The sequence below is a fragment of the Lissotriton vulgaris genome, chromosome 6, assembly GCF_964263255.1.
Source record: "Lissotriton vulgaris chromosome 6, aLisVul1.2, whole genome shotgun sequence".
Lineage (NCBI taxonomy): Eukaryota > Metazoa > Chordata > Amphibia > Caudata > Salamandridae > Lissotriton > Lissotriton vulgaris.
Window position 1 is genome coordinate 1050891710 of NC_141694.1, and position 72089 is coordinate 1050963798.

The following is a 72089-nucleotide window of genomic DNA, read 5'->3' on the forward strand; positions in this document are numbered from 1 at the left end:
CCACACTGTTGCCAGAGGGACTTCATATATTTGGAAATAAAGTTCGTGCCTCTGTCGCTGACGACTTCTCGGGGGAAGCCCACACGGGAGAAGATTCCCATCAGAGCCCGGCCGACTACCGGGGCTGTCACAGTCCGCAGGGGAACAGCCTCGGGGTAGCGGGTGGCGTGGTCCACTAGCACCAGGATGAACCTATGGCCTTGTTTTGTACGCGGGTCCAGGGGCCCCACAATGTCTATCCCGACTCTCTCGAACGGGGTGGTGACCACGGGAAAAGGTTGCAGGGGGGCTTTTAGTTTGCGGCCGCTCTTTCCACTGGCTTGGCATGTGGGGCAAGATCGGCAATGCTGGTGGACATCGTCCCTCATTTTAGGCCAGAAGAAGTGGGTCACCAGGCGGCTGTAGGTTTTATCTTGACCCAGGTGTCCAGCCAGGGGGACATCGTGGGCCAGGTTTAGCAGAAAGTCTCTAAAACGGAGGGGCACCACTAGCACTCGGCTGGCCCCTAACTCCGCGATTCTTTGTTCACTGTATAGCAGATCATTGTCCCAGTAGATCCAATGTGTTCCGGAGGTATCCCCTGCGCTTTGGGCGAGGGCTTGTTGGCGGAGTCCCTCGAGGGAGGGACAGGTCTTCTGTTCCTGGCGAAACTGTTCTTGTGTGGGCCCCCCCTCTTGAGGCCACTGGTCGAGGTTAGCGAGGTCTGGAGGTTGAGCTGGTTCTGGGGGGACGTCACGGTCGGTGGTTTCGGCTGGGGCGACCGGAGGCGGAGGCGCCGGCCATTCGGGCTCCTCGGGTCGGGGTTTGGTACGGGCGGCCATGGACCGGGTGGTGACGCATGCCCAGTCCGGGATGCCTAACATCCCCAGGTGTTCTCGTCGTTCTACGGCTGCCCACGGAGAGCTTTCAAGGTCATTCCCCAGGAGGCAGTCTACGGGGGCATCGTCTCGGACCGTTACTTTCAACATGCCGGAGACCCCTCCCCATTCGAAAGGGACGCAGGCCATCCGACACAGACTCTCTGAATTATCGGCTGAACGGACAGGGCAGAGAATGTTTGGTAGGAACTGTTCTGGTGCCACCAGGTGACAGCGGACGGCTGTCACACTGGCCCCGGTGTCACGGAGGGCTTCGGCCCGGCGTCCATTGATGCTCACCCATTGGCTGTATTTCTGGGTGTTAGCGGGTAGGGGGACCCGCGGGACCATGTCTTTCCCCCCTAAGCAGGCTAGAGCCATGGCAGCTGGCTCCCATTCTTGATGTTCTTGCTCATACTCTTCTTGTTCCTCTGAGATCTGTTCCTCCCCCAGAGCAGCAGCGGCTACTTGGCGGGGTCTTGGGCTCTGGTACTGGGGGCAGTTTGGGTCGTTTGCATAGTGTCCGACTCGTTGGCATCGATGGCACGTAACATTGGCTCGATATCCCGGTCGCGCCGGGGTGCTGCCCCGGTTGGCCGGGGGGGTGGTGCTGGTAGCGGGGGCGACCGGAGCGTTGTCTCTTCCGCGTCCTTGGCCTCCTCCTCCTCCTCGGGGACGGTGCTGACCGTTGTTGTTCCGGCTCTGTTCATAGGACCCATTCCGGCCCACTCTGGTGATTTCCCACCGGTCAGCTTCGGCTGCGAGCTGCCGGGGATCGGTCAATTTGCTGTCGAGGAGGTGCTGGCGGAGCTCAATGAAGCAATTGTTCGATAGATGCTCCCATACCATGAGATTGAAGAGCTGTTCGTAAGTTGTGACATTGCTTCCTTTGATCCAGCCCTCGAAGGCTCGGCTAAAATAGTTTACATAGTCCACCCAAGTTGTACCCGGGATGCGGGTGCAGTCTCGGAACCTCTGACGGTACATCTCGGGTGTGAGGCCATAGCGGGTGAGGAGTGCAGCTTTCATATGGTCATAGGAGGTCATCTGGTGGTCCGGGAGCTGTAGCAGGGCGTCGCGGCCCTCATTGAGGAATCTCCCCCATAGACCGGCCCCCCAGTCGCTTCTATCGATCCGGTGGGCGGTCATAGCGATTTCGTAGGCCTTAAACCATTGCTGGATGTCGTCCTCTCGGAAGTATTCTCGAACGACATCCTTGGGGATGTGTACCTTTTTCTCTGTTGCCCCTGGGGTGTGGGGTTGCTCGGGCACCCCTCCTTCTTTATTCTGCTTGCGTAGGTCGATCTCCGCTAATTTCCGCTCGTGTTCATATGCCAATTTCTTCTCCTCGAGCTCCCTTTGTCTCTGTTTTTCCTCTCTTTCTTCTCGGAGACGCAGGTGCTCTAAGTTTATTTTTTGTTCGGCCAACTTAAGTTCAACATCCATTTTGAGCCGGGCCATTTCTAGCTCGTGTAGTCGGGTTTTTTCTCTTTCCTGGATCTCGTCTTGCGAGAGACCCGTTCTTCGCTCCTCAGGGGCCGTGGTGTTTTTTTCTATTGCTGCGATGTTTTGATCGGGGGTTCCGGCAGCCCCGGTTTCTGCCCAAGACTCTAGGGCATGCTTGAAATCATCCTTGGTACTTAGACCGGTGGTAGCGATACCTAGTTCGATGCAGAATTGTTTTAATTCACGATGGCTGTACTCGTCCAATTTCTCCATCTGAAATTTCTCGGTGGATCCGCTCTCTTTGTTTGACATCGTGATTCGGTCGTGGGGTGAGCTACTCTCTGTACGATTATGCGGTGATTCGGATCGCGCCGCTGGCCACCAATGTTAGACGGACCGGGAGGGTCGGCCGAGGATAAGGGGAGAGGTCTCCGGGGAGAGCCGCCTCCGACGATCGTACAGACAAGTAACTTCCCCCCCACAGACGGACACCACACAAGGGCAAAGTTCAACGATACTTTATAGGCAATTCTTTTAGGTACGATGATGGTACAAGGAGGTCTGGACTCAGGGGTCCCCTCGGTTCTGGTCTCTGGTTTGGGAAAAGGGTAGCGGGACAGTCTTGTTACCAAAAGGTGGAAATAGCTCTCAATCCTCGAGCTCGGCGTTCTAGATGATCGGGCCGCGGTGGAGCCAGCAGGTCCCGAGATGGACGAAGGAAGCGACGGTCCGCGGCGGAGCCAGCAGGTCCCGATGAAGGTGGTAGTTACAAACGGTCCGCGGCCACGCCAGCAGGTCCCGACGACGATGATGGTTTACGAAGGTTACGAAGGTTGCGGCAGCGCCAGCAGGCAAGACGATGATGCGCAAGGCAGAGCTACGGCAGCGCCAGTAGTCCGTCAAGGATGAGTTCTTCTTTGCGTCTCTCGACTCCAAGATACAACTGCCTTCCTGCTCTGGAGCTGCCCCAGTTATAGGGCTGGTGCCCTTTGATGTCCGGACCCTCGCACTTGGAGGTCGGGAGGTCCGGGATGAGGGAGTCCAGACACCCAGCAGGGGGGTGGAGCCAGCGCCCGGGGAGGCGATGGGCGAGCGGCACTTGGCGGGGGAGAGCCATCGACGCCTCTTTCTCCCATTGACTTGCCAAGTAGCCCGCTCACCTCCTGGGTGGATGGTGGTGCCGGGATGTCTGAGGCCTGGCTAGGCCCAGGGTTGAGGTCGATCGGGGGCCAGGCGGCCTTGTGGTGGAGTGTCCAAGATGGCGCCCAGGCGGGGCGCGTGGGCCAGTAGTGGGTCGGGCCCACGAGGTCGATATGTTCAGGGGCCGGTGTCCCGGAGGGGACGGAAGACGAGCAGTGGTGGTGTGTGGCACTGGTGTGACCGGGCTCGGGCCTGGTCGGGCCGAGGGGGGAGCGGCCCTTCAGGTGGCCTGTCCAACAAACGGTTTCGCCTTTATAAAAGTTAGAGCTATTGGCATTGTAAATGACAATTTTTTTTATTTATGTGTTGGTTTTGAAAACATAAATAAATGGCATGGTCATTTACAATGCCAATAGCTGGAAATAATTGTTTGTTAAATCAGAGCAGGTGTGAATGACTCGCCCTGCCCAGGTATTTCCTCTATGTCTGTGTACGTTATACACGCGGCACTACAATTACCAGAATGCAGTGGGAATGGACAGTTCACACCTGTTGTGGTAAAAGGCTTCGGAGAGTGAAAACCCCGACCCTGCTCCTGAAAAGCGTCCAACAGCTCAGGGAGCGTGAGACCACATCTCAGGGAAAGTGTGGACTCAGCCCCCAAACAAGTGTCACCCACGTCCCCGAGAGAGTGTGAGACCCTTGCCAAGTAAGGCCGCGACCTTAGTACTGGGAGGGTGAGAAGCGAGTACTAGAACAGAAGTGACCACCTAGGGATTGTGAGACCCCCCCACCCCCCACCCCCCTATCTGCGGCGTGGACGCAGCCCGAACAAGTGTCACCCTCGTCCCGAGAGAGTGTGAGACCCCAGTCAAGCAAGGCCTCGACCTTAGCAGTGGGGGGGGGGGGTGAGAAGTGAGCACTAGAACAGGACTGGCCACCTAGGGAGAGGGAGAACCCCATCTGGAGAGGGTGAACGCAGCCCCGAGCGAGAGAGACCCTCCAGCCCTGAGAGAGAGACTTTAGCGATGAGAACGTGAGACTGTTAGTCCCAGGGGAGTCCCGGAAGCTCATTTAAGGTGAGACCCGCACCATGTAAACGGCGTGGGCCCAGCCCTGAGGGAGGAAGACTATAGCCATGGCGTTACATTACCACTGCAACTATAGCTACAGGCATCCCTTAATTTGAGCCGGGCTTGTATCTTTTATGTAAGGCACGTAATCCTAAATCCTTATGTTTTGAAACTGGTTCTTATGTAAAGCGCTCTGACACCTTCGGGTAAAGTTTGCGCTATATAAAAGCGCATTAAATAAATAAATACATCTCAAGCTGTCCAAGGCCTGACGCGAGACATCTGGCAGCACATACTTTTGGTATGCATTGCGCAGCATTTAGGTCCTTGTTTATTTAATGGCACAGTGTACTCTGTCCTCGTCTATTATCCGACCTGCAGAATGGATTTCAGGCTGCACAAATGTCCAGTGGACAAGGCTGTTGTAAACATGGCCGCCCAGACTTGACACCACGGTGTGAATTAAACAACCACAAGTGAGCCTAGATAATCATGGGCCTTAACAGACCCGGGGCCCAAATTAACAATGCGACCTGAACTATAAAAATCAATTCATTGTGCCTAGAAGCAACGAAATGTATTAGTGTGCAGAAGGAAAACGTAAAGTAAACAGAAGCGATGAGGGAAGGGAGCTGCTGCAGGCTGGTTCATTTGTAGTGAAGATGGCGACTACAGAGCCTGGGTTTGCCAACCCTGCCTCGCGGTTCAGTGCACGAGGTCCCTGGTGTACTCGGGAGTTAAGGGGGATTTATGGGAGGGTGCATGTGGAGACTAGGCGCGTAGAAGGGGCCGCGCCCCCACGCAGGAGTAAAGCCATCCTTCACAACGTCCCGTGTTGAAAGTGACGAGGCCAGACACTGCGGTATCACAGGGCATGGGCCTGGGCTGCTGGCCGGAGAGAGGGCGCGCAGGGCTGGCTGGGCGTCCATTCATGGTTTCTGTGGTTCAAGGTTCAGACACCTGCGCATTCAGGGCCTCTGATGCACAGCATGGGCCATCTCAGCTCAGCAGGTAAAGAGAGCAGAGGATGCGAGGACGGAAAAGAGGGGGGCAGAGCAGGAAAGATACACTTGAGGCTCTAAAGAGGACACCGAGGGGCAGAGTGGGTACAGCCGCCACGAGAGCTGCAGGAGCCCTGGCACTAGGGCACTGGTACGGATCCAAAGTGGCAGAGGACAGGTCTGCGCCCGACGGAGTGCAGAAGTATTGAGGGACCAGGACACCCCCTCAATGGATGCAGAAGGCACCCGACTAAAAGTGGTTCTCAGAAGTTAAGCAATAACAAGTTTGTACATGGACACGATCTGCAATAAATGCAGGCATAGCCGCCCTCCCCAGCAGTGAATGTGAACATTGCCTTTGGGGAGGGGCCAGAGTCCTTTTATAGGTTATTTAACGGGCACAGGCACAGCGGGAGGGGGGGGGCAGGAACGGGCACACGGACAGTGGGAGGGGGGGCAGGAACGGGCACACGGACAGCGGGAGGGGGGCGGGAACGGACTGCGGGACATCGCGCAACCCACCCCAGCAAAGGACACTTTGAAACTGACCAAAACAGGACGAGAAAAAAAAAAAAGATCCGCCCACCGCCGCATGACGTGAGCAGAAAGCCTAAAATTCGCCCCCGAATCTGCTCCGCAATTGATGGACAGATCTCTGTTCCAATGGCTAGCCTCCATTTATGGAGCTAGCCAATGGAACAGAGGGCGGATTCCCAAGCCACATACTGTAGACATAAGATTTTGCCTGCGCCAAAAAGCTGCGCGGCAGCTTTCGACGAAGCGAAACCTAAAAACGGGTCTGGGGAAATTCCATCTTCGTTCATGATATTGAGGAACGGTAGCAACGCACCCTCTCCATAGAGGTTCCCTAGGGTAGTCAGACCAGCCCTCACCCAGTCAGTGAGGTCCTTACTCTGTACGCAACCCTGCACGGTCAGCATACCCAATGAGGGCACAGCGCGTGCGATGCATAACATCTACAATATAGGAAATCTCTATCTGGTCCCAGCCAAGAAAGCCTTGAAGATCCGCCAAGTGGGGCAGCAGCCGATTGCGCCATAGCAGCGTCTCACGGGTGATACGGCCACACCACCCCATCTTGCATAGAGATTGTCACCACGTATCACAACTCTTGTGGCAGGGGTCAGGGCCTGGACATCCAGACTACTATATGAGTACAAGGTGGGGTCATTCAGTAACCAGCGCTCTACGGCATAGGCTGGATCGTTTCTAGAACTGCACCACCAGTCATTGAGCACCTGGAGGTGCAAGGCTGCATGATCAGATTTAATATCAGCAGCTGCAGTGCCTTCTGTTGGACTTTTGCTGTGTGTTATGTGTGCTGCCTTTGCAAAAAGAAATCGATTCCGAAAAGCGTCTGGGAGCCACTTCTTTGATTATATATATTTATGTATATGTTGTGAACTGGATGGCTCAAAATACATTACATTTTTACTAAGGATTGCTGGAGACTCACCCATCCATCTGGTTTTGGGAGGGTGGGGCCTCACACTCTAATCACTATACATGTGTGTGTGTATATATATATATATATATTCACTGAAGAAAACAGGTTACTGGGAAGTTATAGTTAGGGTCCGATTTCACAGGCACAAAACTAGAGAAATTCAGCAGATATAGTTAGCTGAGCTCCATAGAGGTTCCCTAGGGTAGTCAGACCAGCCCTCACCCAGTCAGTGAGGTCCTTACTCTGTACGCAACCCTGCACGGTCAGCATACCCAATGAGGGCACAGCGCGTGCGATGCATAACATCTACAATATAGGAAATCTCTATCTGGTCCCAGCCAAGAAAGCCTTGAAGATCCGCCAAGTGGGGCAGCAGCCGATTGCGCCATGGCAGCAGTCGATTGCGCCATAGCAGCGTCTCACGGGTGATACGGCCACACCACCCCATCTTGCAGAGAGATTGTCATTGTTAGCTGAGCTAACTATAACTCACTCCCTCGCAATGCACTATTTATGACTGCACATATTATATCATTCATGACATGGTCAGTGGCATCACTGATGACATCATCTGGTGACTGTTTCTAAAAAGTTTGTGTTAAATATATATACACCAAGGTGTATTGAGGAATCAGTGGGTGTGTGAGTGCCTGTATGAGTGATTATGTGTGCCTCAGCGAATGTATGGGTGAGTGACTAATTTGTGTGAATGTCTGTATCAGTCTGTTTTACATAAAGTCTCTGTGTAGCTATTTAGTAAGATACTAATTTAACTTTTCTCTTTGTATCCATTTGTCAAAACAAGCATTTACAATGAAATGGTCTCGGCATTATTAAAGTTAGAGCTATTGGCATTACTCATGACATTTTTTTAAAAATCATAAATAAATGGCATTGTCATTTACATTGCCAATAACTTAATGCATGACCTATTGCATTTACACCCACACAGAGCCACACACACAAAGCCACCCACATACACATACAGAGCCACTCACACAGAGCCACAGACACACACACACAGAGCCACAGAGACACACACAGAGAGACACACACACACAGAGACACACACACACAGAGCCCCCACAAACACAGAGCCCCCACACACACCCAGAGCCACACTTACACCCAGAGCCACACACACACCCAGAGCCACACACACACACCCAGATCCACACACACACACCCAGATCCACACACACACACACAGATCCACACACACACACCCAGAGCCACACACACACACCCAGAGCCCAACACACACACCCAGAGCCCCACACACACACCCAGAGCCCCACACACACACCCAGAGCCACACACACACCCAGAGCCACACGCACACACACAGAAGAGCAAGCACAGTGAGGGGGATGGGAAGCAAGCACAGCAAGGGGGCAGGGGAGCAAGCACAGCCATGGGGCAGGGGAGCAAACACAGCCAGGGGGCAAGGGAGCAAGCACAGCGAGGGGGCAGGGGAGCAAGCACAGCGAGGGTGCAGGGAAGCAAGCACAGCGGAGGTGCAGGGAAGCAAGTACAGCAAGGGGGCAGGGGAATCAGGGGGCAGGGGAGCAAGCACAGCCAGGGGGCAGGGAAGCAAGCACATCAAGGGGGCAGGGAAGCAAGCACAGCGAGGGGGCAGGGAAGCAAGCACAGCGAGGGGGCAGGGGAGCAAGCACAGCCAGGGGGCAGGGGAGCAAGCACAGCGAGGGGGCAGGGAAGCAAGCACAGCGAGGGGGCAGGGAAGCAAGCACAGCCAGGGGGCAGGGGAGCAAGCACAGCCAGAGGGCGGGGGAGCAAGCACAGCCAGGGGGCAGGGGAGCAAGCACAGCGAGGGAGCAGGGGAGCAAGCACAGCCAGGGTGCAGGGAAGCAAGCACGCGAGGGTGCAGGGAAACAAGCACAGCAAGGGTGCAGGGAAACAAGCACAGCGAGGGTGCAGGGAAGCAAGCACAGCGAGGGTGCAGGGAAGCAAGTACAGCAAGGGGGCAGGGGAACCAGGGTGCAGGGGAGCAAGCACAGCCAGGGGGCAGGGGAGCAAGCACAGCCAGGGGGCAGGGGAGCGAGCACAGCGAGGGGGCAGGGAAGCAAGCACAGCGAGGGGGAAGGGAAGCAAGCACAGCGAGGGGGCAGTGGAGCAGGCACAGCCAGGGGACCAAGCACGGACAGGGAAGCAAGCACGGGCAGGGGAAGCAAGCATAGCCAGGGGGCAGGGGAAGCAAGCTTAGCCAGGGGGCAAGGAAGCAAGCACAGCCAGGGGGCAGGGGAGCAAGCACAGCCAGGAGGCAGGGGAGCAAGCACAGCGAGGGTGCGGGGAAGCAAGCACAGTGAGGGTGCAGGGAAGCAAGCACAGCGAGGGTGCAGGGAAGCAAGTACAGCAAGGGGCAGGGGAACCAGGGGGCAGGGGAGCAAGCACAGCCAGGGGGCAGGGGAGCAAGCACAGCCAGGGGGCAGGGGAGTAAGCACAGCCAGGGGGCAAGGAAGCAAGCACAGCCAGGGGGCAGGGGAGCAAGCACAGCCAGGGGGCAGGGGAGCAAGCACAGCAAGGGGGCAGGGAAGCAAGCACAGCGAGAGGGCAGGGAAGCAAGCACAGCCAGGGGAGCAAGCACAGCCAGGGGGCAGGGAAGCAAGCACAGCCGGGGCAGGGGAAGCAAGCACAGCCAGGGGACAGGGAAGCAAGTGCAGCAAGGGGGCAGGGGAACCAGGGGGCAGGGGAGCAAGCACAGCCAGGGGGCAGGGGAGCAAGCACACCCAGGGGGCAGGGGGGCAAGCACAGCGAGGGGGCAGGGAAGCAAGCACAGCGAGGGGGCAGGGAAGCGAGCACAGCGAGGGGGCAGGGAAGCAAGCACAGCGAGGGGGCAGGGACGCAAGCACAGCCAGGGGAGCAAGCACAGCCAGGGGGCAGGGAAGCAAGCACAGCCCGGGGCAGGGGAAGCGGCACAGCCCGGAGGCAGGGGAAGCAAGCACAGCCAGGGGACAGGGAAGCAAGCACAGCCAGGGGACAGGGAAGCAAGCACAGCCAGGGGGCAGGGGAGCAAGCACAGCCAGGGGGCTCCTCGACATTGGCATTCACCCTTGTATAGCGCTGGCTAGACCAGCAGGTATCAGAGCGCTTTATCGTAGGAATGAAGCAAGGGGGAAACAAACTCTGTGTGCCCAATTATAGACAACCTGGAGCACGGCACCCTGTGCTGTTCAAAGAGATTTTAATTCTTAAAAAATGCTTCTACCCTTGTGCTTCTACCCACAAGGGGATCACCAATTCACTCTTAGGCAGGCAACAGAATTCTGGGGGTGGTAGCGCCACTATTTCCATTACATGTGTGGAACTACATGTCCCAATATGCAGAGCGCTTTGGGCTGAAAGGCACAAATGACTTAATTGTTTAAGGCAAGTGCCACCTAATACAAAGACACACTTTACCGTGGTGACTCCGTTCTTAGTACAGCTCCTTACACTGCTCCGTGTCACCGCTTCTTAGTACAGCGCCTTACACTGCTCATCACCGCCACTTTTTAGTACAGCTCCTTACACTGCTCTCTGCCTCCGCTTCTTAGTACAGCTTCTTACACTGCTCCGCTTCTTAGTACAGCTCCATGCCACCGCTTCTTAGTACAGCGCCTTACACTGCTCATTACCGCCGCTTCTTAGTACAGCGCCTTACAGTGCTCATTGCGCCACTTCTCACTGCTGCTCACCAACACTTTTTACCGCTTCTACTTACTGTGCTTTTAACGCCACTTCTACCGCTGTTCCTTGCCACTGGTTCTGTTACACTGCACCTTACTAACTAATCCTATTGGCGCCCCTTCGAAACGCTCCTTACGGCCTGTTCTTATGCCGCTTATTACACCTGGCTCTTACAGATGCTTCTCATTACTGGGTATAGATTGATTTTACCGATGCTCCCACCGCCGCTTGTTACAGCCACTTCAGACCGTGGGCCAGAAAAGCCAGGCAGCGCCTCTTATACCCGAGGGTTTCCAGGGGCAGGAGATCTGAGAGGGCCCAGCCCTTCTCCCAGGATGCGGGGCGCAGGGCATGAGTTTAGCCGCAACAGAGAGACCAGAAGCCAATATTCAAGAGGGGCCCCTGCGCTCGGATGGATGGGGGGTGAGTGAAGGGGCCAGGGACAGCCTGTAATGTGCAGTCCCGGCGCCAGCAGGGACTTAGGTCAGTGGGAGCCCCAGAGACATTACATGCGTGTGCAGAGCAGGTAAACTGCGGGCCAGTGTACAGATCCGTGCATTTAACATACGTATGTCGTGTCACGGTCTGCTGTGTTTACCTAATACTGGCCGTGTTAGCGCAGAATGAAACAGACTCCACCTTTCACCCGTAAATAATGGTAAATACCGCGTCGAAGGATACCCTGTGTGTGGAAAGAAAACATCTGGTGCCTAGCGCTTAAAGCGCTTGATAGGGCTTCTATCAGTGTGTTGTATTTGTCAACTCCCACGGCCACGGAAGAGTGAGCCCTTGGGGTACAGGAGGTGACTGCACACATGTACAACATCTCGCTCTATTCGTCGTTGCCCCCGCACGGGGAGCTGTAAGTAAAATCTCTCTCTCATCTTTACTAAACAATTGCTGCTAAGAGCTGGGCTGGAGCTCGTCTGGCTGCGGCCACGCCTGCTTTGAAAGGCTCTGTTTACATGCTGCGTATTTTCCCCTTACAGCTGATTGAGACATGTCTGATTGCTGTTGACACAATGCCGCACTGATACTCTCGTCTGGCGCGAGCCTCGTGGGCTCAGCATCCTTCACATCAGCAATCTCGGTCATTACATGAAATGGCAACAGCAGCCACCGTACAGACCTCGAACACCGTCTCTGGTGATAAAAATAGCTGTGTCTCTCACATAGCTGAGAACAAACTCACCAGAATTGTCTGCGCCACACAAGCATCCAGAGTATTTCCACATGCCCACTCGGCTTGTCAGTGTTGTGCGTGCGACGTTGTTGCTGAGTGTGCTCCACAGTTTTAAAAACATGTTTAACACGATTTTCCCAAAGTTTGTTGTGCCTTCTGCAGAGCAGGAGAGAAACAAGAAAAAAAAATTAAATGGCGGCCGCAAAGCTCCGAAAATTTCGGAATCGGATGCGTTTATTTGGCGTTCTGAGTGACGGATGACGTCACAGGTACAAAGAACGCAAAAAACACGTCCCCGAATCCGAAAGAGACGGGGCTTGAACCGAGTGACACTCCTCTCCTCCAATGGCTGGCCTCCGTTTAGGAAGCCAGCCAATTGAGGAGAGGGGTGGGTTCAAGCCCCCATACCTAAAAAGATTAAATCTCCCACCGGAGACTGCGCAAGCGCAGCCTTCGGTCCTCGACCTAACAACTAAAAAAAAGTATTTCCTTCTTCACAGCAACACCAGAGATCGCAATAATATCAGTAGTCATGAATACAAATTACAAAGTGAAATTCAGATATATAGACATATTTAAAAAAATAACATCTCAAGCTCACAAATACAGCATACAATACAATACAGCAAACTGTCCATTATTACCCAAGGTCATGGTTGGGGGGGGGGGGGATAAAAACTTGCCAAACTAGTGCAGTGCACAATCTGAAAACATTGCATGACCGGGAAAGTAAGGAATATCATTGGATAATATACTGATCAGTAAAATGAATAGGAGGTATACACCCACTCCTCCTTCTTGAATCTTCTTTTCCAGAACTTTATTGTGAGCAAGTGGTAGATTTTGGCTTGATACTTTTTTGGGGGACTCCTGTGGGACGACGTCGATATTCTATCATCTTAAAACGTACAGAAAATCTCTCCAACTGCCGATCAAGCGGAAGGAAGCTGGAGGACCATCTATATCAGTGGCAGCAACTAAAAAACTCCAGAGATGAAGAGGCTCTGGCACAGGGCCCTACAGCACGTTGACGGAAACCCCCAACGATGTCAGGAGATTTGCTGTCATCTGAAGGTGTTCCCTGGCTTATGGGGATGAGCCAGCCTTCAACACTAGTCGTCAAACTAGTGGGAAACTGGCACTCCTAACCCCCGAAATCCAACACGTGAACTTGGTTCTTAAACTACATGCATCATCACACCGTGAACTAAGAGACTTGTCCCTGGTGAACAATACATCCATTTCAGTTCCAGATGGAATAATTTGAGACAGGGTATCATATGATATGTATGGTCCAACTGAACCTTGCAAATTCCATATTTGTTTAAAAGTTCTTTAAATTATATAATCACCTCTAGTATATTCTCTGATGATTTAGGCGTTGAAACTGTGTATAATTTGCTTTCAGATCTAGAGCAATCAGCTGCATTTTCTAATGATGAATTGTATGATGGTACATCTAATTTCGGCAACATGTTCTGTTATCAACATTATGGTCACCATTTTTTACACGTAGCTAGTATCCCACATGCAGTCTATTATTACATCCAGTGGGAACACTGCCCAACACCACTAAAAGGCAATTCAAAAACATTTTCACAAAGATTTGCCTATTTTTCTGGTTTTGACACATCAGACCCAGCCTCTTATTACTAAAGGCTCGCACCTACACCAGCAAAGAAGAATATGCTCACAAACACCAAGCTGATTTACACTGCTTCCTTTTTTTTCCCGAACTGTCTATAAAGGGTTACAACTTTTGAAAAGATACAATAGACCCAAAATCGGTCTGGGGAACAAGAGATAGGCAGATTCAGTGACAAGAGGCCTTATTCATAGCATGCTTCATACCACATCAAATGATTTTCCTGAATAAAACAATGAAACAGACTTCCTGTCTTGGTTTAGCTAAGGTGAAAGATTTGAACATACCTTGCATTCCCAAATTTGTATGTTTGAATATTGGCAACAATAAATACATGCAGTATCGTGAGTATACATTAGGTGCCATGCTCTGCAATGGATCATACAATACATAAGACCCATATCAGCAGGGTTAGTTTGGCCCCCAGGCGCCAAATAAATGTCAGTCTAGTCTCCTTGGCCTGGTGGGAGGAAGATGAGGCGTGTGGCATAAATTTGACTTCCGGACACCAGCAGGTGTGCGTAATTCTTTTGTTCTCCTTACTTTGGACTTGTTCGGCTGACCAAGTCAGTTTCCATGGAATTTCGGAGCAGCGGAAGTCATTCCTCTTCAGTATCTGGAAATGTCAACAGCTTTTTTCACTCAGCTGCTCTCCGTCTGTGGGGGCTTCTTCTTTATGGTTTTGCTGCGGTTCTCTGGCAGTAGAGGGTGGCTGCTCCCAGCAGAACAATGCTTCCCCTGAAATAACAGTTTCGGTAGACACGCTGTCTGACTACATTTCTCTGAAGCATTCTCTTCTTCGTTTCTAGTGAAAGCAGTGATTCCAGGGATTCTTCCTTTCAAGGCAGTGGTATGAAAGTCAATTACCGACTCCCTCTCCTCACTTCTTCTCAGCCCAGGTGGGCGCTCCAACTTCCAGGTAGGAAGTACTATCTACATATAACAATGGCTGTTTGCTTCTTGAATGGGATTCCAGCAGGCTATGGAATGGCCTGATAAATCTAACAGTTATTTCCCTGGAAGTCGACTCCCCCTTAAAAGACACCTGCATTATAAACATTTGTATACCTTCTACAGCTGTGGAGTAAGTGACATTTTCTGAGCTCTTTTTCTTTTTCATTGAAGACACAGAACCTTTAGTATGCAATACTTTTGTACAGTGAATTAGCATTCGCCTATCTATTTTAGCTACAACCTCATTTTTTGGCATCCTTTTTTTCTTTTTCTTTCCTATGCATGATTTCGGTATGCATGTCCGATGTATGATCCAATCAGTGCATTACTGTCTGAATTAGGGAAGAGACTATATTTAATATTGTGTTTTTTTTATAGGTGTTTTCGCCATGAGCATGGTAGCTCAATTTTGACTCAGAGGCAGGGTTTGAAAAGACGACTGCTCATTGAGGTATAGCTCAGTTCTTAGTGAGATCATATGAGAGTAGAAACGTTTGACATGTATCCTTATTGTGTTCTCTCTTGTTTTACAGGTTTCCTATTCCCAGCTGTTCGTTTCCTAATTCCCTTCCCTCGCTTGATCGCCCTAATAATCTGTGGTTTTCTAATCAGAGTTGGGGCTGTCAAGAGGTGGATATCTGTGCATCACCTGGATTTTGAGGAGTTCCCATCTCATTTTTATAAGAGTCTGAAAGAATTACGCTCCCAAGAATCCTAAGTCCTCCTGATCAGGGTGATACATTAGGATGGCGTCTATGGAAGACGTGCTTCACATATTGGTATTAGTGCAACAAGAGTTAGTCTCATCCCGAGCTGAAACTACAGCTCTTGGAGATCAAGTCGAGAAATTAACTAGAAACCCTTTTGATGTTTCAGCCTCGACCTCACAGATACAGGTTAACGTACCTTTGCCCATACCTCTAGCTAACCCAGAGAGTGATACAGGAGATTCTCAAAAGATACAGGTGTATTTGACACAGATTATGTTGTATTTCTCATGCAAACCTGCTTCTTTTCAGAATAATCACTCCTGAGTTGAATTTCCTATTTGGTTGGTGCTGCAGCTAATTGGGCAGTGCCTTTAGTAAAAAAATGATTCATGCTCTCTCACTGGAATGCTTTTCGTTGCAAAATCAAAAGAGTTTGACAGACGAGACACCACTTTCAGTGCTGATAGAGAATTGAAGAGAGTGAAGACAGGGAAAACATGATTTGGTGACTTATCTAACCACCATTAATCGTTTAGTAGCAGAAACAGGGTGGCCTGAAGAGGAGGTCACTTTATTATCAGGGACTATGGGATGAAATGAAGGACATCCTAGACCAAATTGACCCTCAACCAACATATTATACGGATTTAATTAATCTAACCTTATGTTTGGATCATTGATTGACCGAGAGAGGTGGGGGATAAAAAGAAAGGAGACCGATCCTATGCTCAAGGCCCTTTCTCTTCTAGTAAAAAAGTAGTGGTCTCTGATTTGTGCAAAGAACCAGAGTCGTCCGATCTCCAACAGTCTTTACCTCTAATAGATCATGATTGAAAAGTCCCTTCCCTATCCATATCCATATTAATTCCCACCTGCACACACTCTTTTGGTGAATTGGACTTGGCACAACAACTTTAAGGTGTATTAGGGGTTTAAATCCTGAAGATAATTTTAGACCCTCTTTTTATAGATCATTCATACCTTTTTATTATGCTTTACAAAAGGAACCCTACACTTTCTTCACGTGTGATTAACCACAAATCATGAACCTCTGACTTTTCTTCACTATTGCACAACTTCACTAACTTTAGTGGGAGTAGGCAAATGAAATGGTGATCGTTATTGCTTACATATATTTTGTATATTACATATTTGTGGCCCTGATGAAGTCGGTGAAAACTATCCATGAGACGAAACACGTGTTAGCTGCATTCTGTTCAGACTGCTTGTGATATTAAAAAAAAAAAAAAAATTATCTATTTGGAATTCTGACGTTTGGAATAAAACAAAGCCATTACCATAACTAAGGACTGTTGGATTTACTTTGGAATGGACAATTGCTCAGGATAAGATTTTGTTCCTATCCATATCAGATCTTAAGGATACTTAATCACACATCTTTCTTCCCATGAGTCTTAAAAGTAACCATCAACAATCTCGGGTGTTGGTCATGATCAATTCGGGAGTCACGGGTAATTTTTTTTTTGAAAATTCTTTATTGTCAGGAGTTCAGAAGAGATAGCAGAACGACATTTTGTATTTGCAGTAACATAACAGTAACTTGTTCCCCGAGTGGGGAGAGGATGCAATACAGAGTATAGTAACAGTTACCGTGTTCATGCAGGGCCCAATAGTTGAAGGTTAATAAACAGATATATGCAGCACAAGGCCCAGTGTCACCCCTTCTTCTTAACACCCATCCCGCCCACATTGTTTCAGGGCAGAAGGCTGATTTTTCTCTTACAGAGCATGTGCGGGGACTCTTAAGAATAAAGAAAACCGATCAAAAAACCAAACAACTGTCATCATGATATCAGAATCTGCGTATGTTCATCTATACCTTCTCACAGGCTTACATAATCAGCAATTCGTTTAGAGTGGCAGTGCGTGCACTTCGCCTCCCGGTCCCGCCCCTGTTCACAGTAGCACCTCTATAGCCACTAGTCATCCTCCTCCTCCGAGTCTGAGTCCTCACCCTCTGGCAAAGTTTCACAAGGGTCACCTCTATATGCGTTCCATTGCAGCCACACCCGGTTCCATTTGCGGGGGCAGGCTCTCAAGACATACACTGCTCTTTCCTTAACCATGAGAAGGTCCATATTTCTTATCCACCCTGCCACCGTTGGCAACTCCGGAGCGCCCCACCTCTGTGCAATGTCTCGTTTGGCCACCGTTACTGCTAGGGTGACCCACAGTTGTTCATACCTGTTTAAGTCCGTAGGTTCCCAAATGTTCAGCAGGCACCTACGAGGTTCCGGTAGCACAGACACATTGATGGCCTGAGAGACTGTGCGCATAATCTGACGCCATAGTTCCCTTATTTGTGGACATTCCCAAAGCGTGTGTAGGAGAGTCCCCTCCTCCCCGCATCCCCTAAGGCAGTATGGGTGCGGCGCCCTTTGTATTCTGTGGAGTAGTGTGCGAGTGTAGTAGGTGCGGTGTAGCACCTTGAGCTGTATCAGGCGGAACCTGGCTGATATGCCCACCTCCCTCGGGGATGCCAATGCCTCATTCCACTCCGTTTCATCCATGTCGCCTAGCTCGGCCACCCATTTCTCCTTAAGTTTGTGTGTGGGATCTGGCATGTTGTTAATTAATTTCTTGTACGTGAGTGAGGTCGCTTTTTGCTCCATGAATTCGGTGAGCAGTCTATCCTCAAGGGGTGAGGACTCTGGGAGTGCCGTGTCTGGTGGGATCGCGCGTAGAAGTGCATGTCGAATCTGTACATAGCGGTATGTTTCAGTGGGCCCCAGGCCGTATTGTTGCTGGAGGTGCTGGAAGGGAACAACCGTGCCCTTGTCCCAGAGGTCCCCAACTACCGAGATCCCTATGTCGTCCCACTTCGCAAAGCCTTTACAGGTCCTAAGGGTGCCCAGTGCCTTAGTGTCCCAAAGGGGCGTCAGCCTGGTGATTTTACCCTTCCATCCTAGGCGTGCCTGCGCCGTGTGCCAGAGTGTCGCTGTGTGGAATGTCGGGCCTAGCAGGGTCCTGACCTTCGGGTAGTTATACAGTACTGAGAGCATGCCATCAGTCCCCAGTTGTGACCAGTCTGCCTTGTATGTGGGGTCTTCTCTGGAAACGTGAATCCAGTGATTAATTACTTTTAGCTGTGATGCCCAGTAATACAATTGGAGATTGGGTAGTGCAATACCTCCCTCGTACCAACTCTTCACTAGTTTTGCCTGCGCTATTCGCGCCGGCCCGTTACTCCACAACAGACTGGAGACCAAGGCTGCTACTCGTCGGAAATACTGCGGGCTAACCATATAGGGGGAGTTTTCTAATACATACAGAAACCTCGGGAGAGCCATCATTTTGTAGAGAGCCGCGCGCCCTAGGAGGGTCAGTGGCAGCGTAGCCCAATACTGGACATCAGCACGCAACCTCTGCAGAGGCGGCTGCAAGTTTTCGACATAAAACTGTTTAGCATCTTTCGTCACATAAATACCCAAGTACTTGAAGGAAGAGGCGGTCACTGTAAGAGGGCAGTTAGCCGGCAACACCGGAGCCGGGCCAGTAAGTACATAGAGTATAGATTTGGCCCAGTTCAGGGTATACCCGGACGCTTTACCGTGTTCATCGCAGATCGCCAACAGGGCGGGTACCCCTTCAGTTGGGCCAGTCATGTATACTAACATGTCGTCGGCGTATAGGGAGACCTTGTCTTCCCACCCGTCGCTCCATGTGATTCCTCTAAATAACGGTGTCGATCGTAGCAGGATTGCCAACGGCTCCAACACTATCGCAAATAACAGGGGCGACAGCGGGCACCCTTGTCTTGTTCCCCTCCCTAGTGGAAAGGTCGAGGATATGCGTCCGTTCGCTACCACCTGCGCCATCGGCCGGGCGTAGAGCAGTCGCACCCATGCCATATACTGGGGCCCGAAGCCCATGCGGGTTAGTACAGCAAAAAGGTATTCCCACTCAACCAAATCAAACGCCATTTTAGCATCTAAGGAAAGTATCACAGCCTGTTCCTGAAGTAGATGCGCCTTTGCCAACACCCCGTGCACCCTTCGTAGATTAAGTGCTGTGCTTCTATGTGGCATAAAGCCCGATTGGTCAGGGTGTATTAGGGTAGTCAGATGTTTGGTTAGGCGGCTGGCCAGCAGCTTCGCCAGGACCTTTGCTTCTGCGTTGAGCAGCGAGATGGGTCGGTATGAGGTACAATCTGTTGGTGGCTTAGACGGTTTGGGGATAGCCACAATGGTGGCCGTGCGTTGATCGAGTGGGAGCAGCGCCTTTTGCAAGCTGTCGTTATACATGTCTAGGAGGGGCTTGGCCAGGATTGAGTCCATCGCCTTATACCACTCCACAGGAATTCCGTTCGGGCCTAGGGCTTTGCCTGATTGCAGCGCCTGTATCGCCAATTGGACCTCTCCCTCAGTCAGGTCTGCATCAAGTTCCTGCTGTGCTTCTGGCGAGATCACAGGGACAGGGATGTTGCTAAGTGAGTCTGTGGCCTCCCGCTCAGTGACTGGCCGTGTCGGCGTGTAGATGCTCTGGAAGTGGCAGGCTAGAGTCTGGATTATTTGCTCCGGGTGAGTTTGCAGCGCGCCGGTCGTGTCATAGAGTCCGTGTATCCCCTTGTTGCTGCCACCCCGCTTGTCTAGCCACGCTAGCATCTTCCCGGCCTTATCGCCCACATCATAGATTCTGTGTGCTGTACTCGCGAGGTGCCCTTTAGTGATCACGGTAAGAGTCACGGGTAATTTAATCAATTGTGGATTAGTCCAACATTTAGCTTTAAGGAGTATTCCTCAAGAGGTTCCAGAAACAGTTTTGGCTGTGGATGGCAAACCACTGAAATCCTGTCCCCATCACCGAGCAAACTGACCCAGTGGGGTCAACAGTGACAGTTGACAAACAAAGGCACGTGAAAAGTATCTCGCTAAACCTCAACCTCTGACCCTACTCGCAGGCAGGTCGCTCTCCACACTGCTGCACGGTTCTACCTGCATTGTTTTTGCCTAATCGTGTGTTTTTCCACTGTGCCTAACTTGCTTTCTTGCCCAGACTTGTTTTTATTCCTCTGTGCCTGTACCTGTTTTCTTGCCCAGACTTGTTTTTGTTCCTCTGTGTCTGTGCTTGCTTTCTTGCCCAGACTTGTTTTTATTCCTCTGTGCCTGTACTTGCTTTCTTGCCTAGACTTGTTTTTATTCCTCTTGGCCTGTACTTGCTTTCTTGCCCAGACTTGTTTTTATTCCTCTGTGCCTGTACTTGTTTTCTTCCCTGTTCTTGTTTTCTTACCTAAACTTGTTTTTCCTTCCTGTGCCCAGTTCTCCCGCGGCCCCCATCTGTTTTTCCCGCCGCTGTGTCCCTGCGGCCCCACCTCCTTGCAATCCCATTCACCGCCCGCTCCCGCCTCCCAGCTGCTCCTACCCCCCACATCCCCTCATATGGAGGGTGCGCCGCTGGCGTGACTAAGGCAAGCCCGTCTGCCCCCGTCTGAGCCTGGACCGCGCCCAGCGCCAGGACCCCTTGAACCCACAAACGCCACGACGCCCGACACCGCTATGATGCCAGAACCCTCCACGCACTCAACACCGGACGATCACACACCTGCTTCCTGGCCGCCTCGAAGCGCACCCACAAAGCTTTCACCTGCCGGAACTGCAGCTTCACAAGCATCCGCCCCGCCATGCTGCCGACCAGGGAAGAACCCAACAACTTCAGATGCATCCATCTCAACATCCGCTCCGCACGCAAACACGTCATTGAACTCAGGGACCTACTCGACTCAACCTCCCTAGACGACGCATTCCTGACAGAGACCTGGCTAAAACCCGCCTCGGCACCCGACATAGCCATAGCCGTCCCGGAAGGGTACAAGATCACCCGCAGGGACCGCATCAACGGAGCAGGAGGAGGAATCGCCATCGTCCACAGGAACACTTTCAGAGTCTCGACCAACACCGACGACACCCTCAGCACCGCCAAACACCTGCACTTCCAAACCACACCAACCCCAACACCACCCTCAGAGGAACCCTCATCTACAGACCCCCCGGACCCCGACCACAGTTCAGCGACTCCATCGCCGACTTCGTCAGCACACATGCCCTCGCCTCCATGGACTACATCCTCCTCGCGGACCTGAACTTTCACCTCGAGAACAACAACGACAGTTACTCCACCCCCCTGATAAACAACCTAGCCAACCTCGGACTCAGACAACTCGTAACAACACCCACCCACTCCATCAGTCACACGCTTGACCCTATCTTCTCTGCAATCCCCCACGTCTCCTTCAACCACACCACCGAACTCCACTGGACCGACCATCACTGCATCCACTTCACCTTCAAGAAACCCACCACCCACCACCACACCCAACAGATGCCTCGCCGCTGCTGGAGCAAAGTCACCGAAGACCAGCTAACCACCACCCTCGCCCAGAGCCCACCCGCCGACCCCGACACCACACCACCTCAGACAGTGGAGCAACGACTGCGCCAACACCCTCGCCCGATCAAGAAACCCTCCAACAGTCACACCAACAAAAAAAACAGCTGGTTCACTGAAGACCTCCTGGCCTCCAAGCAAACCTGCCAAAAGCTGGTGAAGATCTGGCTCCGTGACTGAACACCGGACAGCCACGCAGCCCACAAGAATGCCCCCCGCAGACACCATCACCTCATCAGATCTGCCAAAAGGGCCTCCTTCAAAGACCGCCTAGACAACAACGCGCACAACAGCAAAGAGCTCTTCAACATCGTGAAGGAACTCTTCAAACCCAGCTCCAACACCAATGACGTCCCACCCTCGCAAGACCTGTGCGACTTGCCAGCCACCTTCTTCCACTGCAAGATCACAGACATCCACAACAGCTTCAACGCCACGACCCCCCCGACATCCACTGAGACCTCAGCCTCCACGACCACCATCCGCACCAACAGCCTGCTCTCCTGGACCAACATCAACGACGACAACACCATCAAGATCATGAACACCATCCTTTCCGGATCTCCGTCAGACCCATGCCCACAACACATCTTCAACAAAGCCAGCACAGCCATCGCACCCCATCTCCGGAAAGTCATCAACACCTCCTTCGAGACAGCAACCTTTCCGGAGAGCTGGAAGCACGCCGAGATCAATGCCTTAGTCAAGAAACCCAAGGCAGACTCCAAGGACCTCAAGAACTTCCAGCCCATCTTCCTGCTCCCGTTCCCGACAAAGGTCATCGAGAAGACAGTCAACGAACAACTGACCCGCTACCTCGAGGAGTACAACATCCTGGACCCTTCCCAGTCCGGGTTCCACAGCAACCACAGCACCGAGACTACCCTCATCGCCGCCACCGATGACATCAAGTCCCTGCTGGACAACGGAGAAACGGCGGCCCTTATCCTCCTGGACCTGTCAGCCGCCTTCGACATGGTCTGCCACCACACACTACGAACACGCCTCCACAACACCGGGATCCAAGAGAAGGCCCTGGACTGGACCACCTACTTCCTCTCCGGCAGAACACAGAGCGTCCGTCTTTCCTCCTTCTGCTCCGAAGCCACTGAGATCATCTGCGGCATACCCCAGGGCTCATCCCTCAGCTCAACTCTGTTTAACATCTACATGGCACCGCTCGCCCACGACGCCCGTCAGCACGACCTCAACATCATCTCCTACGCCGATGACACCCAGCTGATCCTCTCCCTCACCAAGGACCCCCACACCGCAAAAGCCAACCTTCATGAAGGAATGAAGGCCATCGCTGAATGGATGAGGAACAGCCGATTGAAGCTGAACTCTGACAAGACGGAGGTCCTCATCCTCGGATCCACCCCTTCAGCCTGGGATGACTCCTGGTGGCCGACCGCACTGGGAACCGCCCCAACACCCACCAACCACGGAAGTAACCTAGGGGGGTCATCCTCGACTCCACCCTCTCCATGACTAAACAGGTCAAGGCCGTCTCATCCTCCTGCTTCAACACTCGCCACATGCTCCACAGGATCTACAAGTGGATCCCCACTGAAACGAGAAGAACGGTCACCCAGGCACTCGTCAGCAGCAGGTTGGACTACAGAAATGCCCTCTACACAGGAGCCTCGGCCAAACTCCAAAGACGGCTCCAACGCATCCAGAATGCCACTGCACGCCTGATCCTCGACATCCCTCGCCGCAGCCACATCGCACCCCACCTGAGAGACCTGCACCGGCTCCTGGTCAACAAGAGTATAACCTTCAAGCTCCTCACCCACGAACACAAGGCACTCCACAACACCGGACCAAAGTACCTCAACAGCGGACTCCGATTCTACACCCTCACCCACCAGCTCCGCCAACCTCGTCCTCGCCACAGTCCTCCGCTTTCGAAGAGTGAACTCCGGCGGCAGATCATTCTCCCACCTCACCGCCAAGACCTGGAACACCCTCCCCATCCACCTAAGGCAGACCCAAGAATAGGTATAAGATTTTTGGGAGTATCGACATTTTGACGGCATTAAGATTACCCAGCCAAGAGATAGTTAGGGATTTCCACCTCTGTAAATCCTCCAGGTCGATTTTCTTGCATTCTCATCAGTTTACCTGAGTCCACGTATCCAGGGTGGGGGTTGGTTGAAGTATCGGATATGATCTGCGGTCCATTGGTAAGGGGCAAGTGTTTTCAAGGCTGATATCTCCTCTTCCGGAATCGTAAGGTTTAAAGCCCAAGATTTGTCATGATTAATTTTAAGGCCTGACGCCCTTTCAAAGGACTGTAGTAGAGTGTGGAGTGCCAGGAAAGATACATGTGGGTGCGATAGCATAAGGATAAGGTCATCTGCGAATAGCGCTACCTTGTTTTGCCGACCTCCAAAGGTGAGGCCGGGGATGTCCGCATTCTGCCTGATCATCTCCCTTAAGGGTTCTATCACTAGTGCAAATAGCAAAGGGGACAGAGGGTAGCCCCGCCGTGTGCCCCTATGTATGAAAAAGGGGTCTGTAAGCTGCCCGTTAACCCGGACCCTCGCTTGGGGAGAAAGATAGGGGGCCATGATCATAGAAATCATGTTGCGTTCCAGTTCGATCTTGTGTAACACCGCTCAAAGAAAGCCCAAGTCCACCCAGTCAAACGCCTTCCCCCCGTCAAGCGACAGAAGGCAGGCCGGTATGTTCCAGTGGTGTGCCTTCCCTACCAGGTGTGCAATTCTACGCACATTGTCGGCTCCCGGTCTATTGCGGATGAAGCCAACTTGATCCTCCACCACAAGGCCAGGCATGTGGGGATCCAGGCGTTTAGCTAGCATTTTAGTATAAATTTTGTGGTCGGTGTTCAGCAATGCGATAGGACGGTAAGATGCACACAACGTGGGATCTTTTCCTGGCTTGGGGATAAGGGCTATTTCTGCCATACCCATGGAGGGTGACGGCCACTCCATGTCCAAAAAGGAATTATATAATGGCAGTAGGTATGGCTGGAGTTGTGCTATGAACTTACGGTAGAAAGAAGGTCAACGGCAAGCCGTCCGGGCCTGGCGTCTTCCTAAGGGGGATGTCTTTCAACACTGCTGTCAGTTCCTCTGCCGTGAGGGGACCGCCCATCCACTTAGCGTAGTGCGGGTGTATTGGAGTCCAGGGGCACTGGTTTAGAACATCATCGATATGGACTTGGGAGGGCACCTCTGCCGCATAAAGGGTAGTGTAATAGGTCTAAAGGCCTCGCAATTGGCTCGTTCCGAGGTGACCAATCCTCCCTCTGGCAATTGGATATTTGCTATGTGGGTCTTCCTGCTCGTGCCCGCAGGCGCTTTGCCAATAATCTACCCACTTTATCCCCCCCTCGAAATATCATTGTTTTAGGGCAAGCAGGGACGGCTAAGCTTTATTGGTGCGGAGGGTGCGAAGCTGACCCTGGAGATTAACAAGTGTCCGCCGGCTTGCGAATGGGGGATGCTCCTGATCCTGCTTCTCCAATTTCTTAATATCCTTGGAGAGGCGGGCTTCCCGCGATCGGTATAGATGTGATATGGCCGCAGATTGTCACCTTAAAGGCATCCCACACCACAGGGAATGGGCTCTCGGGTAGATCATTGCTTGCAAAGTAAGAGTCAATGGCAGTCTGTAGAGCCTCCACATTGGCTGGATTCCGCAGGATATGCGGTGGCAGGCGCCACCGCTCCAAACGGGTGGGTCAGGCGGCCGGATCCTGCAGGAGAAAATCAACATGAGCATGAACGGATATCGAGAAGTAGGACAAAGATGTTGCCAACGTATCCCGATAAGAGCGTGAAATATAAATAAATAATCAATACATGAGTATGAGCGATGGACATGCGAGTAGTACGAGTAATCCCGCACCTCGGGGGAGTGGTATCGCCAGGAGTCTTTCATGCCAAGGCCTTGTATCTGTTTCTGGAGTGCAGAGGACATGGCACCAGACCCGTTTGAGGCAGCTTCACTACGGTCCAGCGTGGGATCTCACACCAGGTTAAAAAATCACCACCCAAGATCAAAGAGGGGTCGCCCTGTGGCACTTGTTCCCTTAGGAGCGTTCGGAGGTAGGAGTCCTGCATCTGGTTTGGTGCGTAGACATTACACAAGGTGAGTATGCGTTTCCCAACTTCCTCTCCGTACTGATGAAACGCCCATCTGGACTACGAAAGAATTTGGGTTTCCCCTGCCTGATACCAGTTCTGCATAGAATAGCCACTCCAGCTGCTTTGGTGTTAGCTGCTGCCCAGAATTGGAGGGGATGTTTAGGGTGTGCCATGCGAGGGGTGTCTGCCTTCAACAGGTGGGTTTCCTGAAGAAAAATGATGTCTGGGCTGTGTTGTAATAAATAGCGCCACACTTGTTGTCTCTTGTTGGGCGAGTTAAGCCCCTTGACATTAAGGGCTAGTATCTTTAAAGGGTCGGGAAGAGCTATAATCATATCCGATCACAAGTTAGGCCTTCGTGCCACCATAGAGGACATGCCAGAGCAGAGGGGGGGGGGATCAGGAGCTGGCCCTCCCTACAGGGACAGGGACCCATCGTAGCCTTGTAATCTCCCGAGCAACATACCCGGTAGACAGAAAGAGGATAGGAAGAAGAGTTAGGTAATTAGGAGGAAAGAAGATAAAAAGATGCACAACCAACACTGACCATCCGGGCCACATTGTTCTGTTCAGGTCGCGGGCCAGCCTGTACCCTAAGGCTTACAATGCAACAGACTTCCAGTCTTGGTTTAGCTAAGGTGAAAGATTTGAACATACCATGCATTCCCAAATTTGTATGTTTGAATATTGGCAACAATAAATACATGCAGTATCGTGAGTATACATTAGGTGCCATGCTCTGCAATGGATCATACAATACATAAGACCCATATCAGCAGGGTTAGTTCGGCCCCCAGGCGCCAAATAAATGTCACTAGTCTCCTTGGTAACTCGAGAAGGTTTAAGATAAACAGGCCTGATCTATGCTATGTACAAACAGAACATGAAGGGGTGGTGACATCATATAGTGTTGGGATGTTATGCATAGATTGGATAAAGACCTTTACACTTTCCAAGGTGAAACAACACGTGTCCCTTCTTTCTGATTACCTGAATCGCGAAGATTTTTTATTGGGTCCCAGAAACTAACTTCAAAAGCGCTGCTTGTATGGAATCTAAAATGACCTATGGAAGATTTCTCAGCAGGAAGCTGCAGAGAGATTGTGCGAGATCGAAAGGGTTAATATGGAAAAGGCTGTCAGGATCCAGGCCCGGTGGAGCCATCCTGACTCTTACAATCGCAGGGCTGCCTACAAACTACAACTCCTAGAAGGCCTGGTGGGAGGAAGATGAGGCGTGTGGCATAAATTTGACTGGACACCAGCAGGTGTGCGTAATTCTTTTGTTCTCCTTACTTTGGACTTGTTCGGCTGACCAAGTCAGTTTCCATGGAATTTCGGAGCAGCGGAAGTCATTCCTCTTCAGTATCTGGAAATGTCAACAGCTTTTTTCACTCAGCTGCTCTCCGTCTGTGGGGGCTTCTTCTTTATGGTTTTGCTGCGGTTCTCTGGCAGTAGAGGGTGGCTGCTCCCAGCAGAACAATGCTTCCCCTGAAATAACAGTTTCGGTAGACACGCTGTCTGACTACATTTCTCTGAAGCATTCTCTTCTTCGTTTCTAGTGAAAGCAGTGATTCCAGGGATTCTTCCTTTCAAGGCAGCGGTATGAAAGTCAATTACAGACTCCCTCTCCTCACTTCTTCTCAGCCCAGGTGGGTGCTCCAACTTCCAGGTAGGAAGTACTATCTACATATAACAATGGCTGTTTGCTTCTTGAATGGGATTCCAGCAGGCTATGGAATTGCCTGATAAATCTAACAGTTATTTACCTGGAAGTCGACTCCCCCTTAAAAGACACCTGCATTATAAACATTTGTATACTTTCTACAGCTGTGGAATAAGTGACATTTTCTGAACTCTTTTTCTTTTTCATTGAAGACACAGAACCTTTAGTATGCAATACTTTTGTACAGTGAATTAGCATTCGCCTATCTATTTTAGCTACAACCTCATTTTTTTGCATCCTTTTTTTCTTTTTCTTTCCTATGCATGATTTCGGTATGCATGTCCGATGTATGATCCAATCAGTGCATTACTGTCTGAATTAGGGAAGAGACTATATTTAATATTGTGTTTTTTTATAGGTGTTTTCGCCATGAGGCATGGTAGCTCAATTTTGAGTCAGAGGAAGGATTTGCAAAGACGACTGCTCATTGAGGTATAGCTCAGTTCTTAGTGAGATTATATGAGAGTAGAAACGTTTGACATGTATCCTTATTGTGTTCTCTCTTGTTTTACAGGTTTCCTATTCCCAGCTGTTCGTTTCCTAATTCCCTACCCTAGCTTGATCGCCCTAATAATCTGTGGTTTTCTAATCAGAGTTGGGGATGTCAAGAGGTGGATATCTGTGCATCACCTGGATTTTGAGGAGTTCCCATCTCATTTTTATAAGAGTCTGACAGAATTACGCTCCCAAGAATCCTAAGTCCTCCTGATCAGGGTGATACATTAGGATGGCGTCTATGGAAGACGTGCTTCACGCATTGGTATTAGTGCAACAAGAGTTAGTCTCATCCCGAGCTGAAACTACAGCTCTTGGAGATCAAGTCGAGAAATTAACTAGAAACCCTTTTGATGTTTCAGCCTCGACCTCACAGATACAGGTTAACGTACCTTTGCCTATACCTCTAGCTAACCCACAGAGTGATACAGGAGATTCTCAAAAGATACAGGTGTATTTGACACAGATTATGTTGTATTTCTCATGCAAACCTGCTTCTTTTCAGAATAATTACTCCTGAGTTGCATTTCCTATTTGGTTGGTGCTGCAGCTAATTGGGCAGTGCCTTTAGTAAAAAAATATTCATGCTCTCTGACTGGAATGCTTTTCGTTGCAAAATCAAAAGAGTTTGACAGACGAGACACCACTTTCAGTGCTGATAGAGAATTGAAGAGAGTGAAGACAGGGAAAACATGATTTGGTGTCTTATCTAACCACCATTAATCGTTTAGTAGCAGAAACAGGGTGGCCTGAAGAGGAGGTCACTTTATTATCAGGGACTATGGGATGAAATGAAGGACATCCTAGACCAAATTGACCCTCAACCAACAAATTATACGGATTTAATTAATCTAACCTTATGTTTGGATCATTGATTGACCAAGAGAGGTGGGGGATAAAAAGAAAGGAGATCGATCCTATGCTCAAGGCCCTTTCTCTTCTAGTAAAAAAGTAGTGGTCTCTGATTTGTGCAAAGAACCAGAGCCGTCCGATGTCCAACAGTCTTTACCTCTAATAGATCATGATTAAAAAATCCCTTCCCTATCCATATACATATCAGTTCCCACCTGCACACACTCTTTTGGTGAATTGGACTTGGCACAACAACTTTAAGGTGTATTAGGGGTTTAAATCCTGAAGATAATTTTAGACCTTCTTTTTATAGATCATTCATACCTTTTTATTATGCTTTACAAAAGGAACCCTACACTTTCTTCACATGTGATTAACCACAAATCATGAACTTCTGACTTTTCTTCACTATTGCACAACTTCACTAACTTTAGTGGGAGTAGGCAAATGAAATGGTGATCGTTATTGCTTATATATATTTTGTATATTACATATTTGTAGCCCTGATGAAGTCGGCGGAAATTATCCATGAGACAAAACACGTGTTAGCTGCATTCTGTTCAGACTGCTTGTGATATTATCTATTTGGAATTCTGACGTTTGGAATAAAACAAAGCCATTACCATAACTAAGGACTGTTGGATTTACTTTGGAATGGACAATTGCTCAGGATAAGATTTTGTTCCTATCCATATCAGATCTTAAGGATACTTAATCACACATCTTTCTTCCCATGAGTCTTAAAAGTAACCATCAACAATCTCGGGTGTTGGTCATGATCAATTCGGGAGTCACGGGTAATTTAATCAATTGTGGTTTAGTCCAACATTTAGCTTTAAGGAGTATTCCTCAAGAGGTTCCAGAAACAGTTTTGGCTGTGGATGGCAAACCACTGAAATCCTGTCCCCATCACCGAGCAAACTGACCCAGTGGGGTCAACAGTGACAGTTGACCAACAAAGGCACGTGAAAAGTATCTCGCTAAACCTCACCCTCTGACCCTACTCGCAGGCAGGTCGTTCTCCACACTGCTGCACGGTTCTGCCTGCATTGTTTTGGCCTAATCTTGTGTTTTTCCACTGTGCCTAACTTGCTTTCTTGCCCAGACTTGTTTTTATTCCTCTGTGCCTGTACCAAGTTTTACCAAGTTTAAGTTTATTATGTTTTTGGCTCTCAAAAGAGGGCCACATAAAACAATCACATAGTTATACACCACTATTTACAATAAAATCACAAAGAACCAAAATAGAAAATCACAGCATAAGCACTGGCCGAACAATTATCCAACAACATCTCTAGGTATCATTAATAAATATCTAAAAACCCTTTAAAAAAGTTAAAAATTTTGAAACAGAACATTTCATTAGGTGGACAATAAAGGGCATGGAAAAAAGTTTTTACATTTAGGATTCCTAATTGTAGACAAATAGATTTTAACCATTTAGAGCGCAGTGGACGTAATGCAGGACAAATAAACAAAACATGATTTCGGTCCTGCACTGCATTATTACAGAGGTTACATACTGGAGATGATCCGTACCACTTTGCTAAAAAAGAATTTAGAGGAAGCAAATCATGTCTTAAAAGGTACCATAGCCTACGGACTCTATGAGGGATATTCCAAGAGAGATACTGCTGGGCCTGCTTTAGTGAGTACGTGCTTAAAAGTAAATCACTTCCTTTTTTTTTTTTTTTTCCGTGTTGGGCAGTCATATCCAGTTTAAAGCAGAGTTCCCAAGATGCATATTTCAGCTGAGACTTTAGTTGAGAAGGAGAAAGTAAGAACAAAGTACTTGCATCCAACTCTAACATTGTTACCGCTTTTCTAAAGTTTTTTACTAATAGGGAAAACTCATTTAGATTGCCCAGTAGTTCGTTTTTAATAGATCCCCATAAGGAACCCGATTTACCTCTGGCCAAACAGGCCACCCACCTTACTAGGGCAATCAACCCCTGTACCCAACAGCTCCGGAGGCCAAATTCCAGCCTGCATGATGACACAGAGCAAGCTGTATTAAGGGAAGAAATTCTTCTTAGTACCTTTCCTTCCATTACCTGCAAGAATCCCCAATGCCTTAACTCCACCAATTCTATTCCATACAGTAGAGTTGCAGGGATTTTTGCTCTATATACTTCCAAAAATCGTGCAAAGTGTCTTTTTCCTGTAGCAGAATACAAGGAACATAACCCCATACCATGAGCTAATGCTTTACGCAAATTATGCTCAATGTGGGGTTTCTCACTTAGGTTTGCTGAGATTATTTTACCTAAGAAAGTGTAAGTTTTAACCACCTCTAGTGTCTGTCCTCCTATAGCCCATCCAAAGTTTTTAGACCTACATTTTTTCCTTCCAAAAATGCACATGATTTTGCTTTTAGAAGCATTGATCTTCATAAAATGTGCTTCTGCAAATAAATGTAATGCTTGCAGGCGGTTAGACAAGCCCTTCGGAGTTAAGTCTAAGATGAGGATATCATCCGCATACATTAAAACCGAAATGGATGTACCTCCAATTACAGGGGCTAACCCACCACATGCAGCAATGGAAGCAGGTAGGTCTACAGTATATAATGAAAACAATATAGGGGCCAATATACACCCCTGTTTTAATCCATTCGGAGATGGGATAGACTGTGAAAGGCCCCTTTCTGTGCCTTTTAACACCTTACACCATGTGTTAGAGTGGAGGGATTTTACAAGTTCGAGTAACTGTGGTGGCATACCCAATGCAGCGAGCTTTCTCCACAGCGTCGGACGGTCCACCTTGTCAAACGCTGTGGAGAAGTCTATGAATGCCGCATATATTCTACCTCCTCGAGCTCGTACATATTTGTCCACAATCACTTGAAGAGCTGTTAAATTATCAAGTGTACCATGCTCTTTACGGAACCCGGTTTGTTCCAGAGGTAAGATTCCATTTGCCTCCACCCAATCAGTGATTAATATTAAAAGACATTTAGCAAAAACTTTCCCTATAGAATCCAGTAAAGCTATTAAACGGTAATTCATGGGTTTATCCCGCTCTCCCTTCTTAAATATGGGTATTAGTATACTTCCCCTCCAAGATGTAGGAACTAATCTCAATAAGAAGCAGGCTTTAAACACAGGAAGGAGAATCCTACTCCATGAGGTGACATCTTGCTTCAGTATTGAAATGGGCAACTCGTCCGGACCCATTGCTCCGGATGAGCGCATACTCTTGATCACGGAAGCAATGGATTTCTCAGACGGGAGCTCCGTAATATACCCACTATCCAAGACAGGGTCACAATCTTCACCCTCTACGCCATTAGACGCATACAGATTCAATATAAATAAAATCCAGACATCTTCAGGAATAGAGATTGGAATAGGGGAAGTTCTTGCACCACATCCCTTACCAATTATGGACCAGAATTCTCTTGATTTACCAAAGACAGAAGCCTCCCCTAAACTAATCCAGAGTGAGTCTTCTTTATCTTTTTTTAATTTTGTTCTCAGTCTGGTCCTCCTTCTTTTTAGTAAGGCTAATTTATGATCATTTTCCCTGGATCTAAATAGGAACTGTTGCCTCACAAGTTTATTTATTTCTTTATTTAAGGGTAATAATATACTAGGAACGAAGTTCAACTTCCTAGGATATCTTGGCTTCTTTGCAGTTGCAGTAAGCTTCTTCATAAGGATTTCAAAGTATAAGAATTCCCTGCCCTGCCATTCTTCTAGTTCAAGTAAAGTTTGTGCAAGAATGTTTTGCACATCCTATATAGTGGTAGGGTTCCAGAAGCATCTTTCGGACTTACAATGGAAAGAAACTCCTCTATTACTTAAGGACCAAGAATCAGTGTCCGGAGGTTGTAATGAGACAGTTATACTGATCACATTGTGGTCGCTCAAGGAGGATTGAGAAATCATTATGTCCTGAATAAAAGAGAAAGTGTCATAGTCCGTAATTACATAATCCAGGATGGATTCACCCTTAGGGGATCTATGAGTGAAATTAGCGGGAATATCAGATGGCATCCTACCATTTACAATTAGCCCCTCTAAATAGCTAAGTTCTTCTAGCAGTATCTTTCCTCTTTTGCTAGTTTTTATTTTATTAGGAAAGATTGATTGGGGTATATTGTATGCCTCTTCCTTAGACTTATTTCTAAACAAGTCTATGCTTAGGTTAGAAACTTTGCAGTTTAAATCACCCACGAGTAAAATATAAGGGGGCTGGTCAAGCTCTAATAGTTGTTTAACATAGGAAAACATTCGCTTCAAAACAGTACTAAAAATATCTTCAGGTGGAATGTATGCATTTATAATTACCAGAAAGGACTGGCTACCTACACTAGCTAGATTATTAATAGTTATTGCTTGAAAAAGGTTACTTGTGTCAACATAATGGGAAAATTGCCATTGTAATGAATTAGACAAGAGGCAAGCAATTCCACCTTTTGCGTGACCTTTTTTTGATGGTGTAGCTGCAGCCTCAAGCACAAAATAATCTTTCCCCCCGTATAGGATATTTTTACACCAGGTTTCTTGAATACATATTACGTCTGCATTCAAGGAGAATAAGAAATCAAGTTTCTCTGGTCGATTATGTAGCCCTGCTGCATTCCAGGATATGACTTTTAAATGACTGTTAAAGATGTTGAAACAGTCTTGGATTATTCGATATATTATTAGATAAAACTCCTGGCAACCAGTTCCACCGATGATTATCTTCAATTGTAGGAATAGTGAAGTTCATGGGGATAGGGAGTACCTGGGAAACCATACGTTTACCTCTAGAGATCCAGATTTTTAGGTCTTTATTGTATGGGGACGGGTCTTCCTGCCTAAAACCCGACTTTGTGGCCCCTTCTCTAGAGAAAATATCCTTTCCCTTATTAAAAAAGGGTAACACATCAATCCCTCTACATTGAAATGATTCCGCCTGTTGAAGGACAAGGTTAGCAATTATTTTAGAACAGAATTTTACCCGTACTCGTAGCCCATTTTCAAATCTTATTAAGGAAACCAAGTCAATGTCACTCGACAGAATAAGTTTTAAACTTTCAATATCCTTAAAGCAATTAAGCAACCATGACCTGTTTAAGTATAGGTCAGAATCAAATAAGGGCAGAAAGTCCAGTGTCAAAGTATCCACATAAGAATTAGGGGCTTTAAAGAGTACAGGGGAAGAGTTCGTGGCCACAACAGCCGGCAGCCGAAAAATAGGCGCTGATGGATTAAGTGTCCCTGTTGCAGCAGGAATAGTTCTTGTCACCTCTTCCATTGGGGCTGGGGGCACTAATCCATTATCCTCTTGACAAGGGGCTCCCCCAACATTAGCATGAACATCAAGGGGACCTTCGACTACAAAGCCAGTAGTGCACACAGCAGCCTCATTAGAAGAAGTGTTCAGTAAAGAATTATCTTCAATTTCTACAACATCAAGCGCTCCTGAATTTATATGCTTTTGGAAAATAATTTGCCTCTGTCTTTTCTTCTTATACTTGCGAACAGGTTTCCTATATTTCCCTTTGTTCTTTCTGCTTTTTTCTTTTACTTTTCCATTTACAAAGAGACTTCCTTCAAGTTCTTTTTTATCCTGGTTGAAGATCGGAAATAATTCATTTCCAGCATTCTGGTTCACATTCACCAAACTTTCTTCCTTTAGGGAAGGTTCAGATTCCTTCCTGCAATTTGAGGCGAATGGGGTAGGCATCCCTGAGGGCTCATGTATGTCAACCACTACTGGCATACCCACAGGCGCATTTTTTACCAGTAAATGAATGCTGTCCGGGACTTTCTGCACAACAGTCTCCAGGGGAGAAGTAGTACCATTTTCAGTATTTTTTGCCAATAGTACTTTCAATATCTGTGTAACTGAGTCCAAGATGCAATCAGAGCTCCCAACAAATTTGCCCAATAAAAACAATATGGAAGCCAGTAAATGTTCTAGTGCTATCAGGGAATCAGAAATAGGTTTATCATCTTTAGGGAACCCAGAAGCAGTAAGAGGGCAGATACCGGATAAATTAAGTTGTGGAGTCCTAGAATCATTCTGCAATGAAGGGATGTCATTAGGAGTTATAGATGGAGTAATGCTATATAGCAATAATCCTGACGGTGTGTCTCCGTTTGGTGTCTTACTAGGATCAGGATGTTTCAAAATTCTGTCGTCCATATAGCGACCACACAATTCAAGATCGATACTGGACGGAAAAGACTCTTCTTTTATAGCCACGACCAGACTTTCTGCAATCTTAAAAATGTTAGGCAGAGGGACTTTCGTATCTGCTATCATATTATCGGGATGCTCTCCTCTTAGCGAACCTACTGGGAGGTTAGCATCGGTAGTTGTAGACAGAGAAGGCAAGTTTTTTTCCGGAGCTGGCTCGAGATTAAGATCTTTCTCTACATCAGACTGTGCATCCGTCAATAGTATCATCTCAGAATCAGCAGCTATCGGGACTGCCACAGTCTTATCAACAGGTTTTTCCCATAATTTCAGCAGCTGCATCTGTCCCTTCAGTAATACACTATTATCATGTTTATTCCTCAAGGGGTTAGATCTAGTTTTTATACATGACCTTCCCCCTAGGACTCTTCCAGAGCGTAATTTCTTTGCAGTCATGTTGAAATGAAAAGTAACCAACCAAGCAGCAGGCTTTTGCACAGAAGATATATATAAATAACGATAATTAGTCCATAAAAATGAATCCACAGAGAAATTGAGGTTAGATATTCGGCCAGTATACAGAAATATCTCCCTCACAGGTTACACACCTCTCAGTCACTAATAGGCCTTGCTTAGAAAACAAAATACAAATAACAGGGCCCAGCCCGGCCTACCTCGGCCACCGAGGGCCACAGAGGGCCCGGCCCGCCCTTTGCCCGGGCTTCGCCCGGCGTCCCGCGAGACTGGGGTGACGCTGAATTTCAGCGCCTCCTGGCGCGCTAATGTCGCGGCGGGTGCCGCTAAGGCTGCTGGGTTATGTAGTCTTTGGCCCTCGCACCGCGCTCCACTCGGCGGCCAGACCCCGAGATGGTAATGGGGTCAGGCGGCGGGAGGCGGGTGGGCAGATAACCAAGTTTCAGCAATCCTCGTCGGGCAAATGGTTTCAAAGATCAACAGGAGACACGGCAGAGTCAGCTGCAAAATGCTCAGAGTTCCACCCCCTCGACCGGGGTGACGCTGTATTTCAGCGCCTCCTGGCGCGCAAATGTCGCGGCGGGTGCCGCTAAGGCTGCTGGGTTATGTAGTCTTTGGCCCTCGCACCGTGCTCCACTCGGGGGCCAGACCCCGAGATGGTAATGGGGTCAGGCGGCGGGAGGCGGGTGGGCAGATGACCAAGTTTCAGCAATCCTCGTCGGGCAAATGGTTTCAAAGATCAACACGAGACACGGCAGAGTCAGCTGCAAAATGCTCAGAGTTCTGTGCCTGTACCTGTTTTCTTGCCCAGACTTGTTTTTGTTCCTCTGTGTCTGTGCTTGCTTTCTTGCCAAGACTTGTTTCTATTCCTCTGTGCCTGTACTTATTTTCTTGCCCAGACTTGTTTGTATTCCTCTGTACCTGTACTTGCTTTCTTGTCCAGACTGGTTTTTATTCCTCTGTGCCTGTACTTGCTTTCTTGCCCAGACTTGTTTTTATTCCTCTGTGCCTGTACTTGCTTTCTTGCCCAGACTTGTTTTTATTCCTCTGTGCCTGTAATTGTTTTCTTCCCTGTTCTTGTTTTCTTGCCTAAACTTGTTTTTCCTTCCTGTGCCCAGTTCTCCCGCGGCCCCCATCTGTTTTTCCCGCCGCTGTGTCCCTGCGGCCCCACCTCCTTGCAATCCCATTCACCGCCCGCTCCCGCCTCCCAGCTGCTCCTCCCCCACCACATCCCCTCATATGGAGGGCGCGCCGCTGGCGTGACTAAGGAAAGCCCGTCTGCCCCCGTCTGAGCCTGGACCGCGCCCAGCGCCAGGACCCCTTGAACCCACGAATGCCACGACGCCCGACACCGCTACGATGCCAGAACCCTCCACGCACTCAACACCGGACGATCACACACCTGTTTCCTGGCCGCCTCGAAGCGCACCCACAAAGCTTTCACCTGCCGGAACTGCAGCTTCACAAGCATCTGCCCCACCATGCTGCCGACCAGGGAAGAATCCAACAACTTCAGATGCATCCATCTCAACATCCGCTCCGCACGCAAACACGTCATTGAACTCAGGGACCTACTCGACTCAACCTCCCTAGACGTCGCATTCCTGACGGAGACCTGGCTAAAACCCGCCTCGGCACCAGACATAGCCATAGCCGTCCCGGAAGGGTACAAGATCACCCGCAGGGACCGCATCAACGGAGCAGGAGGAGGAATCACAATCGTCCACAGGAACACTTTCAGAGTCTCGACCAACACCGACGACACCCTCAGCACTGCCAAACACCTGCACTTCTAGACCACACCGACCCCAACACCACCCTCAGAGGAACCCTCATCTACAGACCCCCCGGACCCCGACCACAGTTCAGCGACTCCATCGCCGACTTCGTCAGCACACATGCCCTCGCCTCCACGGACTACATCCTCCTCTGGGACCTGAACCTTCACCTCGAGAACAACAACAACACCAACTCCACCACCCTGATAGACAACCTAGCCAACCTCGGACTCAGACAACTCGTTACAACACCCACCCACTCCATCGGTCACATGCTTGACCCCATCTTCTCTGCAATCCCCCACGTCTCCTTCAACCACACCACCCAACTCCACTGGACCGACCATCACTGCATCCACTTCACCTTCAAGAAACCCACCACGCACCACCACACCCAACAGATGCCTCGCCGCTGCTGGAGCAAAGTCACCGAAGACCAGATAACCACCACCCTCGCCCAGAGCCCACCCGCTGACCCCGACACCACACCACCTCAGACAGTGGATCAACGACTGCGCCAACACCCTCGCCCGATCAAGAAACCCTCCAACAGTCACACCAACAAAAAAACAGCTGGTTCACTGAAGACCTCCTGGCCTCCAAGCAAACCTGCCAAAAGCTGGTGAAGATCTGGCTCCGTGACTGAACACCGGACAGCCACGCAGCCCACAAGAATGCCACCCGCAGACACCATCACCTCATCAGATCTGCCAAAAGGGCCTCCTTCAAAGACCGCCTAGACAACAACATGCACAACAGCAAAGAGCTCTTCAACATCGTGAGGGAACTCTCCAAACCCAGCTCCAACACCAATGACGTCCCACCCTTGCAAGACCTGTGTGACTTGCCAGCCACCCTCTTCCACTGCAAGATCACAGACATCCACAACAGCTTCAACGCCATGACCCCTCCGACATCCACTGAGACCTCAGCCTCCACGACCACCATCCGCACCAACAGCCTGCTCTCCTGGACCAACATCAACGACGACAACACCATCAAGATCATGAACACCATCCTTTCCGGATCTCCGTCAGACCCATGCCCACACCACATCTTCAACAAAGCCAGCACAGCCATCGCACCCCATCTCCGGAAAGTCATCAACACCTCCTTCGAGACAGCAACCTTCCCGGAGAGCTGGAAGCACGCCAAGATCAATGCCTTAGTCAAGAAACCCAAGGCAGACTCCAAGGACCTCAAGAACTTCCAGCCCATCTCCCTGCTCCCGTTCCCGGCAAAGGTCATTGAGAAGACAGTCAACGAACAACTGACCCGCTACCTCGAGAAGTACAACATCCTGGACCCTTCCCAGTTCGGGTTCCACAGCAACCACAGCACCAAGACTGCCCTCATCGCCGCCACCCATGACATCAAGTCCCTGCTGGACAATGGAGAAACGGCGGCCCTTATCCTCCTGGACCTGTCAGCCGCCTTCGAGATGATCTGCCACCACACACTACGAACATGCCTCCACAACGCCGGGATCCAAGAGAAGGCCCTGGACAGGACCACCTACTTCCTCTCCTGCAGAACACAGAGTGTCCGTCTTCCCTCCTTCTGCTCCGAAGCCACCGGGATCATCTGCGGCATACCCCAGGGCTCATCCCTCAGCTCAACTCTGTTTAACATCTACATGGCACCGCTCGCCCACGACGCCCGTCAGCACAACCTCAACATCATCTCCTACGCCGATGACACCCAGCTGATCCTCTCCCTCACCAAGGACCCCCACATCGCAAAAACCAACCTTCATGAAGGAATGAAGGCCATCGCTGAATGGATGAGGAACAGTCGATTGAAGCTGAACTCTGACAAGACAGAGGTCCTCATCCTCGGATCCACCCCTTCGGCCTGGGATGACTCCTGGTGGCCGACCGCACTGGGAACCGCCCCAACACCCACCAACCATGGAAGTAACCTAGGGGGGTCATCCTCGACTCCATCCTCTCCATGACTAAACAGGTCAAGGCCGTCTCATCCTCCTGCTTCAACACTCGCCACATGCTCCGCAGGATCTACAAGTGGATCCCCACTGAAACGAGAAGAACGGTCACCCAGGCACTCATCAGCAGCAGGTTGGACTACAGAAACGCCCTCTACACAGGAGCCTCTGCCAAACTCCAAAGACGGCTCCAACGCATCCAGAATGCCTCTGCACGCCTTATCCTCGACATCCCTCGCCGCAGCCACATCGCACCCCACCTGAGAGACCTGCACTGGCTCCTGGTCAACAAGAGGATAACCTTCAGGCTCCTCACCCACAAACACAAGGCACTCCACAACACCGGACCAAAGTACCTCAACAGCGGACTCCGCTTTACACCCTCACCCACCAGCTCCGCCAACCTCGTCCTCGCCACAGTCCTCCGCTTCCGAAGAGCGAACTCCGGCGGCAGATCGTTCTCCCACCTCACCGCCAAGACCTGGAACACCCTCCCCATCCACCTAAGGCAGACCCAAGAATAGGTATAAGATTTTAGGGAGTATCGACATTTTGACGGCATTAAGATTACCGAGCCAAGAGATAGTTAGGGATTTCCACCTCTGTAAATCCTCCAGGACAATTTTCTTGCATTCTCATCAGTTTACCTGAGTCCACGTATCCAGGGTGGGGGTTGGTTGAAGTATCGGATATGATCTGTGGTCCATTGGTAAGGGGCAAGTGTTTTCAAGGCTGATTATCTCCTCTTCCGGAATTGTTAGGTTTAAAGCCCAAGATTTGTCATGATTAATTTTAAGGCCTGACGCCCTTTCAAAGGACTGTAGTAGAGTGTGGAGTGCCAGGAAAGATACATGTGGGTGCGATAGCGTAAGGATAAGGTCATCTGCGAATAGCGCTACCTTCTTTTGCCGACCTCCAAAGGTGATTCCGGGGATGTCCGCATTCCGCCTGATCATCTCCGCTAAGGGCTCTATCACTAGTGCAAATAGTAGAGGGGACAGAGGGTAGCCCTGCCGTGTGCCCCTATGTATGAAAAAGGGGTCTGTAAGCTGCCCGTTAACCCGGACCCTCGCTTGTGGAGAAAGATAGGGGGCCATGATCATAGAAATCATCTTGCGTTCCAGTTCTTGTGTAACACCGCTCAAAGAAAGCCCAAGTCCACCCAGTCAAACGCCTTCCCCCCGTCAAGCGACAGAAGGCAGGCTGGTATGTTCCAGTGGTGTGCCTTCCCTACCAGGTGTGCAATTCTACGCACATTGTCGGCTCCCGGTCTATTGCGGATGAAGCCAACTTGATCCGGCTCCACAAGGCCAGGCATGTGGGGATCCAGGCATTTAGCTAGCATTTTAGTATAAATTTTGTGGTCGGTGTTCAGCAATGCGATAGGACGGTAAGATGCACACAACGTGGGATCTTTTCCTGGCTTGGGGATAAGGGCTATTTCTGCCATACCCATGGAGGGTGACGGCCACTCCATGTCCATAAAGGAATTATATCATGGCAGTAGGTATGGCTGGAGTTGTGCTATGAACTTACGGTAGAAAGAAGGTCAACGGCAAGCCGTCCGGGCCTGGCGTCTTCCTAAGGGGGATGTCTTTCAACACTGCTGTCAGTTCCTCTGCCGTGAGGGGACCGTCCATCCACTTAGCATAGTGCGGGTGTATTGGAGTCCAGGGGCACTGGTTTAGAACATCATCGATATGGACTTGGGAGGGCACCTCTGCCGCATAAAGGGTAGTGTAATAGGTCTAAAGGCCTCGCAATTGGCTCGTTCCGAGGTGACCAATCCTCCCTCTGGCAATTGGATATTTGCTATGTGGGCCTTCGCTGCTCGTGCCCGCAGGCGCTTCGCCAATAATCTACCCACTTTATCCCCCCCCTCGAAATATCGTTGTTTTAGGGCAAGGAGGGTCCGCTAAGCTTTATTGGTGCAGAGGGTGCGAAGCTGACCCCGGAGATTTGCAAGTGTCCGCTAGCTTGCGAATGGGGGATGCTCCTGATCCTGCTTCTCCAATTTCTTAATATCCTTGGAGAGACTATCTTCAATGCGGCGGGCTTCCAGCGATCGCTATAGATGTGGTATGGCCGCGGATTGTCACCTTAAAGGCATCCCACACCGCAGGATATGCGGTGGCAGGCGCCACCGCTGCAAACGGGTGGGTCAGGCGGCCGGATCCTGCAGGAGAAAATCAACATGAGCATGAACGGATATCGAGAAGTAGGACAAAGATGTTGCCAACGTATCCCGATAAGAGCGTGAAATATAAATAAATAATCAATACATGAGTATGAGCGATGGACATGTGAGTAGTACGAGTAATCCCGCACCTCGGGGGAGTGGTATCGCCAGGAGTCTTTCATGCCAAGGCCTTGTATCTGTTTCTGGAGTGCAGAGGACATGGCACCAGACTCGTTTGAGGCGGCTTCACTACGGTCCAGCGTGGGATCTCACACCAGGTTAAAAAATCACCACCCAAGATCAAAGAGGGGTCGCCCTGTGGCACTTGTTCCCTTAGGAGCGTTCGGAGGTAGGAGTCCTACATCTGGTTTGGTGCGTAGACATTACACAAGGTGAGTATGCGTTTCCCAACTTCCTCTCCGCATTGATGAAACGCCCATCTGGACTACAAAAGAATTTGGGTTTCCCCTGCCTGATACCAGTTCTGCATAGAATAGCCACTCCAGCTGATTTGGTGTCAGCTGCTGCCCAGAATTGGAGGGGATGTTTAGGGTGTGCCATGCGAGGGGTGTCTGCCTTCAACAGGTGGGTTTCCTGAAGAAAAATGATGTCTGGGCTGTGTTGTAATAAATAGCGCCACACTTGTCTCTTGTTGGGCGAGTTAAGCCCCTTGACATTAAGGGCTAGTATCTTTAAAGGGTGGGGAAGAGCTATAATCATATCTGATCACAAGTTAGGCCTTCGTGCCACCATAGGAGACATGCCAGCACAGAGGGGGGGGGGGAGATCAGGAGCTGGCCCTCCCTACAGGGACAGGGACAGGGACCCATCGTAGCCTTGTAATCTCCCGAGCGCCATACCCAGTAGACAGAAAGAGGAAAGGAAGAAGAGTTAGGTAAGTAGGAGGAAAGAAGAGAAAAAGATGCGCAACCAACACTGACCATCCGGGCCACATCGTTCTGTTCCAGTCGCAGGCCAGCCTGTACCCTAAGGCTTGGGGGGCCCAGAGACGTCACTTTCTCAGGAACAGATGAGGGTAGGTCTTCTGCTGCACTCGAGTTCATCCAGGTGGAGGGCTCCGGCACCAGCTACACTGCGTAGGGGGAGTTGGGGTGGCGCCTATAACGCAGTGGCAAACATTGAAACAACCAGGTGAGGGCCATGGTGTCAGGTTTCAGGGTACATTACGGATACATGTGTCGACCATCAAGGGAATGAAGAATCCAGGTCCGTCTCGGATTTGTCCCCCTCCAGGGACCTGATGTGCTCAATAATGTCCTGTTTAGCCTGTGAAGATGTTTGCTCATCCAGGGGTGGTGAGCGTCTGCGCCGGCACACGGTGGACCAGGACTGCTTGGCAGGCAACCATGCAGGAGGCGGAGGACGGGTGGGACTGACAGATCGTGAGGCGGAAAGTCGGAGTAGTTGAGCCGTTTCTTGGTAGGATCGTAGCACTCGGCGCTTAGACTCCCATGGAAAAATGAGGGCGAATTTGTGACCCCACTGGTACGAAACGCCCAGGCTATGCACTTTGTCTGTGACAGGCTTTAAGTCATAGCGGCGTCGCAAGGTAATGGGCGCTAGGTCCTAGAATATCTGGGACTTGTTTCCACCATATGTGAGGCCCTGCTTGGCTCTCTCCGCCCGAAGAATAGCTTCTTTCTCTGTAAAGAAGTGGACCCTGGTTAAAATGTCCGGGAGGAGACCCGACCGGCCTGCGGGCCTGGAGATCCGGTGAGCCCGGTGCAAAGTAGGCTGGGAGGCGTCGTCATCTCCCCAGAACTCGTGGAATAGCTGCGCCATATAGGTCATTATGTCCTTTCCTTCCACCCCAAGAGGGACCCCCTGGATGAGGAGGTTGTTCCGGCGACTTTGATTTTCTAGGTCTTCCTGCTTCAGCTGCAGCTCTAGGTGCTGGTCCTCAAGGGCGGCAAGGCGCTGCCAGAGTTGCTCTTGATCCTCTGTGCGGGCATCCACTGTCTTCTCCAACCTGTCCACTCGCTCGCCCAGGTCTGTGACGACCTTCTTGAGTTCCCGAACACATGAATTGTCTTCGGAGCGTAGTGAGCCTATTTCGGTTTTGAGCTCAGACATGAAGGTGGCCACGAATGCTTGTGTTACCGGTGGCGAGTCTCCTTCAGCCAACGGGGTCACCTCAGCGGGAGCAGACAAACCTGCCTTGCCCCACATTGCTACCACAGTGGTATCTTTAGAGGTTGTTGCCGGAGTGGCCTTGCCTCTGTTGGTGCGTGTCATTTTTGCAGCGTAAGTCTGCTACAAAGTGCCAGGTTTGATGGGCAGCAAGGAGCCGTGTGATTACTTGCTAGGGCCTCCGACTGCCAAGCGGGTCTCCCCCACTACCTCGGTGCACGTTCCAAATAGAGATAGCAGGTGCTGGGATGTTAGTCCCCTGGTCCCGTCTAGTGCGATGAAGTCTCCAAAATCTAGGTCTAGACTGCCTGTTGTAACCACCACCGACCCACTTAGCTTCCAGAAGGCCCAGCAAAGGGCGGTCCAATCTCGGGACAGCCAAAGCCCTGCAACGGGTCCCAGCCCTGTCCCAGTCCGTCGCAGCCCGCACAGGCCGGGAAGGCTTCAGAGGGGCCACCTGGCAGGGACTGCTTCAAACCGCTTCGTGAGGGTGGCCAGGCACAAAGTCCGGGCATGTAGTCAGGGGTCGTTCCGCTGGGGCAGAAACAAATGCATTCGGTATAGGCCAGTTGGGCGGTAGGCCGGTGGGGTGTCAAAGGTACCTTTGCACATAAACGTCTCTAGGTGGGTGTGGAGGGACCGTCCAGTGAGGTGCGTGGCCACACCAAAGACTTGCTCACTGGGGCAACAGCATCCATCTCGCAGTGGGAGTGCAGGGCTTGTGTCTCACAGGGGCAGTGCAGAGATGACAGTATTCTAGTGTGGTCGATAAAGGTCACAGGCGGGTTCCCACTCCCAGCGGCCGCCAGGCAGTGGCACACTTTTCCCACAGAGTTGGTGCAAGGAATGGTCCTCACAGGGGCAGCACAAGAGCACCTTTAGGCCAAGGGGTCCAGGAAGGCCTCCAGTGGGCCCCTCTCAGAGTGATCGCCAGGTAGCCCAGGGGGGGCGGACAAGTGCAAAAGCAGGGTGTAATGTCAGCACATCATTCCTCTTTGCAGGGGTAGCGATCCTTTACCCCTTCGCCGCTATGTGCAAGGCCAAGGCACATCAGGGAAAAGCAGGGCCGGGCCCGCCGCATTTGGGTCCTCTATACTTCTTTTTTTCAGCCCTTCCCCCGAATGGAGTAGTGTCTGCGGGCCAATGTGAGGGGGCAGTCTGGCAAGTTGTACTCCTACAGCGACTGTCCTTTCTTCACCTAGCTGCTCAGAGAGGGTCCCTCACCGGGGCTTCTTAGGGTGCGCTTGCAGGGCTTCACCGTTGATGAGTCTTCTGGGAGTTCCCTCGTTTGGGCTGCGGGATGGAGACCACAGGGTACAGGGGCCTGGCGCGCAAACAGAGTAGCTGTCCTCCCCTCCGGGGTAACGGTCCCGCACTCCCCTACTTCCCACAGCGGAGCCTCCGCACGCCAAATCCACAGCGCACCAGGGGGGGGGCAGGGCCAGGCTCCTCGCCGATGGGATCCACTGTCCGCTGCTGCAGCCAACTTCAGCCCTTGATTGCGCCACTCACTGTCTCTCCGCTCTAGCGCCGATCACCCACCTCTCCAGCCATTCGCTGCCGTCTCTAGGCTGGCTCCGCCAGCCTCAAGATGACGGCCAGCCGGTACCGCCGCGGGATTGTCAGGCAGTTCGCAGTGTCACCGGCTCGTCCAATGCCTCAGGGGTGCCCCGTCACTCTTGCCAGGGCACCACTACACCGGCAGGGCCCCAGGACAGCCAAAGCAGCACTCGTGTGGTTCTTGTCAGGCGCCGGACCTGGAGCATGCAAAATGGCGGCTGCCGCAGTTAGTAGGGGGAGGCCGGGACAGCTCTGCAGTTACCCCTCAATCGGCACAGTCTCCGCGCCGCCAGCTCACCAGGAGATGCTCCTCTCCGAGCGCCACCTCTGCGCCACAAAAAGTGGAAGCAATCGGGCCCCAGCTCCGCTTTAAATTGCTTGGAAAGGCAGTGTTCGGCCGGAGCTCCCGTAGCGTGTGTCTCACCTCATCTGCAGTGAGACCACGCCCCCCCCCCCTAATCACTGCTTTTCAAAATAATGCTATGTTTCTTGCATAGCATTCATTCTCCAATAGTTGGAGTGCAAGATAGGCCGGGCGACATTGCCTCAAACACCACATTTTTTAAATTCGAAGAATCCACCTTTTTCTATGTTCCCCGTAATATTTACAAAATAAAACAATATGGATAGTGGTTTGGGTTGCAACCCCATTGCAAGGGCAGGGACCTAAATTTTCCGACCAATCATTTATTGTAGGAAATGAAACTAGATGGTAAAAAGAATCTAGTCTGAATCAAACCAGAACAAATCTATTGTATCCTGTTCCATGATATGTCAAATACAGTTGCATTTCTGTAGACCAAAGAATCATCTGGTTTAGGCGGACTGTCGACTTGTGGGTTTCACTACCGTATCTAAGTTCTTCCAGGTGTACCATACAATATTTTTTAAAATATTTCCTGGAGATATTATTCAACTTAGATGGGTTATTACAAAATTCAGACTGTCCTAAGTCCGTCATAATATCTTTGATGTACTTCAGCCATCTAATGGCTAGGGCTTGCTCTAATTTAAGGGAATCTCTTATAACGCTTTGGTTAAATGTTGTTTTTGTTGAGTGTAGGAGAGTAGGGCCTGCTTCCTAAGGTTACCCCCACTTTTTGCTGTGTTTCGCTGGTATTTCGACTTTAGTCTGGCTGTGGCCCTGCTAATCATGACCACAGCCTAGCTGTTCTCTCTCTAGATTATTACCATGTACTTTAGGTACATACCAGATAGGTTACTAGGTCACCCTTGTTGGTCCCTGTATATGGTACCTTAGGTACCCAGGGCATAGGTACCCCAGAGGCCTGCCAGGGGATGAAGCATGTAGAATGCCACCCCTGGTAAGCCTTCCAAAATGGTACCACAGGTCTGCACCTGCAGCCTGGGTAAGGTGGTGTAATCACCCCTTATTTAGATATTATATACCTATATCTACATATATCTACATACATACATATATATATATATATATATATATATATATATGTATATATATATATATACAAACATATTAACCTATAAGTCACTCCTATGACAGGCCTTGACAATCCTAAAGGCAGAGTACTTGGCTTTGTGCAGCTTTTGGAAATATCTCCTTATAGCTGTTTTATGATATAGCCATACCATATACTCTTAAGTGCATTATAATCTTCGCAGTTAATGCTAACTTGGTTTGGCTTTATCAAAACATGTCGCGTTTGGTGTCAAATGCTCGGGAATACTACCCGCCGGCAGTTCTAGCAGCGGGGGTAGCATTTCACCCTTCTAGAGGGAGAAGACATGTACACACTGGTATACCCGGTTAAAGTTTAAAAGAGCCTCAGCATCACAAAATGGATGCTGCTGCCACAGACATGAGTCTGAACTCCTGCTGCTGGACAAAACTCCGACAGGGAAGACCTGGACAATAGGTTTCCTGTCCAGGGAGGTGCTAGCACCTCCCCAGACAGGCTTTAGTGTATTGGGGCAGGGTAGGTTGCATTCAGTGAAAGCTTTTCAGACACTGCCTGGCGACACAAGGTGCTCAATGCATTTCCCAGTTCAAACCGGTTGCTGGGGCACTCAGTCCCAGCTCTGGCATGAAACTGGACAAAGGGGAAGGAGTGTAACCACCCCCTCCCCAGGCCCTTCCATAGGTGGAGCCATAGAGTTAGTCCATCCCCTAAACTTAGTATAAGTATAGGAAACCAGTCCCTAGGACTTTAGATTACCCTGGTCGAAAATCTTGGACCTTCGACATTACATATCGTCTGGAAGACGGAAGAAATCTCCCTGGGGTCAAGGAGTGACCTCCCTGTTCAAACAGGCACCAAAGAAGCATCTTGCGGGTCTGCATTTTCGAGGCTCCCACCAGATCCTGAAGAATCTGTGACCCAGGACATGTACATCCAGACATCTCTAAAGCTGACACGAGTTCCCAGCAGAGCTAAGACCTGTAGATGACACGAGAGACGTGGGACCTCCTGGACATCCTGCAATTTTGCAACTGCACCTACTTCTTAAAGTTTCCCGAAGTTGTGCATTGGGGTATTTGAAGCCCCTGTCCCGAGCACCTTTTGCACCGAAGCACAAAGGCCTGCACTCCACGAGTGACATGTGAGTCCCCTTTCTTCACCGCAGCTCGAGGCTCCTTCACGATTCCTAGTCCGTTGGCTAGTGGGTCCCCATGTAGGACAATCCTTTCTTTCTTGAGCTTTCCTGGTTGCTCCAGACGTGCTCTGATTTCCCTCCAAAGGGTGAGTCCCTCAGACCTTGCTGGTCTGCACCAAAGCCAATCTTGTCATCTTGCGTGGGTTGCTGTTGCCAAGGCTTATTGGGTCCAATCCGGATTCCGACACTGCACCACTCGACATCCTTCATGAGACAGCTCGAAACCAGCTCCTGGTCATCGTCGACGCCTCCTGGTCCTCGTGACTGAAGAGTCAAGCTTCACCTCCTCCACTTGAAAGCACCCAACATCGGCTGGCATCTTCTTGTCGCCATCCTGGTCACTGGATAGTGACCAAGACTCTGTCCCCTCTGCTTTCAGGTTCTTCACATCTCCGATCCACCCTTGGATCCACCTTGACACTTTTCCTCTGGTTGCCTGCAACACTTCTTTGCAGCTCTCCATTGTAATTGACAACGAAACCTGACACCAAAAGACACCTATGCACCCGGCTTCCCTGGGTGAAGTAACACGAGTACTCAAGGGCTCCCGTGGGTCTTGACTCTCGAAGTGTCTAAGTCTAAAAGGGTTCCATCGTAGTTCACTCCTAAGTGTCCTTAATCTTTAAAATTGTAACTTGTTCATTCTCCATAGAAAGTCAATGGTGATTTGCGGCTGTGTTTAGACACTGCACGCGTCCCCCGTGGGTCTCCTGCGTCCCTACCTTGGGTGGTTCCTGGTTGCCCCAGTGGTTCTACAGGCCCTTTGGCCTGACTTCTATCCCTCACGTGGTTCTTATACCACTATTTTAGTATATGGTTTGTGAGGCCCCTAGGACATAACATATACTGTGCGACTTATCGCATGCGAGGTTCTTTGTATTGTACTTTTACATCTAGCCTCATAAAGAGACCAGAGGAGTTGTGTTTAGAATAAATACATATATATTTGATATATACCGTGTGTGGTGTACTTTCATTTGATTGTTCAAGAGATTATAGACTGGTAAAACAAGCTGTTTTACATTCCTTTGAATACTTAGCCTGTAGGCTGCTCTCCACAGCTACCACTAGGATAGCTTTCTATAAGGGTGACTTCAAACCTACCATCAATAAGGGTTGTTTGGACTGGTGCAAGGTGCCCACTAGAATAGTGGACATCATATGCCAGGCCAACTTCTCACATTGGTGTGCAGCATGTGGGATTCCAGCTTGCATTGTTTTACCAGATAATCCTGAGACTTTCATTTGAAAAATCACTAAAGGTACCAGTAGGTACATATAAATCAAGCTTAGAATACAGCAAGTTCTACTGAACTCATAAGTTGTAGGTGTTAAGGGCCTAGCACACCCTGACTACAACTACTAGAGAGGTTTAGTAGGAATCCAAATAGTGTAGGTAGGTGCACACACCACACCTCACTAGTCATGGCTTTAAAGGCAGGACCTAGTGGGTCTCTGGTTACAACAAGTAGCTAAGGGGATCAGGAACAGGTTGTCCCCCTCTCCCCGTAACATATACATCACAAGACCTGTTCCTATGGTGAGTGCACTTCTCCTGATCATAGCCAACCAATAATATTATTTAATTGGACAAGCGGCTACGGCATCTAGCCATCTTGTGTTCCTGGATCAGGGTCACCCTTTTTAGAACATTAATTAAAACGATGCGCTGTTTCCTCTGTGACTCCCTTCTCACTCTACTCTCCCCCAAGACCTATCTGGAGTGAAAGGTGAGTAGGATAACTGAAGTTGAAAAAGTGATAAACGGAGTGGTGGAGCCTCACAGGTCTCTGCCAGATGTCATCCAAGGGCAGACATCTAAGTATGACACATTCTCCTTCCAAGAGTTAAGGGGTCTTTGTGCCATCAGAAAATTAAAGCAAAGACAGAGTCCCACTAACCAACGCCTGATAGACATATTATTGTTGGATGACTTGAAAGGCAATGGAGATGGGGTGAATGTATCAGAGGAAGAGAATACTGGCGAGTTACCTCACCAGGACTCTGACAATGATGACAACCAGACAGGTGACAATGACCTAGATCTGGAGAATCCAGTTGTACCTGGAGATGAGGAAGGCCAAAGTGGCCCAAGCCCGCCCCCCCCGCAAGTAGAGTTGGTGGTGTGCCCAGAAGGAACAGATCCCCTTCAGTGGAATTTACCCATTCTGGTACAACCATAGGGTCTTACGCCTCTTCTCATAGGAGGAGGACCTCCCCTGAAAAGAGGGAGCATGAAGCTAGGATGAGAGAAGCCAAGCTTAGGATAAGCAGACAAGAAGTAGCCTTAGAAAAGGAGACCCTGGCTCTTGAGAGAGAGAGAAAAAAGATGGAGCTAGAGCCCCATGGTGGCAGCAACATCCCTAAGAATAGGGATAGGTCTTATAACCACAGAAACCTAAACAAGATTGTCCCTCCCTATCAGAGTGGGGATGACATCCACAAATTGATTACTGTACTGGAGATGGCCTGCAAAGTACAGAAGGTACCCCAGGAGCAGTGGGCAGCAATCTTGTGGTCCTCCTTTGCAGACAAAGAAAGAGATAAGCTCCTCACTGTAAGAGAAGAGGATGCTGATGATTACAAGGTCCTGAAGAGTGCTCTAATAGATGGGTTTGGCCTAACCACTGGACAGTATAGGTTGCAGTTCAGAGATACCCAAAAGACACAGACTCAGGATTGGGTTGATTTTGTAGATTGTGCTACTAAGGCTCTGGAGGGCTGGTTGCTGGGCAGTAAAGTGTGTGACTATACAGGATTGTATAATCTGATCATGAGAGAACAGATTCTTAATAACTGTCAGAACCAGCTGTTGCATCAGCACTTTGTTGACTCTGATCTAACCTCTCCCCAAGAATTGGGAAAGAAGGCAGACAAATGGGTCAGAACTAGGGTGAAGCAGAAGGTACAGAACGAAGGTGGTGATCAAAAGAAGCAAGACCAAAAGGGTGGGGAGGAAGGTAAAGACCAGAAGTCTTCACAAGGTCCCCAAAAAGCTTCTAATGGTGGGTGTCCCCAATCTAAAAAGAAAGAAGGCCAAAGAAAACCATGGTGTAAAGTTTGTAAGAATAATACTCCCTGGACTAGTGAGTGCACCAAAAAGGAGACAGCTCAAGCCACCATTGCCCCTAAGGCAACTGTTCCCCCTAGTACAGCTACAAGTAGTGGTTCCCAGCAGAAGGGTGTAGTAGGGTTAACCCTGGGATTTGAGATGGACTCTGGCCTAGTCAGAGTACCAACTCCAGCTGTTTTGATCTGTGATGGAGGCATGGATATGACCTCATCTGTGAGTCCCAGTAATCTGGGCAAGTACAGACAAATACCTTTAATCAATGAGAAAAAGGCTGAGGGCTACAGGGACACAGGGTTAAGTGTCACAATGGTGACACCAGACTTTGTGGACCCTGGACAAGTCATACTTGGTGAGACTTACCAAGTGATCAATGCTAGCAACGTCAGTACCACCCATAGTATGGCAGTAGTTAATTTCTCCTGGAGAGGGGTAACTGGCCTTAAGAAGGTTGTGATCAGTGCAGACCTCCCTGTAGAATGCTTACTAGGCAATGACCTAGAGACTTCAGCCTGGTTTGAAGTGGAGTATAGGACCCTTGCAGAAATGTTAGGTATCTTAGCACATGACCTTGCAGGGACTAGGTCACTGGTCTAAAAGTCTGACACTGAACAGGCACTGGATTCTTGAATAATGGACCAGTTGCCTACCAAGAAAAGGATCAGTAGGGTTAAGGCATTGCCTTCCCCCCTGACTCAGAGTGAGGATAAGCCTTCTGAGCAAGCAGATTGTGAGCCTGAAGAAGGAACTGTCCCAGAGGAGCTTGAGCCTGATCAGGTTGAGTTTCTGGGGACAGGGGGCCCTTCCAGGGCAGATCTGAATCAGGTTGACCTTGCCAGGTAGGTCGCTCTCCCCCCGCTGCAGTCCGCCAGAGCTTGAGTGCCTCTGCGCCCGGTTGCCTCAGCTTGCTCCTTGGTGCCCATTTTTCCTCTATTCCTCGCTCCTTGTCGTAGTTCCCACTGCTGTTACCCCTGCGGCCCGCCACCCCGTGCCCATTTGCTCACCCCTGCCACCCGCCTCCCGCTGCTCCTCCCTCCCACCTCCCCATAAAATGGCGGCTGCGCCTAAGGCAAGCCCGTCTGCGCCTGGACCGTGCCCAGCGCCAGAACCCCTGGCCCCCGCACCAGCCATGATGACCGCCTCCGATACGACGCCAGCACCCTCATCGCTCTCAACCCAGGACGAACCCCCACCTGCTGCAGGGCCACCCTGAAGCGCACCCACGGTACCTTCGCCTGCCAGAACTGCAGCTTCTCCTGCATCGAAGATGCAGAGACACCCGCCACGACAAAACACAACCAGCTCTGTTGCATCCTAATTAACACCCGCTCCGAACACAAACACGCTGTCGAGCTCTGGGACCTACTCGACACCACATCTCCAGACGTCGCCTTCCTGATCGAGACCTGGATGAACAAAGCCTCCTCCCCAGACATCGCAATAGCCATCCTCAACGGATACAAGATCGCCCGCAGAGACCCCACTAACCGAGTCGGAGGAGGAATCGCCATTGTCCACAAGAAGACCATCAGGGTCTCAACAAACACGGACGACACTCAGTACAACTGAACACATGCACTTCCAGATCCACACAGACCCCAAGACCACCCTAAGAGGCACCCTCGTCTACAGACGACCCGGACCCGACCACAATGCTGCGACACCATCGCCGACTTCATCAGCACGCACGCACTGACCTCCACCAACTACATCCTCCTCAGAGACCTGAACTTCCATCTGGAGAACAACGACATCAACTCCTCCACCCTGATAGACAACCTCGCCAACCTCGGACTGGAACAGTTCGTCAAGACGCCGACCCACATCCCCGGACACACGCTCAACGCCATCTTCTCCTCGAGCCCACACATCTCCCTCAGCCACGTCTCCGAACCCACCTGGACCGACCACCACTGCATCCACTTCACCTTCCGGAAACAAGTCGCACATCACCGCACCCTACAGATCCCCCGTCGCTGCTGGGGCAAAATCACTGAAGTAGAACTACAGACAAACCTCACATTCAACCCATCACCAACCCCGACAATGGCGCATGCACCCTCAGACGATCGATGGACGACTGCGCCAACACCTTATCCCCCGCTGAAAAAACAAACCTTCAAAGAAATCAGCAAGAGAGCAAACTGGTTCACCCCAGAACTCCTAGCATCTAAGCCCACCTGCCGGAAGATGGAGAACATAGGGCACAGCGAGAAGTCGCTCGGCAGCCGCGCAACCCACAAAGATGCCATCTGCAACCACCACCACCTCATCAGGACCGCCAAAAGGACCTCCTTCAAAGACCGCCTGAACAACAACGCACACAACAGCAAGGAGCTCTTCAACGTTGTGAATGAACTCTCCAACGCCAACGACATCCCGCCTTCGCAAGCCCTATGCAACTCCCTCACCACCTTCTTCCACCGCAAGATCACCAACATCCACAACAGCTTCAACCCCCGGACGACCCCTACAGGCCCCAACATGCAGGAATCACCACAACCCACGAATTACGACCCCCTGAGAACCTGGGCCAACGTGAGCATCGAAGACACAATCAAGACCATGGGCACAATCCACTCCGGCTCGCCGTCTGACCCTTTTCCACACCACATCTTCAACAAAGCCGGCAGCTCCATCGCCCCCAACCTACGCAACATCATCAATCTCTCCTTCGAGACCACGACCTTTCCTGAGAGCTGGAAATACGTTGAGATCAGCGCCCTACTGAAGAAACAAAAGGTGGACCTGAGCGAACTGAAAAACTTCCGTCCCATCTCCCTGCTTCCGTTCCCAGCTAAGGTAATCGAGAAGATAGTCAACATCCAGCTCACCCGCTACCTCCAAGACAACAGCCTCCTGGACCCCTTCCAGTCAGGTTTCCGCAGCAACCACAGCACCGAGACCGCCCTCATCGCCGCCACAGACGACATCAGGATCTTGTTGGACAACGGCGAGCCTCATCCTCCTAGACCTCTCCACCGCCTTCGACACAGTCTGCCACAGCACACTACGCACATGACTCCACGACGCAGGGATCCGAGACATGGCCCTGGACTGCACCTTCCTCTCCAGCAGAACCCAGAGAGTCCGCCTCCATCCGTTCTGATCTGAAGCCTCCGAGATCATCTACAGCGTCCCGCAGGGATCCTCCCTTAGCCCGAAACTGTTCAACGTCTACATGGAGCCTCTCGCATGCATCGCCTGACAGCACGACCTCAACATTATCTCCTACAATGAAGACACGGAACTGATCCTCTCCCTCACCAAGGACCCCCTCACCGCCAAATCCAACCTCCACCAGGGAATGAAGGCTGTCACCGAATGGATGGAGCATAGCCGCCTCAAACTGAACACAGACAAGACGGAGATCCTCATCCTCGGGCCCAACCCCTCAGCATGGGAAGACTCCTGGTGGCCCGCATCACTGGGGACACCTCCCGTACCCACCACCCACGCACGCAATCTGGGAGTCATCCTCGAATTGAAACTCACCATGACGAAACAAGTCAACGCAGTCTCCTCCACTTGTTTCAACACCCTCCGTATGCTCCGCAAGATCTACAGATGGATGCCGACAGACACAAGGAAAACAGTCACCCAGCCCTAGTCAGCAGGAGACTAGACTACGGAAACACCCTCTACGCCGGAGCCTCAACCAAGCTCATCAACAGACTGCAAGGAATCCAGAATGCCTCTGAATGCCTGATCCTCGACTTCCCACGCTGCGACCACTTCACCCCCCACCTGAGGAACCTGCACTGGTTCCCAGTCGACGAAATAATCTCCTTCAAGCTCCTGATCCACGCACACAAGGCACTACACAAGACCGGCCCAGCCTATCTCAACAGCCGACTCTCCTTCTACGTACCCAACAGAAAACTCCGCTCCGCAGACCTCTCCATGGCTACCGTCCCACGCAGCCGTAAAACCACAGCCGGAGGCAAATCCTTCTCCCACTGCGACGTCATGACCTGGAACACCCTCCCCCTCATCCTACGACAAACCAAAGACCTTCCAACCTTCAGGAGACAACTCAAGACCTGGCTGTTCAACCAATGGCAACAGCACCCCCCTCCTCCCCTCGCTCCAGGGCCTTGAAACACTTCCGGGTATGTAGTGCGCTTTACAAATTATTTGATTGATTGAGGTGCAGTTGAGCTGCCCTTCTCTTGAACCCATCGGACAGCAAGCTGCTGCTGAGGCTGCTGGGAATGCTAGTGGCACCCATAAAGTCTATTGGGAGAGTAGAGACCCCAAGCCCGGTGCTTCTAGGAGGTTGGTCATACCTTTGGCTTCCTATTGACACTAGCCCATGATATTCCCTTAGCAGGACATCTTGGCCAGAACAAGACTTGGGACAGGCTGGTCCCTCACTTTCGCTGGCCCCACATGTCTGAAGACACAAAGGAGTTTTGTCGCTCCTGTATAACCTGCCAAGCCAGTGGTAAAGCAGGTGGCACTACAAAGGTACCCCTTATACCACTACCTGTGGTGGGGGTTCACTTTGAAAGGGTGGGGATTGATATCCTCAGACAGCATCTGGGCACAGGTTTATCCTGATGGTAGTGGATCATGCCACCAGGTGCCCAGAAGCTATTCCCCTGAGGACCACTACAGCACCTCTTGTGGCAAGAGCCCTCTTATGAATTTTCTCAAGGGTGGGTTTCCCTAAGGAGGTAGTATCAGACAGAGGTGCAAACTTTATGTCTAGCTACTTGACTGCAATGAAGAAGAAGTGTGGAGTGAACTAAAAGTTCACCAGACCCCATCATCCACAGTGCAATGGTCTAGTTGAAAGATTTAACAAGACCTTAAAGGGTATGATTAAGGGTATCCCAGAAAAGCTCAGGCGGAGATTGGATATCCTGATACCCTGCCTTTTGTTTCCATACAGGGAGGTTCCACAGAAGGGGGTTGGCTACAGCCCATTTGAACTTCTATTTGGGCACCCTGTCAGAGGACCACTTTGTCTGGTGAAGGAGGGATAGAAGTTACCTCTCAAACCCCCTAAACGGGATATTGTGGACTATGTACTTGGTCTCCGTTCCAGGATGGCTGAGTACATGAAAAAGGCAACTAAAAACCTTGAGGCTAGCCAGGAATTACAGAAAGCCTGGCATGACCAAAAGGCTGTACTGACTGTTTACCAGCCAGGGCAGAAAGTGTGGGTGTTGGAGACTGCGGCCCCAGCAGCTCTCCAAGACAAGTGGAGTAGACCCCACACTATTGTTGAACAGAAGGGAGAGGTTACCTATTTGGTAGATCTTGGAACTCCCTGGAGCCCCCATAGGGTGCTTCATGTCAACAGACTGAAATCATATGTTGACAGGGCAGACATGGGCTTGCTCATGGCTACTGATGAAGGACAGGAGGAAGAGAGTAACCCTCTCTCAGACTTGCTCTCTCAGAACCCTGATGATGGATCAGTTGAAGGTATAGCCTTGGCAGGCAGCCTCATTGATCTGCAGCAAACTGATTGCATATAAGTTCAATTCAATTCAAATTATCTTTATTCGGTACTTACAAAGATACCATTAAAGAGCATAAAAAAATATACATACATACAGTTTTTACAGAAAAACAGTTAAAAACAGTTTAAAAGAATTTTTTAGGAAAATTTTCAGTTAAAAAATTCATATATAAAAAGAGTGCATCATTCATTCAGTGAGGGTCTCAGACTGGGTTCGGATCAGGGTATACAGTTATTTCCATGGTATTCCTCAATCTTATAGCAACTTTGATGAAGCTTATGACACATAACAAAGTGTGTGGGTCTGATGCTTTTTGCAAAAAAAGGGCTGCTTTGGCAAGCTTCAGTTTTTGACTTTTCAGGATCCTAACTAAAAACTTCTTTCTTGGCTCTGAATAAAAAGGGCATAATAAGACAAAGTGAAGGGTATCCTGCGGAGACCTAGTGTCGCAGCCGCAGGAACCCTTCGCCTCTACAGTAGATGTGAAACCTGCAGGAACTGCCAATAAGTGGTAAAGTAAATTCAAACGGAACCTAATCATATAAAATCTTTCCTGCGCATTATGCATTACCGCTAGGTATGGTTCCATTTTGAAATTTGTAGATACCACTGACCCATGTGCCACCACCGAGGGTTTTTTGTTTTCAATGAGGGCCCTCCTTGCTGATGACCATGCACTGAATGAGTTTTTAACCAGTGCTTTATTCTGTAAGGTCATCAGCTCTGGGTCGGTGAACAGATCTTTGCAGTCAATACAGTCCAAGGTGTCCTTTACATATTTGAGCCATGTGATTTGCTCCCATTTATCCCGGCTCAAACAATCCATAATAATCTGTCTGCTAAAGCAAGCCTCTGGGTTTGTCCATATCCTTATCCAGGCCATAATAGGTCGAATCTTAATTTTGTCCTCGATATAGGGCTCGCCCAGTTCCAAGTGAGTTATGTGTGCAGGGGTGCTCTGAGGAACCTTAAGCAGTTTTTTGAAGAATTTGTTTTCCTCAGCTTGTATCTGCTGTACATGGTTGGTTTTGCAGCCCCACACTTCCGCTCCATATGCCACCTTAGCACAGGATATGGCTTTGTATAAGTTTAATATCTGTTCCGGGGACCACCTGCCTAGCCTCCTTCCGAATGCCATTATAGCACCCGTTGAGGCCACCAATTTGGATGCGTGTTTTTCCGCCAGATTCTTGAATTCTAATTTCTCGTCAAAGAGAACGCCAAGGTAGGAAAATGACTTAACTATTCCCAGCTTATGTCTACCTATGCTGTACGAGAAAGTGTTTTTTGGGTTCCGGCCTGTGGTCATAACAAAAGACTTTTCCAGGTTTGCTGAAAGGTCCAAAGAGTTCATGTAATTTACAAACCCATCAATTAGCTTTTGTAGTCCCAATGGGGTACGGGCTAGCAGCACCGTGCCGTCCGCATAAAGGAGGACGGGTACCGGACGCTGGCCGATCTTAGGGCAATCCACACCCAATTTCATAAGTTCTTTGTCCAGGTTATTTATATACAAAGAGAATAGAAAAGGCGCTAAAATGCAGCCCTGCCGCACTCCACTTGTACAGGGAAATGGTTCAGTCTTCATCCCTTTGTTATTCTAACGAACTGTAGCCGTGGTCTCCCAGTGTAGTGCCTTCAGCGTATCTACTAGTTTGTGATCCACCCCCATAGAGATCATCAGGGCCCATAATTTCTGTCTGTTAGCGCGATCGAAGGCCGCTGAGAGATCCATAAAACCCATATGGATAGTCCCCTTAGCTGCGATGGTGTATTTGGCTGTGAAGAGGTATAGGTTTAAGCATTGATCTGTTGTGGATCTCCCTTCTCTGAATCCGTACTGTACATCAGTTAAAATATGGTGTTCCTCTGCCCAGGCTTGTAGGCGATTTAAAATTACACGTCCTAGAACTTTGGCCGTAACGTCTATCAGAGAAATTGGACGATAACATTGGGGATCGTCCCGGCTGCCCTTCTTATAGATTGGAACAATGGTTTCAGAGGACCAAGAGCGAGGCAGTCCTGCCACTACTGCCTCGTTCAAGACCCTAGTGAGAACGGGTGCCCATAAATCAACGTTACTCAAATCGAGGTCCGGAGGAATGCCGTCGGGGCCGGGCGCTTTAATTTTTGACAGCCCTTGAATAGCTGATTTAGTTTCTTTTAACGAGAACTTTAATCCTACAGGTGTTGATGGTTTTGTCCCTTTTTCTTGTGGTATGGCCCCCGTGTGATTATAGAGACCACAATAGTGATTTCGCCATTGCTCGGGAAAAATGGTGTTTACTGTGTCCGGCCCTCTTGGGTCTTTAAAACATGGGTCATTTATGATTTTCCAGAAAGCCGACATATCACCCCGCTCTGCTGCTTCCCTTAAGTCCTCCCATGCTCGATTTTGCAGGGATTTTTTGCGAGTTTTCAGGGCTTTTTTATAAATGGCTCTCTTTCCTGCAATCTTGGCTTTATCTTTCGGTTGGTCAGTGAGGCTTTTTTTTTAGATCTTTCAATGCCTTGGTGCAATCATGGTCAAACCAACGTGGGGTCAGGGACTGTTTGGATCCTGTTCGGGGTGAAGATTTCAGCAGACTGTCTACAAGTTTGGCAATTTTTTCAAATGCCCTAACCACAATTGGACCGCCCATGTTTTCATCCAGGCATATTTGCAATTGTTTTTGACCCTTCGTCACTAGGTCATACAAGTTCTACAACCGTACAGACATATGTTTTCACTGACTGCAAGTGAGACTACCTGGTGCACTCATGAAGTGGACACTGGGGACAGTCTGCCTGTTAAAAATAAGATTTACAGGCAACCTGATCATGTCAGGGACTGTATAAGGACTGAAGTCCAGAAAATTGTGGATCTGGGAGTAATTGAACCTTCAGATAGCCCTTGGGCCAGTCCAGTAGTCCTAGAACCCAAGCCTCACACCCAGGGTGGTAAGAGAGAAATTAGGTTTTGTGAAGACTACAGAGGTCTCAATGCAGTCACTAGGACTGATACACCTTTCCAATTCCTAGAGCAGATGAGCTCATAGATAGATATGTTGGCTAAATTTGTGAGCATATTTGATCTAACAGCTGGCTACTGGCAGGTCAGACTAGCTGATGATGCAAAGCTAACAAGCATTGGAAATGCAATCGGGCTCGACAGGCCTTGACAATCCTAAAGGCAGAGTACTTGGCTTTGTGCAGCTTTTGGAAATATCTCCTTATAGCTGTTCTATGATATAGCCATACCATATACTCTTAAGTGCATTATAATCTTCGCAGTTAATGCTAACTTGGTTTGGCTTTATCAAAACATGTCGCGTTTGGTGTCAAATGCTCGGGAATACTACCCGCCTGCAGTTCTAGCAGCGGGGGTAGCATTTCACCCTTCTAGAGGGAGAAGACATGTACACACTGGTATACCCGGTTAAAGTTTAAAAGAGCCTCAGCATCACAAAATGGATGCTGCTGCCACAGACATGAGTCTGAACTCCTGCTGCTGGACAAAACTCCGGCAGGGAAGACCTGGACAATAGGTTTCCTGTCCAGGGAGGTGCTAGCACCTCCCCAGACAGGCTTTAGTGTATTGGGGCAGGGTAGGTTCCATTCAGTGAAAGCTTTTCAGACACTGCCTGGCGACACAAGGTGCTCAATGCATTTCCCAGTTCAAACCGGTTGCTGGGGCACTCAGTCCCAGCTCTGGCATGAAACTGGACAAAGGGGAAGGAGTGTAACCACCCCCTCCCCAGGCCCTTCCATAGGTGGAGCCATAGAGTTAGTCCATCCCCTAAACTTAGTATAAGTATAGGAAACCAGTCCCTAGGACTTTAGATTACCCTGGTCGAAAATCTTGGACCTTCGACATTACATATCGTCTGGAAGACGGAAGAAATCTCCCTGGGGTCAAGGAGTGACCTCCCTGTTCAAACAGGCACCAAAGAAGCATCTTGCGGGTCTGCATTTTCGAGGCTCCCACCAGATCCTGAAGAATCTGTGACCCAGGACATGTACATCCAGACATCTCTAAAGCTGACACGAGTTCCCAGCAGAGCTAAGACCTGTAGATGACACGAGAGACGTGGGACCTCCTGGACATCCTGCAATTTTGCAACTGCACCTACTTCCTAAAGTTTCCCGAAGTTGTGCATTGGGGTATTTGACGCCCCTGTCCCGAGCACCTTTTGCACCGAAGCACAAAGGCCTGCACTCCACGAGTGACATGTGAGTCCCCTTTCTTCACCGCTGCTCGAGGCTCCTTCACGATTCCTAGTCCATTGGCTAGTGGGTCCCCATGAAGGACAATCCTTTCTTTCTTGAGCTTTCCTGGTTGCTCCAGACGTGCTCTGATTTCCCTCCAAAGGGTGAGTCCCTCAGACCTTGCTGGTCTGCACCAAAGCCAATCTTGTCATCTTGCGTGGGTTGCTGTTGCCAAGGCTTATTGGGTCCAATCCGGATTCCGACACTGCACCACTCGACATCCTTCATGGGACAGCTCGAAACCAGCTCCTGGTCATCGTCGACGCCTCCTGGTCCTCGTGACTAAAGAGTCAAGCTTCACCTCCTCCACTTGAAAGCACCCAACATCGGCTGGCATATTCTTGTCGCCATCCTGGTCACTGGATAGTGACCAAGACTCTGTCCCCTCTGCTTTCAGGTTCTTCACATCTCCGATCCACCTTGACACTTTTCCTCTGGTTGCCTGCAACACTTCTTTGCAGCTCTCCATTGTAATTGACAACGAAACCTGACACCAAAAGACACCTATGCACCTGGCTTCCCTGGGTGAAGTAACACGAGTACTCAAGGGCTCCCGTGGGTCTTGACTCTCGAAGTGTCTAAGTCTAAAAGGGTTCCATCGTAGTTCACTCCTAAGTGTCCTTAATCTTTAAAATTGTAACTTGTTCATTCTCCATAGAAAGTCAATGGTGATTTGCGGCTGTGTTTAGACACTGCACGCGTCCCCCGTGGGTCTCCTGCGTCCCTACCTTGGGTGGTTCCTGGTTGCCCCAGTGGTTCTACAGGCCCTTTGGCCTGACTTCTATCCCTCACGTGGTTCTTATACCACTATTTTAGTATATGGTTTGTGAGGCCCCTAGGACATAACATATACTGTGCGACTTATCGTATGCGAGGTTCTTTGTATTGTACTTTTACATCAAGCCTCATAAAGAGACCAGAGGAGTTGCGTTTAGAATAAATACATATATATTTGATATATACCGTGTGTGGTGTACTTTCATTTGATTGTTCAAGAGATTATAGACTGGTAAAACAAGCTGTTTTACATTCCTTTGAATACTTAGCCTGTAGGCTGCTCTCCACAGCTACCACTAGGATAGCTTTCTATAAGGGTGACTTCAAACCTACCATCAATAAGGGTTGTTTGGACTGGTGCAAGGTGCCCACTAGAATAGTGGACATCATATGCCAGGCCAACTTCTCACATTGGTGTGCAGCATGTGGGATTCCAGCTTGCATTGTTTTACCAGATAATCCTGAGACTTTCATTTGAAAAATCACTAAAGGTACCAGTAGGTACATATAAATCAAGCTTAGAATACAGCAAGTTCTACTGAACTCATAAGTTGTAGGTGTTAAGGGCCTAGCACACCCTGACTACAACTACTAGAGAGGTTTAGTAGGAATCCAAATAGTGTAGGTAGGTGCACACACCACACCTCACTAGTCATGGCTTTAAAGGCAGGACCTAGTGGGTCTCTGGTTACAACAAGTAGCTAAGGGGATCAGGAACAGGTTGTCCCCCTCTCCCCGTAACATATACATCACAAGACCTGTTCCTATGGTGAGTGCACTTCTCCTGATCATAGCCAACCAATAATATTATTTAATTGGACAAGCGGCTACGGCATCTAGCCATCTTGTGTTCCTGGATCAGGGTCACCCTTTTTAGAACATTAATTAAAACGATGCGCTGTTTCCTCTGTGACTCCCTTCTCACTCTACTCTCCCCCAAGACCTATCTGGAGTGAAAGGTGAGTAGGATAACTGAAGTTGAAAAAGTGATAAACGGAGTGGTGGAGCCTCACAGGTCTCTGCCAGATGTCATCCAAGGGCAGACATCTAAGTATGACACATTCTCCTTCCAAGAGTTGAGGGGTCTGTGTGCCATCAGAAAATTAAAGCAAAGACAGAGTCCCACTAACCAACGCCTGATAGACATATTATTGTTGGATGACTTGAAAGGCAATGGAGATGGGGTGAATGTATCAGAGGAAGAGAATACTGGCGAGTTACCTCACCAGGACTCTGACAATGATGACAACCAGACAGGTGACAATGACCTAGATCTGGAGAATCCAGTTGTACCTGGAGATGAGGAAGGCCAAAGTGGCCCAAGCCCGCCCCCCCCCCCGCAAGTAGAGTTGATGGTGTGCCCAGAAGGAACAGATCACCTTCAGTGGAATTTACCCATTCTGGTACAACCATAGGGTCTTACGCCTCTTCTCATAGGAGGAGGACCTCCCCTGAAAAGAGGGAGCATGAAGCTAGGATGAGAGAAGCCAAGCTTAGGATAAGGAGACAAGAAGCAGCCTTAGAAAAGGAGACCCTGGCTCTTGAGAGAGAGAAAAAAAAGATGGAGCTAGAGCCCCATGGTGGCAGCAACATCCCTAGTGGTAGGGATAGGTCTTATAACCACAGAAACCTAAACAAGATTGTCCCTCCCTATCAGACTGGGGATGACATCCACAAATTGATTACTGTACTGGAGAGGGCTTGCAAAGTACAGAAGGTACCCCAGGAGCAGTGGGCAGCAATCTTGTGGTCCTCCTTTGCAGACAAAGAAAGAGATAAGCTCCTCACTGTAAGAGAAGAGGATGCTGATGATTACAAGGTCCTGAAGAGTGCTCTAATAGATGGGTTTGGCCTAACCACTGGACAGTATAGGTTGCAGTTCAGAGATACCCAAAAGACACAGACTCAGGATTGGGTTGATTTTGTAGATTGTGCTACTAAGGCTCTGGAGGGCTGGTTGCTGGGCAGTAAAGTGTGTGACTATACAGGATTGTATAATCTGATCATGAGAGAACAGATTCTTAATAACTGTCAGAACCAGCTGTTGCATCAGCACTTTGTTGACTCTGATCTAACCTCTCCCCAAGAATTGGGAAAGAAGGCAGACAAATGGGTCAGAACCAGGGTGAAGCAGAAGGTACAGAACCAAGGTGGTGACCAAAAGAAGCAAGACCAAAAGGGTGGGGAGGAAGGTAAAGACCAGAAGTCTTCACAAGGTCCCCAAAAAGCTTCTAATGGTGGGTGTCCCCAATCTAAAAAGAAAGAAGGCCAAAGAAAACCATGGTGTAAAGTTTGTAAGAATAATACTCCCTGGACTAGTGAGTGCACCAAAAAGGAGACAGCTCAAGCCACCATTGCCCCTAAGGCAACTGTTCCCCCTAGTACAGCTACAAGTAGTGGTTCCCAGCAGAAGGGTGTAGTAGGGTTAACCCTGGGATTTGAGATGGACTCTGGCCTAGTCAGAGTACCAACTCCAGCTGTTTTGATCTGTGATGGAGGCATGGATATGACCTCATCTGTGAGTCCCAGTAATCTGGGCAAGTACAGACAAATACCTTTAATCAATGAGAAAAAGGCTGAGGGCTACAGGGACACAGGGTTAAGTGTCACAATGGTGACACCAGACTTTGTGGACCCTGGACAAGTCATACTTGGTGAGACTTACCAAGTGATCAATGCTAGCAACGTCAGTACCACCCATAGTATGGCAGTAGTTAATTTCTCCTGGAGAGGGGTAACTGGCCTTAAGAAGGTTGTGATCAGTGCAGACCTCCCTGTAGAATGCTTACTTGGCAATGACCTAGAAAATTCAGCCTGGTTTGAAGTGGAGTATAGGACCCTTGCAGAAATGTTAGGTATCTCAGCACATGACCTTGCAGGGACTAGGTCACTGGTCTAAAAGTCTGACACTGAACAGGCACTGGATTCTTGAATAATGGACCAGTTGCCTACCAAGCAAAGGATCGGTAGGGTTAAGGCATTGCCTTCCCCCCTGACTCCGAGTGAGTATAAGCCTTCTGAGCAAGCGGATTGTGAGCCTGAAGAAGGAACTGTCCCAGAGGAGCTTGAGCCTGATCAGGTTGAGTTTCTGGGGACAGGGGGCCCTTCAAGGGCAGATCTGAATCAGGTTGACCTTGCCAGGTAGGACGCTCCCCCCCCCCGCTGCAGTCCGCCAGCGCTTGAGTACCTCTGCGCCCGGTTGACTCAGCTTGCTCCTTGGTGCCCATTTTTCCTCTATTCCTCGCTCCTTGTCGTAGTTCCCACTGCTGCTACCCCTGCGGCCCGCCACCCCGCGCCCATTTGCTCACCCCTGCCACCCGCCTCCCAGCTGCTCCTCCCTCCCACCTCCCCATAAAATGGCGGCTGCGCCTAAGGCAAGCCCGTCTGCGCCTGGACCGTGCCCAGCGCCAGAACCCCTGGCCCCCGCACCAGCCATGATGACCGCCTCCGATACGACGCCAGCACCCTCATCGCTCTCAACCCAGGACGAACCCCCACCTGCTGCAGGGCCACCCTGAAGCGCACCCACGGTACCTTCGCCTGCCAGAACTGCAGCTTCTCCTGCATCGAAGATGCAGAGACACCCGCCACGACAAAACACAACCAGCTCTGTTGCATCCTAATTAACACCCGCTCCGAACACAAACACGCTGTCGAGCTCTGGGACCTACTCGACACCACATCTCCAGACGTCGCCTTCCTGATCGAGACCTGGATGAACAAAGCCTCCTCCCCAGACATCGCAATAGCCATCCTCAACGGATACAAGATCGCCCGCAGAGACCCCACTAACCGAGTCGGAGAAGGAATCGCCATTGTCCACAAGAAGACCATCAGGGTCTCAACAAACACGGACGACACTCAGTACAACTGAACACATGCACTTCCAGATCCACACAGACCCCAAGACCACCCTAAGAGGCACCCTCGTCTACAGACGACCCGGACCCGACCACAATGCTGCGACACCATCGCCGACTTCATCAGCACGCACGCACTGACCTCCACCAACTACATCCTCCTCAGAGACCTGAACTTCCATCTGGAGAACAACGACATCAACTCCTCCACCCTGATAGACAACCTCGCCAACCTCGGACTGGAACAGCTCGTCAAGACGCCGACCCACATCCCCGGACACACGCTCAACGCCATCTTCTCCTCGAGCCCACACATCTCCCTCAGCCACGTCTCCGAACCCACCTGGACCGACCACCACTGCATCCACTTCACCTTCCGGAAACCAGTCGCACATCACCGCACCCTACAGATCCCCCGTCGCTGCTGGGGCAAAATCACTGAAGTAGAACTACAGACAAACCTCACATTCAACCCATCACCAACCCCGACGATGGCGCACGCACCCTCAGACGATCGATGGACGACTGCCCCAACACCTTATCCCCCGCTGAAAAAACAAACCTTCAAAGAAATCAGCAAGAGAGCAAACTGGTTCACCCCAGAACTCCTAGCATCTAAGCCCACCTGCCGGAAGATGGAGAACATAGGGCACAGCGAGAAGTCGCTTGGCAGCCGCGCAACCCACAAAGATGCCATCCGCAACCACCACCACCTCATCAGGACCGCCAAAAGGACCTCCTTCAAAGACCGCCTGAACAACAACGCACCCAACAGCAAGGAGCTCTTCAACGTTGTGAATGAACTCTCCAACGCCAACGACATCCCGCCTTCGCAAGCCCTATGCAACTCCCTCACCACCTTCTTCCACCGCAAGATCACCAACATCCACAACAGCTTCAACCCCCGGATGACCCCTACAGGCCCCAACATGCAGGAATCACCACAACCCACCAATTACGACCCCCTGAGAACCTGGGCCAACGTGAGCATCGAAGACACAATCAAGACCATGGGCACAATCCACTCCGGCTCGCCGTCTGACCCTTTTCAACACCACATCTTCAACAAAGCCGGCAGCTCCATCGCCCCCAACCTACGCACCATCATCAATCTCTCCTTCGAGACCACGACCTTTCCTGAGAGCTGGAAATACGTTGAGATCAGCGCCCTACTGAAGAAACAAAAGGTGGACCTGAGCGAACTGAAAAACTTCCGTCCCATCTCCCTTCTTCCGTTCCCAGCTAAGGTAATCGAGAAGATAGTCAACATCCAGCTCACCCGCTACCTCCAAGACAACAGCCTCCTGGACCCCTTCCAGTCAGGTTTCCGCAGCAACCACAGCACCGAGACCGCCCTCATCGCCGCCACATACGACATCAGGATCTTGTTGGACAACGGCGAGCCTCATCCTCCTAGACCTCTCCACCGACTTCGACACAGTCTGCCATAGCACACTACGCACATGACTCCACGACGCAGGGATCCGAGACATGGCCCTGGAATGCACCTTCCTCTCCAGCAGAACCCAGAGAGTCCGCCTCCATCCGTTCTGATCTGAAGCCTCCGAGATCATCTACAGCGTCCCGCAGGGATCCTCCCTTAGCCCGAAACTGTTCAACGTCTACATGGAGCCTCTCGCACGCATCGCCTGACAGCACGACCTCAACATTATCTCCTACACTGAAGACACAGAACTGATCCTCTCCCTCACCAAGCACCCCCTCACCGCCAAATCCAACCTCCACCAGGGAATGAAGGCTGTCACCGAATGGATGGAGCATAGCCGCCTCAAACTGAACACAGACAAGACGGAGATCCTCATCCTCGGGCCCAACCCCTCAGCATGGGAAGACTCCTGGTGGCCCGCATCACTGGGGACACCTCCCGTACCCACCACCCACGCACGCAATCTGGGAGTCATCCTCAAATTGAAACTCACCATGACGAAACAAGTCAACGCAGTCTCCTCCACTTGTTTCAACACCCTCCGTATGCTCCGCAAGATCTACAGATGGATGCCGACAGACACAAGGAAAACAGTCACCCCCAGGCCCTAGTCAGCAGGAGACTAGACTACGGAAACACCCTCTACGCCGGAGCCTCAACCAAGCTCATCAACAGACTGCAAGGAATCCAGAATGCCTCTGAATGCCTGATCCTCGACTTCCCATGCTGCGACCACATCACCCCCCACCTGAGGAACCTGCACTGGTTTCCAGTCGACAAAATAATCTCTTTCAAGCTCCTGATCCGCGCACACAAGGCACTACACAAGACCGGCCCAGCCTATCTCAACAGCCGACTCTCCTTCTACGTACCCAACAGAAAACTCCGCTCCGCAGACCTCTCCATGGCTACCGTCCCACGCAGCCGTAAAACCACAGCCGGAGGCAAATCCTTCTCCCACTGCGACGTCATGACCTGGAACACCCTCCCCCTCATCCTACGACAAACCAAAGACCTTCCAACCTTCAGGAGACAACTCAAGACCTGGCTGTTCAACCAATGGCAACAGCACCCCCCTCCTCCCCTCGCTCCAGGGCCTTGAAACACTTCCGGGTATGTAGTGCGCTTTACAAATTATTTGATTGATTGAGGTGCAGTTGAGCTGCCCTTCTCTTGAACCCATCGGACAGCAAGCTGCTGCTGAGGCTGCTGGGAATGCTAGTGGCACCCATAAAGTCTATTGGGAGAGTAGAGACCCCAAGCCCGGTGCTTCTAGGAGGTTGGTCATACCTTTGGCATTTAGGGTCTTCCTATTGACACTAGCCCATGATATTCCCTTAGCAGGACATCTTGGCCAGAACAAGACTTGGGACAGGCTGGTCCCTCACTTTCGCTGGCCCCACATGTCTGAAGACACGAAGGAGTTTTGTCGCTCCTGTGTAACCTGCCAAGCCAGTGGTAAAGCAGGTGGCACTACAAAGGTACCCCTTATACCACTACCTGTGGTGGGGGTTCCCTTTGAAAGGGTGGGGATTGATATCCTCAGACAGCATCTGGGCACAGGTTTATCCTGATGGTAGTGGATCATGCCACCAGGTGCCCAGAAGCTATTCCCCTGAGGACCACTACAGCACCTCTTGTGGCAAGAGCCCTCTTATGAGTTTTCTCAAGGGTGGGTTTCCCTAAGGAGGTAGTATCAGACAGAGGTGCAAACCTTATGTCTAGCTACTTGACTGCAATGAAGAAGGAGTGTGGAGTGAACTAAAAGTTCACCAGACCCCATCATCCACAGTGCAATGGTCTAGTTGAAAGATTTAACAAGACCTTAAAGGGTATGATTAAGGGTATCCCAGAAAAGCTCAGGCGGAGATTGGATATCCTGATACCCTGCCTTTTGTTTCCATACGGGGAGGTTCCACAGAAGGGGGTTGGCTACAGCCCATTTGAACTTCTGTTTGGGCACCCTGTCAGAGGACCACTTTGTCTGGTGAAGGAGGGATAGAAGTTACCTCTCAAACCCCCTAAACGGGATATTGTGGACTATGTACTTGGTCTCCGTTCCAGGATGGCTGAGTACATGAAAAAGGCAACTAAAAACCTTGAGGCTAGCCAGGAATTACAGAAAGCCTGGCATGACCAAAAGGCTGTACTGACTGTTTACCAGCCAGGGCAGGAAGTGTGGGTGTTGGAGACTGCGGCCCCAGCAGCTCTCCAAGACAAGTGGAGTAGACCCCACACTATTGTTGAACAGAAGGGAGAGGTTACCTATTTGGTAGATCTTGGAACTCCCTGGAGCCCCCATAGGGTGCTTCATGTCAACAGACTGAAATCATATGTTGACAGGGCAGACATGGGCTTGCTCATGGCTACTGATGAAGGACAGGAGGAAGAGAGTAACCCTCTCCCAGACTTGCTCTCTCAGAACCCTGATGATGGATCAGTTGATGGTATAGCCTTGGCAGGCAGCCTCATTGATCAGCAGCAAACTGATTGCATACAAGTTCAATTCAATTCAAATTATCTTTATTCGGTACTTACAAAGATACCATTAAAGAGCATAAAAAAATATACATACATACAGTTTTTACAGAAAAACAGTTAAAAAACAGTTTAAAAGAATTTTTTAGGAAAATTTTCAGTTAAAAAATTCATATATAAAAAGAGTGCATCATTCATTCAGTGAGGGTCTCAGACTGGGTTCGGATCAGGGTATACAGTTATTTCCCTGGTATTCCTCAATCTTATAGCAACTTTGATGAAGCTTATGACACATAACAAAGTGTGTGGGTCTGATGCTTTTGCAAAAAAAGAAGGGCTGCTTTGGCATGCTTCAGTTTTTGACTTTTCAGGATCCTAACTAAAAACTTCTTTCTTGGCTCTGAATAAAAAGGGCATAATAAGACAAAGTAAAGGGTATCCTGCGGAGACCTAGTGTCGCAGCCGCAGGAACCCTTCGCCTCTACAGTAGATGTGAAACCTGCAGGAACTGCCAATATGTGGTAAAGTAAATTCAAACGGAACCTAGTCATATAAAATCTTTCCTGCGCATTATGCATTACCGCTAGGTATGGTTCCATTTTGAAATTTGTAGATACCACTGACCCATGTGCCACCACCGAGGGTTTTTTGTTTTCAATGAGGGCCCTCCTTGCTGATGACCATGCACTGAATGAGTTTTTAACCAGTGCTTTATTCTGTAAGGTCATCAGCTCTGGGTCGGTGAACAGATCTTTGCAGTCAATACAGTCCAAGGTGTCCTTTACATATTTGAGCCATGTGATTTGCTCCCATTTATCCCGGCTCAAACAATCCATAATAATCTGTCTGCTAAAGCAAGCCTCTGGGTTTGTCCATATCCTTATCCAGGCCATAATAGGTCGAATCTTAATTTTGTCCTCGATATAGGGCTCGCCAGTTCCAAGTGAGTTATGTGTGCAGGGGTGCTCTGAGGAACCTTAAGCAGTTTTTTGAAGAATTTGTTTTCCTCAGCTTGTATCTGCTGTACATGGTTGGTTTTGCAGCCCCACACTTCCGCTCCATATGCCACCTTAGCACAGGATACGGCTTTGTATAAGTTTAATATCTGGTCCGGGGACCACCTGCCTAGCCTCCTTCCGAATGCCATTATAGCACCCGTTGAGGCCACCAATTTGGATGCGTGTTTTTCCGCCAGTTCTTGAATTCTAATTTCTCGTCAAAGAGAACGCCAAGGTAGGAAAATGACTTAACTATTCCCAGCTTATGTCTACCTATGCTGTACGAGAAAGTGTTTTTTGGGTACCGGCCTGTGGTCATAACAAAAGACTTTTCCAGGTTTGCTGAAAGGTCCAAAGAGTTCATGTAATTTACAAACCCATCAATTAGCTTTTGTAGTCCCAGTGGGGTACGGGCTAGCAGCACCGCGTCGTCCGCATAAAGGAGGACGGGTACCGGACGCTGGCCGATCTTAGGGCAATCCACACCCAATTTCATAAGTTCTTTGTCCAGGTTATTTATATACAAAGAGAATAGAAAAGGCGCTAAAATGCAGCCCTGCCGCACTCCACCTGTACAGGGAAATGGTTCAGTCTTCATCCCTTTGTTATTGTAACGAACTGTAGCCGTGGTCTCCCAGTGTAGTGCCTTCAGAGTATCTACTAGTTCGTGATCCACCCCCATAGAGATCATCAGGGCCCATAATTTCTGTCTGTTAACGCGATCGAAGGCCGCTGAGAGATCCATAAAACCCATATGGATAATCCCCTTAGCTGCGATGGTGTATTTGGCTGTGAAGAGGTATAGGTTTAAGCATTGATCTGTTGTGGATCTCCCTTCTCTGAATCCGTACTGTACATCAGTTAAAATATGGTGTTCCTCTGCCCAGGCTTGTAGGCGATTTAAAATTACACGTCCTAGAACTTTGGCCGTAACCTCTATCAGAGAAATTGGACGATAACATTGGGGATCGTCCCGGCTGCCCTTCTTATAGATTGGAACAATGGTTTCAGAGGACCAAGAGCGAGGCAGTCCTGCCACTACTGCCTCGTTCAAGACCCTAGTGAGAACGGGTGCCCATAAATCAACGTTACTCAAATCGAGGTCCGGAGGAATGCCGTCGGGGCCGGGCGCTTTAATTTTTGACAGCCCTTGAATAGCTGATTTAGTTTCTTTTAACGAGAACTTTAATCCTACAGGTGTTGATGGTTTTGTCCCTTTTTCTTGTGGTATGGCCCCCGTGTGATTATAGAGACCACAATAGTGATTTCGCCATTGCTCGGGAAAAATGGTGTTTACTGTGTCCGGCCCTCTTGGGTCTTTAAAACATGGGTCATTTATGATTTTCCAGAAAGCCGACATATCACCCTGCTCTGCTGCTTCCCTTAAGTCCTCTAATGCTCGATTTTGCAGGGATTTTTTGCGTGTTTTCAGGGCTTTTTTATAAATGGCTCTCTTTCCTGCAATCTTGGCTTTATCTTTCGGTTGGTCAGTGAGGCTTTTTTTTAGATCTTTCAATGCCTTGGTGCAATCATGGTCAAACCAACGTGGGGTCAGGGACTGTTTGGATCCTGTTCGGGGTGAAGATTTCAGCAGACTGTCTACAAGTTTGGCAATTTCTTCAAATGCCCTAACCACAATTGGACCGCCCATGTTTTCATCCAGGCATATTTGCAATTGTTTTTGACCCTTCGTCACTAGGTCATACAAGTTCTACAACCGTACAGACATATGTTTTCACTGACTGCAAGTCAGACTACCTGGTGCACTCATGAAGTGGACACTGGGGACAGTCTGCCTGTTAAAAATAAGATTTACAGGCAACCTGATCATGTCAGGGACTGTATAAGGACTGAAGTCCAAAAAATTGTGGATCTGGGAGTAATTGAACCTTCAGATAGCCCTTGGGCCAGTCCAGTAGTCCTAGAACCCAAGCCTCACACCCAGGGTGGTAAGAGAGAAATTAGGTTTTGTGAAGACTACAGAGGTCTCAATGCAGTCACTAGGACTGATACACCTTTCCAATTCCTAGAGCAGATGAGCTCATAGATATGTTGGCTAAATTTGTGAGCATATTTGATCTAACAGCTGGCTACTGGCAGGTCAGACTAGCTGATGATGCAA